Below are 58,954 nucleotides of genomic sequence, written 5' to 3'. Positions count from 1 at the left end.
AAAAAGACACCTGTTGACACTATTTGTCAATCAAATATATTAATTTATATATTTACAAATTTATTTCGGACACCCATTTGGGACCCCCCTCCCCTGGTGGGGGCCCGAAAAATCCCCCCCCCCTTAATTACGCCACTGATCAGAGAATGAACAATAATTCATAATAATAATAATAATAATAATAATAAAAATAATAATAAAAAATATAAGCTTAATAGGCTCTAGGCCTCTCCACTACTTGCGCCCTACTTACGAAACGCCTTAGTTCGTTTGCTGAAACTGTGTGTGTGTTTTTTTTAATTGATTTTCTGATATTTCTTAGCACTGTACGCAAAACATAAGATACAAGCAAACAAGAACAGTAGGGGGTAGTGTGTATAGCTTCCTTTGTGAGTGTATGTATGTGTTTTGTGTGCGTGTGTCAATCAGTCCCGACACCATCAATTGTGTACTCACTTCAATGTTTTAGTGCTGAACTGTTGTCCCCGTGGGCCCCGGGTCGATGCGTGACGTGTGGAGAAAAAGGGGATGGTTTCTGCTTCCCTTCTCCCCCCCCCCATACACACCTTGGTATTTAATAGAGCCACTTAGATTGTACTGAGACATTAAACCAGGTCCAGGTCATGCCAGAGCAGCAGGTGAAGCAGAGGGAGGTGGGGGGAAGAGGAGGTCTCACAGTAATGGCGCTAGACTAGCTTTGGACTTTTTATTTGCATTTTAGTAAGGTAATGCTTTTTATATGCCTAATTAAACAGTGTCAATAATGCCAGAATAGGATTATAAAGCACTGTAGGAAAATACTTTGATAAAGTACTCTATTAAAGTATTAGGGTTCCATTAATAGGTACTGTTATAAAGTATTACAGACCATCTTTAGATTAATAGCGTTTTCTCAGATCTATCAAAAACCTGGCAATAGTTCATTATATTAGGTACGTTTTGAACCCAAGCCTGTTATTTTACACTACTAGCAACGATCTTTTCCCCTTGAAGTCATATGGCTTCAGAAGCCAACTCTTCAGACATGCGCAGTCACAAATTAGGCATTTCAAATCCCCAAAGACTACAGCATTAAGTTTGTCTGCTTTTGATGTGTTCTCCATGTGTCTGAGATCCAGGATGCCTCTTTATGCTTGCTCATTACTTTGGTATACATTATGCTTATTTTTACCCAACTTTGGGTATTAACGAAAAAAATGTTTGCCTGAAAAATGCCTACAAATACAATAACCTGTACATCTTTGAAATGTTTACCAACCCACCTACACTAGAATTACAAAACATGAACTAAATCTATATATGCATGTGTTCAGTTCTCTATGCATAATCGGACTGCGTATTGATACGAATCGATACTTGACATATAACACGTAATTTGTGGGCCGCATTAAGTGCTGTAGGCAGAGACGATTTCGACACCAAATGCGTCCTTAAATTTGTATGTAGCTTAAAATTTTTATCATATAACATGAAATAATTATGTTTAGAACAAAAAAATCTATGTATATTATAAACAATACGTCTGTATAAAATAAAGTATAAGATCTCAATGTTTATCTGAATATATCTATGTAATCGTAAACTATTTATCTGTATATCCTATGTCTATATCAGTCCACTAGCTATTTCAACTTGAGGCCATACTACATAAAGCATTGAACCTGAAATTTACAAATAGAAAAAAACAAAACCTAATGAAATACTCAGACAGACAAAGATAGAGGCACATTTCTTATTCCATACGCTAGAACAAATTGGTACAAGTGCTTCTTCTTCCCTAGTGCTATTAGAGAATGGAATGGGTTGCCTGAATCAGTCAGGAAAACCAACGACTTGGCAGAGTTTAAGTCATTGATTAACATGCATGACAAGATTGACACATGACATGCGTAGAACGTAATCATCTTTTTTTTGTTAAAGTAATGTCTGTACTATATAAGATAAGGAGATAAGAGGCGTATCTATCGCACCGATTGGCCAGCTCGCAGCACTGACTCTTACTTACAAAACTGAAGAGTGCTCATTAGATGCGAGTTTCTAATGCTAGGAATTACTTTGGTTAGTCTACTTTAAATGGTCTACTAAACTACGTCATAAAACAAATCTGCAATACAAACAAGAACAACATTAAACAAATACTTTTTAAAATTAGAAAGCTGACATTAAATTCAATTGGATCAATTAGTTTGGATCAGTCATGTGTAATAGATCTGGACATAGAATCTATGCGATTACAAACATTTTTACCCAAATGTTTTTGTTTAGTTTTTAGATTTCTCAGTGCCATACGATCGTATCACTTGTCTCGACCAGTTGTAAAAGGGGGAGGGAAGAATGGGGTATTTTGGTGAATGTTTACATGATAATTTTTTTTTAAAATCCATAACAAAATGTTCACTCAGGGCTCAAGCAAAATTTCAGCTTAATCCGAGATTGGGTGTGGGAGAATTAACGTGTACACATTTTTTAATACAGACAGACGGACAGACAGACAGAGTGAGTTGATACAATCTTTGTAAAAAATATTATTAGAAACTACATAGAGAATAATTCTGTTTCAATAAATTGTCTTTTCATTTTATTTTTTCCCCCCAAGATTTACATTTAAAGATTTGTTTATTTTCTTTCTTTTAACCACGTGTGTGAATGTGTGTGTGTGTGTGTGTGTGTGTGTGAGAACTGGACCTGGCACTTTAGGATTGTTTTTATAAGGCAATTTGATCTTGGCAGTTTGGCACGAGCCCATAAAATGATTTTATTACTTAGGATAAATGTCTATTAGAAACAGCAATGTACATGAAGTCGAATCAGTGTCACTATTTTAGAGCATGTAACACCAATCACAGCCCAAACAATAACAACACCACCACCACCACTAACAACAACAGCAAAAAAAAAAAAGCATTCAGTTATTAAAAAATGCAAATGAATGTCACTCGTTGATCTGGGATACAGGTTGGTGTGGGCTACATGTTGATCTCGAATACATGTTGATCTGGTATACAGGTTGATGTGGGCAACAGGTTGATGTGGGCTACAGTTTGATCTGGGCTTCATGCTGATGTGGGCTACAGGTTGATCTGGGCTACAGGTTGATATGGGCTACAGGTTGATCTGGGCTACAGGTTGATATGGGCTACAGGTTGATCTGGGCTACATGTTGATGTGGGCTACATGTTGATGTGGTATACATGTTGATCTGGTATACAGGTTGATGTGGGCAACAGGTTGATTTGGGCTACATGTTGATGTGGGCTACAGGTTGATCTAGGCTACAGGTTGATCTGGGCTACAGGTTGATCTAGGCTACAGGTTGATCTGGGCTACATGTTGATGTGGGCTACAGGTTGATCTAGGCTACAGGTTGATCTGGGCTACAGGTTGATCTAGGCTACAGGTTGATCTGGGCTACATGGCTCAGATCAATGTGCTCATACAGGTATTTCCGTTTTAACGTGATCTGCGTTTCCGTCATGGAAATCTAGAAAATGGCCTGTATCTTATTTTAACTTATTGGATTAAAACTTATCTTATAAAATGATCTTATTGTAGCTTATCCCATCTTATTACAGGTTACCTCATGCTATTTTAATACAACTCATAGCGACTTATTTTATTTTAATCTATCTTAGCTTTTTTGTGGCTTATATTATCTTATTACGATATTATTTAATTTTATGTTATATAAGTGAAATCAATTTCTTGAGAAAGGAGATAATTACATCATAGGGCATCATAGACCCATTTGCGCAATTGTGATAATGTAAAGTGTGAAACCAGAAATTCGGCCTTAAAATGGACTGCTTGTGAACTAGAATAAACTTTTTTTTAGAATGTAATGCGTGGGACTTATCTGACATATCAATCAAAACATTACCAACTGATACAGCAACAACAAAATCACTATCACATAAACTCAACAATCTAATGAACAACTTTTCTCTCTTGTTGACTAACAGGGGAACTCTTTCTTATTGTTAAAAATTAAACATACAAGATTTCGTTTTTTTGACCATTAAATATGTTGTGAAGTATCACCTGTTGACCCGAGCACACAGATCTACGAGTAACTTGATTCATTCATGTGTAGTCTATAAACATTAATCTCCCCCTCTTCATAGAGTCACGTATCGATTCCATTAAAAGGCCATTAAAAAAATCTGCCAGCTATAATGAAGCAATCTTTGATAAACGCCAAGATTACGGCGTCTAGTGGAACTGACTTTTTTTTTTTTGTCTTTAAACTACCGGATCAACCGTTCCTCCATTACACGGCACGCGGTTGTCAAGGGAGACGTCAGACATCTTGTCTTCGAGATTATGTCTGGGTTTAAGCACATTTTATTGGATACTTTTTTTTCCTAATAGCCTGTAACTCTGGAAGCAAGTCTGCTAGCAAGCTAAGAAATTTATCTTCGTAAATTTGTTCTTTGGTTGTAATCTCAAGCTTCCGCTGTAGTAAATTCCTACATCAAGACAAACTTTGATCCCAACAACGCTGTTACTAAAGTAGTTATTTGTATTAGTGTGTGTTTCTTGCTAGAGGATTACAAAGATTTGTGTTCTAGAGAAGATAAATTGGACTGAAGATAATTTGGACTAAGTTGAATGACGTGATTTCTGAATAAATTAGAACACTGAAGGTAATTCAAATTCTTGGCAGTTGATTTGTTTCGTTTGTTTCGGATGTATTTTCTAGAGATGAAGATTTTAACAACCTCGCCTAAAACCTCTTGTAGGACGGGAGGATAACCTTGACGACAGTCCGAAGCGCAAAGCAACCTTTCTATGCAATCAACATGCGAGTTTAAAAGAAAATACAGTCAGTTTATAATATTATAGAAGGTGCGGTGGATGAGCGGTAAAGCGCTTGGCTTGACCGGGCACCGGGGTTCGAATCCTAGTGAAGACTGTGATTTTTAATTTCGGGATCTTCGCCTCTGAGTCCACCCATCTCTAATGGATACCTGAAATTAGCTGGGGAAAAGTAAAGGCGGTTGGTTGTTGTGTTGGCCACATGACACCCTTGTTAAACGTAGGCCACAAAAAAACAGATGACCTTTACATCATCTTCCCTATGTCTACAATGTCTGAAAGGGGAACTTTATTATGTTATAGTAACTCTTATAACAAGTGTACGTAGGCTTGTAGACTTTTCTTAGCTATTGCTAGTCAGTAAATGCGTTGCGTTAACATGAATGAAACCAAGATTTACATTTTAGATTCGACATTTCAAGGGCTGCACGGTGTGGCGTAAGAAATATGACTCAAGTAAATAGTTCCTCCAAGACCTTTATAAATGTAGTGTCACATGTCAGATTGGATTAGAGATCTTTGCTAGACTCCCACGGTGTCTCTGATCAATTTCCATTCTTGTTTCTAGCCATTGAATAAAGAGAACAAATGAAATAGATTACAAAAATGTTACGTTAAAGAGAAAAGTAAATCTAGAAAGAAACAATAAAGGGACTATACAATGTCCTCAAGATAATTCAACGAAGGAACGATTTCACTCAAAACTTGACCTCCCTAATGGGTACACTGAGACTAAAACCAAAAGGCACGTGACTCTAAGGCAGACGACACATACGATGGAATGGTGGATGATGATGTAGAGGCGGTTCTACAACAACCTAGAAGACGAAAAGCTCCAGTGAGCTCTGAATGGAAACATGTTTGGTAGCAGGTCTGAGCCCTTCATGGCCCGTAGTGTCATTTAGATAGATCTTTGTTCAAAATAACTTTCAACTATTCAATGTTCTTCTCGTAATTTTGTTTTAAATATGTGAAGCTCACAATTCAAATTAATTAAGGTTCATTAGATAACTTCAATCAAATATTTCTAAAAACACTATTACACTATCTGTATTGGGGCCTACTATTAAGTTTAACATTTAGGATGTCAAGGATAGGCATGCCAACTCTTTTTTTTTCCAAAGCTTATATCAACTGTATGTCTGGTACAAATCTTGTACACGTTAGTTCCCACTTGCCATTCTCGGGTCAAGTAGAAACTTTGCACAATTATAATCGTAGAAGACAATACATGAATTAAAATAAAACCATTTATATATATGACAGTAACTATGCGGTTCTTTCCTTTATATAACCTTTGTTTTTGTTTTTTTAAATAGTATATTCATATCTTGCCCTATCATGTATCCCACTTCATTCATGTTTGATACTAGACCGAGTGAGTTCAACTACAAAATGGTCTACTGTCATTGAGTTCGACTTCCTTGTGTAGCTAACACTAACTGGTTCTCATGCTCTTCGGTCTAGTCACGTGATTCACATTAACTTTACAAAATTTGTTCTTATCACTTGTGTTCTAAAAAAATAGTTTGGCAGGAATGTTTGTCGTTTGATTGGTGACGGCGTTACGGTTCACTGGATGGCGCTTACTTCCAATACAACACATTAGACGGGAACATAAGTAAAATAAATGTTGTGTCCCCTGCCTTCATGCCTGCAACCTGTTCTAGTCACTAAATCAATACGTTGAAATAGGTTTTAAAGAAGATGACGAACATTGGTACAATGCAAAAGTAGTAATGTAATAATGAAACACACTAACAATTTGTTTTTAATTACTTTACTAAAATGTTTATATTGAAAAACTTTTGCAGACGTTAAGAACTTTCTTAGGACGTCTGGAAAGGCTAGTTGATAACTTCGAGTCACTGAAATCAATTCATTTATAACAAAAAATGTCCAGAATGAAACTGAAATAAAGTAACATGTCAAAAATTGCAGCTCAAAAGCGTCTTGTACTGAGCAGAATGTGTATACAGGTTTATGTACACTTTAAGAAAGCCAAGATGACAAACAAACAGACAAACCATCCCCTGCATTATGTACAGAGTACAGTTATGTGATTTTTAAATTGCGAACACTTCTATGGAATTGCATAAGCGTTTGATGATTAAAGAGTCTCGATTTGGTTCAGACATTGTGGCGGAAGTGAACCTTACCCTAGCCTAGTCTGCTAAATGTTGAAGTCTGCTTACAATTTCCTTACATTTCCTAAAAGGATTTTTGTTGTTGTATTGGACCCCATGAACATGTCAATCAAATTCTATTATTTTCAGCAATTAAAACTGCTTCTAAAAAGAAAATAAGAACAAAATGCATTTAAAAAATTACATTATTTAGTTTTTTTTTCCACGTTTGATTAAAAGTATTAAGATTTAAATCTTCTAAAAGTATGAACGTGAACAAGCAATAAACATAAACACTGTCTCTTCATTACTGAACATTTCTTGCTAGGTACACAGCAACTGAACATTTCTTGCTAGGTACACAGCAACTGAACATTTCTTGCTAGGTACACAGCAATTGAACATTTCTTGCTAGGTACACAGCAACTGAACATTTCTTGCTAGGTACACAGCAACTGAACATTATTTGAAGAGTTAACTATTTGTTTTGCATGTATTAATAAGATGTTTACGATATCACTGTTTGCTGTAATAAGAATTACCTGCATATTACAAAGTCCCTAAAAGTTATGTAATACCTTCAGATCACAGGACTGGATTTAAAAAAAAAAGATCTAGTCCTGCTAATCAAACTGAATACAATGACAATGTTGATATCTCCTGTTGCCAGATCGATACGTCCAGAACCAGGTCACAATGTCACAAGTGGGGTCCCGACCAGCCAGCCAGATGAAGGGCACTGTCAGCCAGATGAAGGGCACTGTCAGTTTACCAGAAATCAAGCACCCGTTCAGCCAGCTGGGCAATTTAAACGGAATGGATGTCAGAGGCGTTTCCAGGGCAGGGGAGCCTAGGCCATCTTCGATTTTACCAAACACTGGGCGGCCACTTGCCAATGAAGGAAACCAGACAGTCAGGAAAAGTTTCAGGTAGATACAGTTCTCAGCACATTCCTTAACCAATTCTTCAAACGTACCATCTATCTACCCATAATCCTCGTCTTCTTGAGCGCGTACAACTTTTATTGTTTTAACTACTTGAACCAACAGGGCACTTTTTACTATTGTATGCTTCTTTTTTTTTTAAAAAAAAAAAGGGGGCGGGGGTAGGTGGAAGTCAGACTTGTGTAAGGGCAATTAAAACATGTTGATTCAGAGATGTTTTACAATATCTGATTTCTTGACAGATATACTGGAGTCCACCAGCTGTCTAATGGTACAAAGTAAACCCTTTATAGATGTTAAAAGGCAAATTATGTAAAAAAACAGATGATTTCTCTAGTCATTTAGAATGAGGCTGTTAAAACGACGGCAAAGAACAAAAATGCCAGAGTGAACCAAAAGTCTTTCGGTTGTTATTGAAGCTCGAGATTACTGGTATGGTTTATCGAGAGCTTTATCATTCAACCAGTGGCATAGCTAAGCTGTTCGATGCCTTGTGCGGCAGCTCCTAAGCAATAAAACACCGAAAATGTTTTGCTTCGAAACAACCCGTATTCCAGACTTCAGTGTTTCTCAAACTTTTATTCCCGGACAAACTAATTTCCGTTCCTTTCTTCCATTAAAAAAAATAAAGGATGTCATGTGGCCACCACAATGACCAGTTTCTCCCATTAACCGGATCGTAATTGGAAAGTAATTTCACCAACTGCCAGGAATCACGTTGATTTGGTTTTTGAATTTTTCATCTTCTTTGTTTTTTTATGCTCACAGAGAGACAGAATTTTTGATACGCGTCTGTCTCTAGTAGGGTGATTGAGACTTGCAAACCGGGCTGAGGGGCATAGACTTGCAGACCGATAGATAGAGATCTCGGGTCCCAAAGGTAAATACCTAATGGGGGGAAGTCTAATACCCTTCACCACCTTAGGCTCACACTACAAGAACATCACTAACTACGTCTCTGCGACCACCACATACCAAGAAGTGTTAGAATCTGAATCACATGGTGTGGTTTTCAAATTGGAAACTTGATTTCTAATCAAATTCAGCATTAAATCCGACAGAAGCAGTCCCTAGACCAGACGAGCTTGAAGTAACCGTGTCACCTAGAGCTCAGCGCTTCTCCTCAACCCCCCCCCCCCCACCACCACCACCACCATCAGACGAGCGTGCAGAGTCAGCCATTAGAATTGGAGGATCCAGCAGAGTTGGTCCTTTTGGTAAAACTTCCAGATCAAGAGGATAAACTTACTCCAGTTACCAGAGAACACCACGTGGAGGTCGTCTGGCACTGTCCCCAATCTAGATGATCAATAATTAGTTGTTAAGGTGTTCCAGACAGCACGTTATTGTGTGTCACTAGACCTATTAAGTATTCTTTTGTTGTTGAGGTTTGTAATGGACTTTAGCTCTTATTGTCTTGGTCATTTTGACAGCGCTGCTGGGCGAGAGAGCAGACACGGCCTTAAGAACAAAGAAAATATTCACAGTCCACTGCCTTTGACCATCCCAGAAGGGGTGGAAGTCAAACACGGTGACCCCAACGTCACAAGACTTCCGGTGTTTGGTAAGTAGACACTTTTATGCTCTTCATAAATAAATGAAATGACTAAACAACAATTTAAACGTTTGAAGCTAGGGACTAAAAAAAAAAAGGTTTGAATAGGCAAAAAAAAAAAAAATAATTAAAAAAATATTGGGAGGCATGTTTGCTAGAGCTCAAGATGATAGAGTTAATCTTACAGGGTTAAGTGTTGAAATATGTACTGAAATTAGTAGGTTGAAATATTATAATGAGCTAGTGAAATTGACAGATTTCATTTCTTGAATCAAACGTGATCAAATATCTATGATAAAGAAGAAGAAGTCAAGTTTTGAACATTTGCACCCCACTTCATGGATCAAGTCACTCAAACATTTCATGTTGACTAGACTGACATGCATTCCAAGACGGTGTCCCATGACTTCTTTGTATTGAATAAGTGTTTGACTGTCAACATTTGACCAACCTTCGATCTGAAATCTACTGTCGATAAACGAACAAATATTTAGCTGATCTGATAAGCCTGATTTGTGAAATGTATGCCACAATAGAGACACAGTGTATTTACAATGACCCTTGCTGCTTGCTGATCACTTTGATATAGTTTATATTGTCTGTGACTTCAGGAAATGTGGTTGACAAAAATGAATACAATTTAACAGACTAAAACCGAGACAAAAATTGCATCTGTAGAAACATATTTGAAAATATAAAAAAAACTTTCTGTGATAGTTTCGATTTTTACCTAAATATCTAAAAAAATATTAAATACTTGTTCTCAGTGGCGTAGCTATGAATGCGGACACTTATCAGGAGATCACACGAATAAAATAAAAGAACCATATCTTAAAAAAAAAAAAAGGCATTCATTTAGTTACCGAGTAAGGAATAGAGACATTCTTTTTTACAAAGCTTACATCAACTTTATCTGTCTGTCTTGCAAATAGTTTGTACACGTTATTTCTCCCACACCCATTCCAGGATCTAGTTGAAACTTTGTACAATAATTCAATGGCATAGAATAATCATGAATCAATAAAACATTTAGAAAAATAATCAATTAATTACTGGTAATTAATTATTGTGTTTGATACCAACAAGGGAAATTAATCCTTCAGTATTCACCGCTACAGCTAAATAGATGTTTTCCCCTTAGATAATCGAACACGTTCTTTCTCCCACACTCTCGGATCAAGTTGAAACTTGAAATAATTATTGATTGTAGCTAACGAAACAGGAATCAATAAAAAATTAAACAGTTAATTAATTATTGGTAATTAAATTTTTGTTTGATATCGAATCAGGGAAATAACGTCTATGTTATTGAGAGATATAGCTGTAGGTGGGTATTTCTTGTTAACTAGACACGCTACCCTTCCTAACCATACACAACTCCAGCGCTCTAACGGCAGATTCATGAGGACATTGCTTTACACACTTCGCTAACACACTTTACACATAACATTACAGCATTCACTCCCTTGTCAAGGGGAATCATTCCAGATACTCATTTCAACATTGCCAACAGTTCTTTGCTTGTTAAACATATTGTCAGCAAGTCATCCGGTCAAGTCAGTTAGTGTAGTGGACTGCAAGGCAAGAAGAATGAAAATCTAATTCATTAAAGCCTTTTCAAATCAGGTTGAAACTTAAAATCTTGACTCTAACATTTAAGATTTGCTGGCTAACTCTAACCCTGACCTTCTGTTTAGTTCAAATGTTCCGTTGCTTTAGTTCTACATTTTTTAAATGTCACACCCACCCTCTAACCCAAACAACCCGCTGATCTTTCTCAGCTTTATTTATGGACTGCACAACTCATTTTTTGTTTCAGAAATTAAAATGTTTTGTGTTTTTTAAGTCAAACACATTTCTTTTATCTTGAATTCCTTTTCCACAAGCAGCGGCGAAACTTCAAATAGCGCAAAAATCAATGACGTCATGGGCTTGAATTTTCGTTTTCTTTTGAATCTTCGCCTAGTGGTCCGTAACCGGTTCAGCAGTAAAACACACACATACACACAGAAAAGCTTGAAGAAAGAAGAAAGGAAACTAAGTTCTTTATTAGTTTTCAATCAAGGAGAACGACGAATGGGAGGGAGAAGTCAACATGACATGTGTCAATGGCATGTGTGGCTTGGGCCAGTCTCCACGTGCGGTGTCAAGGAGTAGTAATCGATAATCGAATCTTATGATGTTGTGATAATGATTTAAAAATATTTCGATAAACTTCATGCAATCGTGTAATGAGACTAAACTAATCAAAGGGAAAAACAATCGATAGTGCTTCAGACTTTTGTTTATTGCGCTTTCTTTGTGTATCAAGATCTATCATCTATGTGACGTCATAAAAGTGATAATTAGACCTACACGTGGATCGATTTGGAGGGATGGGGGGGGGGCATAATGGTTATTGGTTAAAATGTTTTGACTTAGAGCAGGGGTTCTCAGCCTGTGGATCGCGACCCCCTTGGGAGTCGACTAACAAATTGTCAGGGGCCGCATAAGACCATCGAAAATATGGATTTTTTAAAGTCTATTTTAACGCAAAACGTGACACATACAAAAAATTTTTTTTCATTGGAATTTCACATTTTTATTGTTGTTTGAGGATAGATGTTGCAGACAGCTGAATCATAATTAATTTTAAACATTTTTAAAGTGACAGCAGAAATAATGTTAACAGTCCAAACGTCACAAGACGCTAGCAGTGTGCTGGCGCCTGCTTCAACTGGTCGTTGTCTAGGCGATTAGGCCCCGACTGTTGACGCTGGAACTGTGTATTTGGTGATTTAGCCCGGCCGCGATTTAGGTGTTTGTGTAGACAACTCACATATAACTTTGTGTAGACAACTCACATATAACTTTGTGTAGACAACTCACATATAACTTTGTGTAGACAACTCACATATAACTTTCTGTAGACAACTCACATATAACTTTGTGTAGACAACTCACATATAACTTTGTGTAGACAACTCACATTTAACACTGAACACCAGAACAATAGTTAAAAAACACGTAGCGTATCACTTTATTGATATAGAACATAGAATCATCCACAACGTTTTAAATATAGATACATCAATGAAACTGATAACAACTTAAGTTGTCCAAAATGACTGTACCCACGCCAAAAGCTGCTTTGTCCCCACAGTACCCAGGTCACCCTGCCTCGATCAAGACTAGATCACCTGGTCACGTGACAGTAAAATAAAAGGGAAACATATACAGGTGCTTATTTCCTTTCCCAATAATAAACTAAGTCCAATTTAATTAAATAAAATAGATTAGAACCACAAATAATTAAATTAAAATAAAAATAGAAATAACAATAAAAAAAATAAAACATTCCACAATAACTAAGGCCATGATGGCGGGTAAGGGGTCAGTTGGGTCAACATTCCATAGCCAGGCCCGTGATGGACTGTTGTTGTTCTGCTACGCACACACAGCGGTTTGTGACACCAATTTAATGCATAACGTATCGTTACGCCTGGCCGTATAATAAAGCTCTGGACTGTCATCTATATGGTCAAATAACAGCATTAGTCAAACAATTATTTCGTAAGATAATGATGAATTTTAAAGTGCACTATAATGTATTAACGACCTATATTGGAAAATCAAAAGTGCTCAATTTTGTAATATATAAGCCAAAACAAATACGTTTTGAAAAAAGTTGAACAATGCATCCATAAATTTGAATTTTAATACGTAAACTTTGTATAGAAATGCATAACATATTGGAAAATATGACATTTGGATGAACTCCTAAAAGTAGCAGGGTAGGAAAGCATGGGCCTCGGGTAGTGCTCTGCTAAGAAATGTTTTTAAACGTAGTGCCTCAGAACTCCCCCATTCAGTTCAAGTGACCCTTCAGTTGTCTCCCCCGCAGTTGTCTCCCCGCAGCTCATGGACATTCTCGTTAAGACATACACCAGTTTCCTCTGCCTCTCCATTAGTTTAAGCAGGAATTGAAAAACTCCGAACTTTCTCGACATGGATACCCAGTAGTTTAGAGGAAGGGGTATGCATATAAATGTTAGAGATTTAAAGATGAGTTTTTCTTTTGCAATTCACTTCCAACGACTACGACAGTATAGGAATGTATACAAGAAATTTGGACGTCCCGAGACATGACGTTAAACTGCGCTCCTCTTTCCTTAGCACTTTTGGAGCTCAAAAGTGCCCTACTTCTTTTCTATCATTGTGTCTGCCTCCTCTTTTCCTAAGTCTGCCTTCATTGATCATCACACTGTCTCCTTAACTTTAAATTCTCACTACGTCCTAGACCAGTCCGTTTGCCGTGGACTGCGACGGGTAAGGGGGTATAAAGAGATCCTGGTGTTTGAGTGGTGGCTATCTGAGGATAAACCACAACACAATACTTTGGCTCCAAGTTCCCCTAGACCTGAGACCCAGATGGCCCGCTCTGGGTCAACCGGCTGGTCATGCCGAGCTACCAGCATAGGTCGTCGACCTATGCTGGAGGGCGGTGGCTGGAGGGTCAATCAGGGAGCTGCTGTATCGGACACATGTCCGATGTAGCAGCTGACTGAGTATAGCACCTGTGTAGCCCTGGCGGGCTCATTCTGGACATCCGAATGGCCCGTCCCCTTGTTGGACTCGATGGCGGGTGGGGAGCACAGGTGCCGAATTAACCAAAATATATATGGACAAAAAAACACACACAAAACTACTTGCCCCAGACCTATGTCTGGGCAAGAAACGACGAATTGACGATAAAAAAGAGGAGGTCCCAAAAAGCTGTGCCACCTGGCCATCATTTCTGGTGGTTAGATGCACAGAGGAGGGAAAAAGCCTGACCAAGTTGAGCCCTTTTATTATCTATAAGGGACTCAAGTCAGTAGTGGGAGAGCCCAAGAGTGTGTCTAAGCTACACAAAACAATGGAACTCCTTGTAGAAGTAGACAGCAAGACACACTCTGATGGGCTTTTAAGATGCAGAAGACTCTGTGATCTCCAAGTGGAAGTCATGCCACACAAGAGTCTGAACACCAGCAGAGGTGTAATCAGCTCTAGGGACCTACTGGAATGTTCCGAGAAGGAAATAGTGGAGGGCATTGAAGGAGTCACCCATGCCCGGCGCATTACCAGGCGCAGGGAGGGTGAGGAGGTCAAAACCGCCACTATTATCCTCACATTCGGAACTAGGACACCGCCAGAGTATGTGAAGGCAGGATACCTACGAGTTCCAGTGAGGCCCTACATACCTAACCCCATGAGGTGCTTCAAGTGCCAGGGTTATGTACACGGCGCTGCAGTCTGTAAGAGGAACACTGTGTGTGCCAGATGTGCTGGAGCGGGTCATGAGGACAAGGGCTGCACAGCCCAGTTCAAATGCCCAAACTGTCAAGCTGGCCACTCAGCCTACTCCAAGGACTGCCCTGTGTGGAAACAGGAGGTTGCCGTGCAGGAGTACAAGGCAAGAAACGGATGTACCTTTAGCCAGGCGAAATCGGCTGTACTGGCCCTACCCAAGGGCCAATTCGGCTTGACAAAGACCTACGCCCAGGCTGTTGCTAAGAAAGGAAGATCCATAGCCACACAGACGGACACATTGACCCCACCACCCCCTCCTCCTCCCCCAACTCAGAAGAAAACACCGCCAAAGAACACACCTCTGAAGAAACAAGAAAGCCCTGTTGTCATGCTAAAGAACAGGTTCTCTGTGCTCGCTGATGAGAGCATGGAGACTGAGCAGCATGTCAAAACCAATACTCTGGGAGAACCCGGAGATATCATGTCTGACACAGGTTCTCCTCAGAGAACCCAGCCAGACACCCCAACCTCTACTGAGTTAGAGGTTGACCAACTCCCTAAGGGGAGAAATCAAAGCGGAGAGGATGCCCGAGGTGAGAGAGGAGGAAATAACCTCCGCTCTAACCAGAGGGATCTCCCCTCTCCAGAGAGAAAGACTTCTCCCAAAAGGGGGTTGTCCTCTTCTCCATCCAAACCCAAGAATAAAAATACCAAGGTCACTGGAATAAAGGGAAACCCCTCCGGGGGCCTCCCAAGGCCAAATAGCTCCAAGTAGGTCATCTAGAATAAGCCATGGATTCCAGAATTGTACAGCGGAATTGTAGAGGCCTCAAGGCCAATTACGAGGAAATGCAGCTACTGATGGACTCTGAGACTCCTGTAGCTGTCTGCTTACAGGAAACATTTCTAAAAGATTGCATCAGCTTCCGAAGCTACCGTGCTTACACCAAGAATGTTGAGGATGCAGAGAGAGCATCAGGTGGAGTCTATATCCTTGTGAAGGATAGCATCCCCCATGAGAGGGTAGAACTACAGACCACACTACAGGCCGTAGCAGCTAGGATAACCCTTCACAAGGTTATCACTTGCTGCAGCCTGTATCTACCACCAGGCGCTCCATTAAACCGAACAGACATGGAGGAACTATTGAAACAACTCCCCCGGCCTTATTTAATCCTTGGGGATTTCAATGCCCATAACACCATGTGGGGATCCAACAATACCGACACAAGAGGTCGTATGCTGGAGGATATCTTCCTCCAACATGATTTATGCATACTTAATGATGCATCACCGACCTACTTGCACCCAGGAACTGGATCATTCACATGCATTGACCTCACCGTATGCGTCCCCGGACTTCTGGACGATTTTAAATGGTCAGTTAGCAATGATCTACGGGAAAGTGATCACTTCCCAATCATCATTACTAGCAATCTCCCTTCATTGGGACGACCTCAGCGGTGGAAACTGAATAAGGCCGATTGGGAACAATTCCAAAAAAGATGCTCTGAGGATATCACAGAAAATATCCTCCATGAACAGAACCCAGCTGATACCTTTGCTAGCAAGCTACTAAGTATAGCCAGGAAAGTTGTACCCCTAACCTCTGCAAATCCAAAACGGCCTAGCAAACCATGGTTTGATACAGCTTGCAAAAGTGCTATTGGTGATAGGAAAAAACGACTGGCTGCATTTATAAAGAATCCTTCCCAGGAAAACCTAAAGCTATTCAGGATAGCTAGAGCAAAGGCTAGACAAACCATACGGTCAGCCAAAAGGAATTCCTGGAGAAGTTTTGTCGGCAGTCTGGATGCCAAAACTTCTGCTAGAGCGGTTTGGAAGGCAGTAAGGCGAATCAAAGGGAAAGAATCAAATGCAATAGGGCATTTGAAAAACCAAGGACGAACTGTCACGTCCCCCAGAGAAATAGCTGACTGCCTTGCATCCTCAATAGCAGAAAAATCATCCACTGCACACTACACGCCAGAGTTCCAAAAAGTCAAAACCAGGGAGGAAAGACACCCCATTGATTTCAGGTCAGAGAACAATGAAGACTACAACAAACCGTTCTCGCTTGAGGAACTGAGGGAATCGCTGGACAAGTCACATGACACAGCGCCTGGAGAAGACGAAATCCATTACCAGTTCCTCAAGCACCTTCCCGAACCCTCATTGGCAGTCCTACTAGGGGTCTATAACTGTGTGTGGCAAACAGGCGCTTTCCCAAACAGCTGGAGGAAAGCCACAGTTATACCGATACCTAAACCGGGAAGAGACGGCTCTGACCCAGCTAACTATCGACCAATAGCACTAACAAGCTGCATCTGCAAAACCATGGAAAGAATGATTAACAGTAGGCTGGTCTGGTACCTGGAAAGGAATAAAGTGATCTCAAACTACCAGTGCGGATTCCGGCAGGGGCGGACAACAACTGACCACCTGGTAAGGCTGGAAGCTTATATTAGAAATGCATTACTCAGAAGAGAACATCTAGTAGCTGTATTCTTCGATATAGAAAAGGCCTATGACACAACCTGGAAACATGGCATTCTACGTGACCTGGCGCTTATGGGGCTTAAGGGACACCTCCCCCGTTTTGTGGAGGAATTCCTGAAAGATCGAAAATTTCAGGTCCGAGTTGGCAACTCCGCTTCTGACACTCATGACCAGGAAATGGGTGTACCCCAGGGCAGCATTCTGTCAGTCACCCTGTTCAACATTAAAATAAATAGCATCATAAATGCGCTGTCCCCTGGCATAGAGTGCTCTTTGTATGTTGATGACTTTGTCATTCTTACTTATGGGAAAAACATGAACACCTTAGAAAGGAAATTACAGTTATGTTTAAACCAAATTCAGGGTTGGGCAAACTATAATGGTTTCAAATTCTCTGACTCCAAAACAGTTAGTATGCATTTTTGTAATCTAAGGGGGCTCCACCCAGACCCTGAACTATTTATACACAAAAAGAAGATCACTGTCGTGAAAACTACAAAATTTTTAGGCCTCCACTTAGATTCCAAATTCAATTTTCTCCCCCACATTAAGGAACTTAAGAAGAAATGCCAAAAGTCATTAAACATACTAAGAGTACTCAGCCATACGGACTGGGGAGCTGACAGAGATACCTTGCTGCTGCTCTATCGGAGTCTAATTCGATCCAAGCTAGACTACGGATCCATAATATATGGAGCAGCAAGGAAGTCGTACCTAAAAATACTGGAACCAATACAAAATGCTGCCCTGCGTCTCTGTCTCGGCGCGTTTCGTACATCACCTATCCCAAGTCTCCATGTGGAGGCTGGAGAACTCCCCATGGATATAAGAATGAAAAAGCTTGCAATGCAGTATATAGTCAAGCTAAAATCCAACCCCACGAACCCTGCTTTTGACTCCATATTTAACCCCACAGAGGTAGAATTATACAATCGAAGGCCTAACGTCATACAGCCGTTGGGCCTTCGAATGAGAGAACCCATCCAAAATTTAACCCCACCCATTGACCAAATCTCTAAAATAGAAACCCCTCAGAATCCTCCTTGGCTAATGAATAAACCTAAATGAAATTTATCCCTCCTTAATTTCAAAAAAGAAAATACAGACCCAAGCATACTACAAGTCCACTTTAGGGAACTGCAGGAGAGCTACGGAGATTGTGGCACCATCTACACAGACGGATCCAAAATGGAGGGAAAGGTCGCGTGTGCCTGCTCCTTTCAGAACAAAATCTCCCGTAGACTCACCGATGGCTGCTCCATCTTTACGGCCGAATTGCACGCAATATTGCTTGCACTTATGGCCGTAAAAGCATCAGAAAGGAGTAAATTTATAATCTGCTCCGACTCCAAATCTGCATTGCAAGCTTTGGGGCGGATGAAGACTGACATCCCATTGGTACATAAGAGCCTGAAGCTGTTGGACCTAATAACAGCCGACCGTAGGGATGTCACCTTCATCTGGGTCCCCTCCCATGTTGGCATTGAGGGAAACGAAGCCGCAGACAGAGAAGCAAAGAGAGCCCTAAATCATGCGGTGTCAGGAACCCAAATTCCCTACTCGGACCTGAGACATAGTATTGCCTCTGCCACCTATCGAGAGTGGCAGAACCTATGGGAGGCTGAGACTCACAGTAAACTCAGGCAGATTGTGGCGGATGTCAGGTGGCGGCCCACATCTAAGGGTCTGACAAGGCGTGGTAGCACAACCATGTCCAGACTTAGGATTGGCCACACCTACATCACGCACTCTTTTGTACTGAAGAGAGAGGAGCCCCCACTTTGCGAGTACTGTGACTCTCGCCTCACCGTGGAACATATCCTCGTTGATTGCCCCAGATACCAGGATGTCAGGGCGAAACATTTTAGAGCCACTAATCTAAAAACACTATTTAATAATGTCGACCCTGGGAAGGTACTGGGCTTTATTCGGGAAGTGGGGCTATCTACGAAGATCTGATTTCTGAATTTGTGAACATGCACTATTTACATTAGATTTTTACCAAATATTTAAATTTTTACTACCTTTACTATTTTAACTGTGAATAGACCTTAATTTTAATTATATTACTGTATAGAATCTGGCCCTTGTTGTTTAGAGAGAGAGTAGTCCTTAAGGGACTGCAGGCACGACATGGCCTAAATTGTGCCGATGTGCCTCAAATCAACAAACAATCAACAAACAAGAAATTTGGTTCATTTTTGGGAAAAGTTTAAAATATCTTTGAAAAAATATCAGAGTGGTGTCTACACAGATGGTGCTCCTAGTATGGTAGTATGTTGATCTGGTACAGAATGAGTCACCAAAAGTTTTCGGTACTCAGTTTGTGACTCATCGTCGAATATTAATATCAAAGACAATGCTACTAAAATAAAACAAAGCAATGAAAAGCGTCAGTGCAAGGATCAATTGCAATTTACCTCGCGTCTGAAAAAAAAAATCCAATCCTTCCAAATGAAACTTCTAATGGCAAACAAAATGAGAGAAAAAATAATATTATATGTTCCCAATCTTATCTCTATGAGGAAAATGACATTGAACCTGACAAACGAATAGAATGACAATTTTGTGAAAGAACATTTGCTAAAGCTGGCGATAAAATTTCATCCATGTACTTAACGTTCCCTATCCACTTGCCAGAACTCCAACGAAAGTCAAAAGTTGAAGATGTTTAGGAGACAGAAATAGTTGATTGAACTCATTAATACGGATGCAGCAAAGCGTGTCTCTATAATTACACAAATCTGGATCAAGTGTTTGCAGTCATGTCCCAATTTGTCTGTGTTGCACCTCCTTCTTCTTCCATTGGTAGAAATACATTAATTGGCAAAACAGCATGTACTGAAACTCGTCACATGTGTATGAAATGTGAATAATGTGACTAAGAAATAGAAAGGTCATGAAATGCATGGCATAAAGATATTATTTCATTTATGTGTGGCTTGATGATAAGGAGATAAATATATTTCAAGAATGTAATTCCTTTTTGTTTCATGATTAAACATAAAGCTTTGGCAATGCAAATCATTTTTAAATTAGGCCTACAATTATAATTTTGTTACGAAAATAATTTACTGTTTGGGGTCGCGGCATATTGAGGAATTGTAAAAAGGGTCGCCGAGTAAAAAAGGTTGAGAACCGCTGACTTAGAGAAACATGAGTTACCTGTACCTATGTTCAAGCCTCAAACAACAAGGAAAGATAGCAAAAAAAAATAAATCTTTATTTGGGTTTCGGTTGATTCCCTTAGTTCAGTGCTTCCTAAACTGTGCTCTGCGAGGTCTGCATAGGTGTTCCACGAACTACTGGGATAATTAACCAGTGAGCCACAAGGTGAATTAATCTCTCTTTAAAAAAGCAAAAGTGTTCCGCTAAATACTCAGAATGTATGAAATGTTGCGTTAAGGAAAAAGGTTTACGAATCACTGCCTTAGTTTATATCACATTTTAATGCCATAAGAAGCAACTGTCTTTGGTTTAGCTTCAAGACAACATGCCTCAGATGTGTAAGACACACGTGCTTTATATAAACATAAATAGACCTATATATAAACATCTGTACTCGAGTTGGACTGTGATTGCTAGTTGGTTAATGGTGTGTTTTGTGCCTCGGGATGCTAATGTTCTGTTCCAACGTTCTGGTCCAAAGTTCTGTTCCAACGTTCTGGTCCAACGTTCTGGTCCAAAGTTCTGTTCCAACGTTCTGGTCCAATGTTCTGGTCCAATGTTCTGTTCCAATGTTCTGGTCCAATGGTCTGTTCCAATGTTCTGTTCCAATGTTCTGGTCCAATGTTCTGGTCCAATGTTCTGGTCCAATGTTCTGGTCCAATGTTCTGTTCCAATGTTCTGGTCCAATGTTCTGGTCCAATGTTCTGGTCCAATGTTCTGTTCCAATGTTCTGGTCCAATGTTCTGTTCCAATGTTCTGTTCCAATGTTCTGGTCCAATGTTCTGGTCCAATGTTCTGTTCCAATGTTCTGTTCCAATGTTCTGTTCCAATGTTCTGTTCCAATGTTCTGTTCCAATGTTCTGTTCCAATGTTCTGGTCCAATGTTCTGGTCCAATGTTCTGGTCCAATGTTCTGGTCCAATGTTCTGGTCCAATCACTGGTGGATCCAGAACTTTGGAGTGGGGGGGGGCGATTTTTTTCCAAACCCTAACCCTAACGCCCAGTAAACCCTAACCCTATGCATAAACGTGCGTACAGCATGTATATATATATATATATATTCGACATATGAGAATAAAATAAGACTGTTTCTCAATCTTCGGCGAAAAAAACAGAAAAAAAACCCAGTCTTTCTCTTGCAAGCTTGGGGGTCTGGGAGAGCGCTGTAAGTTTCTTTAGTGGGGTTCGGGGCGAAGCCCCGACGCCCAAAAGCGTTTTCTTGCATTTTCCTCTGCAGAAACGCATTCTTCTGACATCTACAGCTCATTATTTATCAGTGGGGTTCGGGGCGAAGCCCCGACGCCAAAAGCGTTTTCTTGCATTTTTCACGGCTGAAACGCATTCTTCTGACATATACAGCTCATTATTTATCAGTGGGGATCGGGGCGAAGCCCCGACGCCAAAAGCGTTTTCTTGCATTTCTCGCTGCATAAACGCATTCTCCTGACATCTACAGCTTATTATTCATCAGTGAGGTTCGGGGCGAAGCCTCGACGCTAAAAGCGTTTTCTGGCATTCTTCACTGCAGTAACGCATTCTCCTGACCTACAGCTCATTATTCATTCTATTATAAAGTGCCTTGTCAATAATGAGAAAAATATTCTAATATGAATTTATAGTCCCTTAATACATTGCAAATACAACTGATTTGTTCTTTGAAAAGATTAGATACCCCACATATTTAGATAAGGTTTTGAAGATCGAAAAAAAAAATTCGATTAATAATATTCAATAAAATTCTAGCATACATTGTGAGTTATAGTCCTAAATTTATTTAACTAGAAAACATGAGATAGAGTAAAGGTTGGAAAAAGTCGACTAGGAAAAGATTATCTGGCTTTTGAACTAATCTCAACCGTGACTGTTATATTGAAAAATTTCGTTTGAACTATAACTTTTCCAAAGCAAAGTCTTTCTTAAAATAGTTATGATAAATTCATGTCAAATTACACAAACTCTGTCTGGAAAGGGGAAGGGCGGTAAAATGAAAAGGATTAATTCTCGCTCCTTTTTATAATTTCTGCTATTGATTGCTTTTTGCATTAAAGAATAGGGGTTTGGCGACTCGATATAAGAATTTACTTTATAGCATATATAAATTATATTAGTGACAGATTTTTGTAATTTTGTAATTTCTTACTTTAATACAAAAAGAAAAAGTATTGATTTCTTCGATGGGGGGAAGGGGATTGCATGTATCGCACTTCCACCTGTTTATATTATATGGATATTCGACTAATTTTGTTCATATACTATGATTTCTCCATAAAAGCAGGACCGCCCCCCCCCCCACTCAAAGGGTTTAGATGGGAAGGGCGGTGGAGGTATTCGCTCTTCCCCTTCGAATCGGCCAACAGGTGAACGAAATTATATAAAGACCGGTTAAAATACCAATAACAAGTTTTAATCATATAGATATTTCATTGATTCTGTTAGCAAGCTGTGATTCCTACAAATAAATAGAACCGCCCCCCCACTCGAAAGTTTATGGTGGGGGGGGGGCGGATTGATGCCATCGCCCTCTCCCGACCCTACCAAATCGGCCAAAATACTAGAAAGGGGGGGGGCGAAATAATCTAAAAATAGGTTGAAATATAAATAATTAGTATATATTATTAACATAAGTAATAAATTCGCATAGAAATTGTGTGAATTCTATACTATAATTCGTCCGCCCCCCCCCGGGGGGGGGGGTCGGCCGAGTGGGGGGGGAGGGGGCGATCGCCCCTACCGCCCCCCCCCCCCCTGGATCCGCCAGTGGGTCCAATGTTCTAGTCGAATGTTCAAATCATATCGGCATTTACTATTCTGTGATCATAAGAAACTTGATATTCAAGTCATTACTATAGGGAAGAATTAGGAGAAAAGCTACAGACTAGTCAATGGTTCTGACTAAATATGTTACCACAGTGGTGGGCCGTACAATTAAGTATAATGTTGACTAGAAGAAATAGCCTGAGCGAGTGTTGGTAGTCTATTTGTGTACTTATATCAAACTAATAGGCACGGCCCGATTAATGGACTTTAAAAAACATATCAGATTTAAATTGCGAATAAATAATCGCTTTCAGTAAATTTCGGTTTCGATCCTAAAAAATACTTAGTTATTCTTCTCAAACGGAAAGTAAAAACGGGTTACATTTTTGTATAGTTTCCTCCATGGCAATCATTCACGGCCCTTGCGCTTATAATATAGATTTCAAAGGTGACATTTGGGCCGGTCCTACAGATTGCGAGGTCCTATGCGAAACGGATTTCGCGGAGCCTAGTCTAAGTAGGTATAAGGATAATTAGTGAAAATTAAAAAGTTTTGTTATAAAATAAATTCTTTATTGCATTTTTTTAATACTTTACCTAAAGCAAAATCAGGATCTAATTAACTTTACGAGCCATCTACAATAAAAGATAGTTTTCCAACAAAAAGTCGATAAACATTCTGATTTGTCTTTTAGATTTACTAGCAAAATATCGCTTTTGATTTTTTTTAAAGAGATCGAGATAGATTTAGATCTATATTTATATGCCAGTGACTATTAAAGTAGATTGGCTATTGGAACTTCACCTTATTATTTGTATTCAATGAAAACTTTGACAATGTCTTTTCTTTTTAATCGCAAGTAGAATTGGCATTTTCCATATCGAATGACACCCCAAAATGACAATTTTGTCTGTTTTTATTTTGAGTTTTCAGGATATTTTAATAATTTCAGGAGATTTTTAGGACTTTTTTTTGTATACTTTGCAATTTCAGGAGACTTTCAGGAGCTCCTGTGAAATCAGTAGGCAATGAAAACCCTATAATAAGTTAAAATGGTTTAATTTAATAATTTACAACTAGAGTTAACGCTGTGCCTATGAAAGTGCGTGGCCCACTGCGGCCACATAGGTTGCAGTGCCCTAAGGTCGGCCCTGGGTGACATATTCCGATTTCCCCTTTCAGATATTACATCTCACCATCAGGGTATTTCCTCTTTCTCGTCATAAATAATCTCAATTATTGTCTTAACGAATGCAACATTCTAACAAAATACTGACTGGTATTGATGATACAAAAATATATCTTTTTCATATGATACAATTGAATTATAACAAGTCAAAATGAGCCATTTCCCCCTTGTTCTAAGATAGGCATATTATATCAATATCGGATCAAATATCAGATTTGTATATCCCATGGCATCTGTTTCTTTTTACATCCTCGCTGTCTGATTCCTTTCAAATATAAGCTAACCTTTCAAATATAAGCTAACCTTTCAAATATAAGCTAAAGCTAACCTTTCAAATATAAGCTAACTTTTCAAATATAAGCTAACCTTTCAAATATAAGCTAACCTTTCAAATATAAGCTAACCTTTCAAATATAAGCTAACCTTTCAAATATAAGCTAACCTTTCAAATATAAGCTAACCTTTTCTGACCCTCTTTCTTCCCTCTCCCCACAATAGATGCTTTTAAAAGTCAATATAACGGACACTTTGTGTGTTCAACCTGGGAATTCCATGGTTCAACTTTGACATCCGCTCAACATTAACAATTCCAGTTCCGTCTTCTTTTGACCTTCGATTGAGTTAAAAAAAAAACCTCAGTAAACTGTATATTGGACATCCTTCTACAACCTTACACACACTCACATAAACACGCAAACAAAAACTCATGTACACACAAACAGCATCAAGATACGCAAACACACACATGCTTGTACAAATACACTCAGTGCTTCGGAAGGGTATACTGTACATTTTTCAAGTCTTATGTAAACTGCACCGCGTGGTACCAACCATACTACCACACTGCACACAACCACACTGCCACACCATAATAAAACTCTCCATGGATTATGCTGATCTGCTTTAAGTCACTAGAACGATCTCCAAGTGAAACAATTGGTATCGATTCCATTGATTACTTTTATAATGCGAATAACAATACCAAAGTTTCAGTAGAAGGAAAAGGGTACGGTGAAATCGATTATCAGTGTGGTCTTATTGACCAGAAAGTCCCCCCCCCTCTCTTCATCTCCAAGTTCCAATTCTCCCCTTCCTTTGGGATGCACTGGAGCGTGCAGTACCTATATATTTGCCTGTACCAGTGAGATACCACGGGTCACTGCCCTCGTGTCCAGTTTGGCTGACTCAGTTATGTGGTACACCTTGTGCTGCACCATAAGTGACCTCTAACTTTTGATCTTGTTTTGTTTTTCTGTATTTTCCACCATTCCCTAAGAGAAAATGTGTTTGATTGGTTGTAATGTAATAGACACAACCAGAGTCTCAATAAACACATTGATTGTTATTAGTCTTCCATTCGTCTCCTTGACTCCAGCATGTTGCTATGACCCTGACCTATTTTTACACACGTTTCCGTTTGTTCTTTTACAGCTATTGGTAGCTGAATTCACAACTTGTACCCCACTTTCTTCATTCATGAGCTTAAGCTGCCATTCAGTTGCCTCTGCTGCCCGACATATATTTACAGCCTTGCTAAGGTCTAGGTCTGGTTCTCTCAAAAGTCTTGCTCGGGTGTTCTCATTCTTTATGCCACTAACTATCCCATCCTTTATTAGGGAATCTTTAAGCAAATCAAACTCACATGTGTTTGCCTTGAGTTTGATCTCAGTGACAAAGCTGTCAAATGACTCTCCTTTGTGTTGAGATCGCTGGAAAAAAACATGTCTTTCAATGGTAACATTTTTTTCTTGGCCATCAGTACTTCTCGAACTTATTAAGAATGCAGTGAAGTGTATGGAAGGACTTGCTAATCTCACTTTCATTACATTCATTGTCCGTCCATTGGAAAGTGTTATAGACCTGCACTGCTTCTTGGCCGATCACATGCAATAATGTCATAGACTGTACTTCTCTGCTTTTTGTATCCAGTCCACTTGCTAGCGTATAGATCTGAAAGGATTGCTTGAACATTTTCTAATTTTCTGCTACGTTGCCATTTAATTCCAGCGGATTATGGCCATGTAATAGACACACTAAAATAAACACATTTCCGTTGGATCTTTCAAAGCTATTGGTAGCTGAATTCACAACTTGTAATGAGTGTAAGGAATGTAAGATTAGCAAGTCCTTCCACACACTTCACTGCATTACTAGCCACTCCAAACACATGCACTTACTATCACAGTAAAGGTTAAAGGTTAGACACCTGGTGAAGACACTGAACAATGTTTTTACTTATTGCTGAGTTGAAAGTGTTTGCGTTCACTAATCGAGCTTCTTCGTGATAAAGTCAAAGTGTCGGCGACACAATATCCTCGTAGACTCAATAGTTTTTTTTTAGTATTAAATATGTCACGGCGAGATAGTTTTCTTCTTACTCAGCACGCTGCTTAAAGATAAGCTGATAAAAGATAAGCTGATAAAAGATTTAAAAGATAGCCACAACTTGTGGTCCTGTACTGTACTTTCTGCCCTTTGACTTAGCAAGACCAAAAGGAAACAAATTTTTACATAAAATTTTCTCCCCTTGACAGTCCATGGAACACACAACAAACTTTAAATGTCTTCATTCATCCCAAAAGTTCCAGCATATTCTATTAATTGTCTAATCTTATTATAGTGTTATCCATTTCTAAACTATTGTGTCCTACATACAACAGGGCCATCATTAATTTCTCCAATTTATTTGGTAATAAAGTAAATAACAAAAATATTCATTTTCTTTCTCAGAAAAGATCAAACGCTTTATTATTTTGAAGACAATATTTAATATGTTGCTCTGGATCTTTAAAAAATAATGGAAATAACTCAATTGTTTAATGCAAACATACCACATATACAACGTAGGATGTCATAAAGGATGAACATTTTTTTCTACTTTTAATTAATATTTAATTAATGAGTCTATGAAGTGAAGAGACAGACAGAGGAATACTAATAATCTAATTGATAGCTTAACTGATAACAAATCAATAGTCAGTGAATACTTGGTCTAGTGGCATGCGCTATGGACTGTTGTCTCTATTGTCGCGGATTGGAACCCTCCCCACACGATTTGTTTAGTCTAAGTTGGCAAAATATGTAGGTCGCTGCTGGGGCTACGTAGCCACGTGAAATACTGCACTCCTCATTAATCTTCGGACTCGAAGGCAAGTCTTATATGTCTAATGACTGTTTTAAGAAAATGACATTCAGACGCATACACAACACAACAAGATGATCTTCCACTATTCTAGTTGGAAGTTGTTTGAACATGTTTAAACCTTTACCATTTGGTGACTGCATAAAGTGACAAGATCTAGACCTGTTTTGAGTTTAACGTTTTCAGCAACACGAAATTCACCTTGGATAGGAGTGGAGTTCAAGAGATCATAGCGATCTAAGCCCCCCCCCCCTCATTTTCTTTTAATCCACGGAAAGAAATGAAAAAGTACTATATTGCTTTTGTGCTTTGGAAACTTCATTAGTTAACACTTGCAGCCTCGCTTTCGGAATCACGTGCCGTCATTGGTTATTGATGTAACACTCATTCCACTCTTTGCCTGGAGCCTAGGAGATAGCTCATTGTTCTACAAGACAGCGTCTATCGCGTTATGGGGCACAAAGTCAACTCGATTCTCTCTCCAGGGAACTTGTCTAGAAACTTCGGTTTCCTTAGGCCAGTTCCACCGCGGGGATCAAAGAAGGCTAGATCACTGCAGGTCTGCATTATAAATTCGTGGCATAGTGTTGGAAGAGTAGATTGATTTCATGTGAAGGTATTCTTATGCATTCTACATTAACTTTAGTTAACTGTCTATAATTATTTATAGCTGTTTCTGCTTTTCTATGGGACATCTTCTTCCCATAGGTTTTTGTACAGGTTATTGTCATACTATTTTATCACTTGAATATAGGCAAGTACCCTGTTAGAAATTCTACACCATAAACTAATAATTTTGAGCTAATATCAATGTGAGTAGTTGTGGTCATAACATTTCTGTAAGTAAAGACAAGAGTGGCTATTATTAGCAAATTACGTTTCACGTGTTTTAAAATGTTCTCTGTTAAAATGTTCTCTGTTAAAATGTTCTCTGTTAAAAGCCCTGGATGAAATTTGATGGTTGTTTGTAAACCGTTGTTGCTAGCCAATAGAAGAAGTTTCCTCTCCCGGTCAGAGTATCGGCCAGTCGAGGACAGAGCCTAGATCACGTGACATGGTTTTCTCAGCCTTCCCGCACAGAGAGCAGAAGTTTGTCCTCAGACGCCGTCCAGTGAAATCGTAAACCAGAACGTACTATCTATGTTAATTAGAATGTTCTATCTCCAAAGAAAATTTATATCTTTGTATAATTAGCTTTGAACGATATTTTGTTTTACACACAAATGTTTTAATTAGTTGTACAAATATATTTTCAAGGCAAAGATTCTAACGATACATCTGCTGTGAATAATTTTTTTTTGTTGAAAACACGCGAGGCAGGGACCATGGTGAAGAGATAAATATAAGCCTATCTGAACAATTTTTTTGGACTTAATAAAGAAAACAAATTTTGATATAAGTTAATGTTGACATTGTCAACAACTGCCATAGATTGTGTATGGCTAGCACGATTCGATCCCTAATAGAAAGATTCAATTCAAGAGATAAAGGTAGTTCGTAAAATCTAAATCTCACTTCCCAGAGAAACATAACTTCAAAACGCTGCTTTACACCACTCCATCTTGGCCCATTTTGGTTAGAAATTACCATATTTTAATGTTCGTGTGTTGAAATCAATTGAAAATTTGTTTTGAAAGTGTTTTGTTTGCTAATTTGAAAGTGTCTGGGTCACAATGACTTCGCGTAAAACGGATAATCAATAAAAATTTTCTTATCAAGTGCTCAGTTGATCTGAAAAGAATCGAGCCAGCAGATAGATCAATCGCTTTTGAATAGATTTCAATGTTACCGTGAATAGTGGAGTCTATTCTTTACAATATTAATGGGCTTTATGAAGTGTGCGCTCTCTCTGCAATAGTCCGGGGACTGTCTATTAAGAGCCGAGCGTATTTCGAAGCGAAGAAGCAGAACATGGACAAATAGACCAGAGGTGAAAGAGAGTGAGAGCTCTTTGAGAGTTTGGTGCAGTTAATAGAGCGTTCACGTATTGTCTTTGTGGGCCAGCGGTTCAAATACGCCATAGACATCTAGTGGAAAGTTGATTGAAAGGCTTTGGAAAGGAGGGGGGGATTAAAACCCACTTAACTTTAAGGTTTTTAAAAAGACACGGTTAGGCTTTGTCAACAAAGATTGTACTGTTTGTTGCCGGGAAAGGGGGGGGGGGGAGGGTGTTACGATTTTGATGTTATAAGTTTGGATCATAATCTCAATCGATCTGTCACTCTTCCAGTGTTAGAGTATTCATGTGTGTGTGTGTGTGCGCGGGGGGTCTCACCTTTGTTATGACATTGTTATACGTTGTTGTCATGAAATTGTTATGAATTGTCTTTATCTCGATAGCAAAATAACAAAATTACTCGCTTTCATACATCAAACATCAGTCTTGTGACGAAAAGAAGTAAAAGTACGAACTGATGACAGAAGTATAACAAGTGTGAGATAAAAAAAATAATTTTTAAATATTCGCTTGTATTGACTATGGAATGAAATCGTATCGATTATTTTGAAAAAAAAAATCATTCAATCAATCATGTCATCAAATCAATCATTTCATCGATCATGTGATAGAAGATTTACGTGCTGCATTTTCAAAAGCAATTAAAAAAAAAATGTCTGCTGTGGTCATAATTCAAACTCGAGCCTCCATGAAAGGAGGTAAAATTGTTTTGCCACTGAGCTATTAAAATACTTATAAAAATTGAAGGTTTTATTTGGCCACTGTTAGTTTGAAATCGTTGTCAAACGCCCTAATTCTCTCCCCTTACCAATTAAAAACAAAATGTTTATAGATACCTCAATACACCATGAGCAACATGTAGTGCACACAAATACATACGTCTCTAGTGTGCACATTGTATTTACAAAGTCCTAGTTCATAAAGTGTTGGTTGTGTGTGTGTGTGTGTGTGTGTGTGCGTGTTTCGTATTGGAATGTTGTTCGTGTTTGCAACTATAGTGTTGTTGTTATAGTGGTAATTAATAGGTAGAGAACTTGGTCAAAATTTAAAATTCATTTGTTTGGGACAAAATAATAATCTTCTTTAATATGATAATGTTGTTTAATATGATAATCTTCTTTAATATGATAATCTTCTTTAATATGATAATCTTGTTTAATGAACATATTCAGTAATATAGCCGACTATTTGAATGTGTACAAAAGTTCAAACCTAGCCATGTATTGTCAATTTGTAGCCAAAAAAAAAAAAAGGAAGAAAGATTTTCCAATGAATGTTTTAAATAAATTTGTTTCAATTACAAACCTGACACTAAGAAATAGTCATACATTGAAGACTTTCATGTCATACAGAAAAAACTGCAAATAAAAGAGGTAAAATCCCAAAAATATGTCGAAATAAAAAAAAATTCTCTCTCCCCTGATTCCTGTATGGTTGAGCCATAGGAGCCATCATCTGTTCCATATTTTTAACGAAATGAACATGACGATGGGGGCTGTTGTGTATGGTACTTCCTTACTGCCCCTAAAGACATCCGTTTATTGCTGTAACAAGGCACATTTTCACATTCTTAACATACATACTTCACTCCTCATATTAATTTGAACAATTATTTTTTATTTGATCAACTCTGCGTTTTTTTTTTTTTTTTGCCTCAGCTGCCCAATTTCACGCCATCATTCCACAATTCCTGGAGGCGCGGTTACTCTTCCTATCCAGGGGTCCCGGGTTCGAATCCCGGTGAAAACTGGGATATTTAATTTCGGGATTTTTAGGTCGCCTCTGAGTCCATTTAGCTCTAATGGAGTCCACCCAGCTCTAATAGAGTCCACCCAGCTCTACTGGGTACCTGACATTAGTTAGGGAAAATTAAAGCCGTTGTGTTGGCCACATGACATCCTCATTAACCGTGGGCTACAGAAACAGATAACTTTTACATCTTCTGCCCTATACATCGCAAGGTCTGATAAAAGAACTTTAATTTTTTATTCAACAATACCAGTCTATGTGCTACAATCATATGTCTGTAGTACTGCCCTGTAAAATGTTTTCTGAAGTTGTTTTCTGCTATACACGCACACAGGATCTACGTCTGTGTCAACCAATGCATAGCGTCGACATAACTTGGGTTGCATTTTTTCAAAACATTGACAGGTTCAAGTTTTGTTTATTTTGTCAATCGATCTGCATAGACGTAGCTCAGTAGTGTTAACATTAATGACAACAGGCGACAAAGTTCCTCAGAAATGTCCAAGCGAGACCTTCTTAGTTCACTCTTTACATGTGATGACCTTTGAACCTGCTAACATTTTAAATACACTGGATCTAAGTCCTTCGATTCAATTTTGTTTCCATTCGCTGAAAGTCGATAATTAGTTCTTAAATGTTTAATGTCAGGGAAATGCTGATGTAAGCAATAGGCCTACTCTCAGTACCCACTCCTCCCCCAGCTTTTTTTAAAATTCTCTTCAAGTGCTAATTGTTAGTTTAGCTTCAACAGGATCATGGCGACGTTACGTCACTGCGAGGGTGCTCAGGGAGGTAGGATCGAGGGCGGGAATCGATCCATCATGTCCTACAGAGACCATGACTCAAGTGTCACGTCTGCCACTTGATCAAAAGTCAACATCTCCCAAAACTTTCCGACAGTTTTGTAATCTGAATGATAATAACTAGTGTCAGCCAAACAGCTGAGATAAATGACAACACACGGGACGTGCGGGGCGGTGTAGGCCTTAAATTAATCCGTTATTATTTGGAAATCGTAGCTGTGTAAGAACCAACAGCTTTAACTGTTATAAAGACGGTAAATGGACGTAGCCGGCCTGGATAAGGGGGGGGGGGAGTGGGGCTGGGGAGTGGGGAACCCACCGTTCCATGGTAGCGAAACTCCATTTGAAAATTTTAAATTTACCCAAATCAAGAGTTTTAGATGGTGGTGATGCAAAAGAACTACGCTTCACTGAAATCTGTTGGTGAGAGAGGTTCGTGTTGAGTCCTAGCTCCAGACCGAAATTCCAAATGCTTATGACCCAAGTTGTAGAGATGCCAAAGGCGTATCACCTAAGGTGTAGCTCCAGACCGAAATTCCAAATGCTTATGACCCAAGTTGTAGAGATGCCAAAGGCGTATCACCTACGGTGTAGCTTCAGACAGAAATTCCAAATGCGTATGACCTAAGTTGTAGATCCAGACAGATATGCCAAAGGCGTATCACCTAAGTTGATATACAAACTTGAATGAAGCTCAAAAACTTCTTTTACAAACACAATTTTACAATTTTCAATCTCTCTTTAGAGATCCATTCAGTCACAAGTGTCTCAACTAACTTAAAGACAAAGAATACTGCTTTCACCATACAATATTGTCACGTGGTTCAATCTTTAGTCACAGAGTCCGCCCTTCTCCTCTTCCGCTTACCCTTTTTCTATCCAATCATCTGCGACAATCCTTCCTAAAAATTTCAACAGTGTATTAATCCCACGATTGATTCTTCCCGATGACTGCTAAACATACAGTGAAGTTAATACATGTTACTTTGTCCTATGTAGAAATAAACCAAAGTGCCTACACCAGTGTTTCCCACACTTTTTCCTTAACGGAACACTTCACATATTTTGATTATTTAGAGAATACTTGGCTTATTTTTTTTAGTTAATTCATGTGATGGCCTACTAGTTAATTATCCCAGTAGTTCGTGGAACTTCTATTCATCATTGGCGGAACACTAGGGTTCCGTGGAACAAAGTTTGGGAAACACTGGCCTATACATTATAGTTGTTTGGGGTTCACACACATACTATAAGTAACTATATTACATAGATTAAAATAAAACGCCCCAAACACAGACTTTTAAGATGCCGCCTCTGACTACAAAAATGCAATTCGATTGGTTGAAACCTGGCCTTGAAGCTATTGATGACGTAATCCACCTGTAGCGACCTCCTGAAAGCAAACAAAGGAAATGTAACTCTGTAGTATTGCTGCTATTATTGACTAGGTTACATCAACATTAGCTTTCTGTGGATTCATCACTTTTCCAGACACACATTGATACCTTGCTTCTAATCAACATATGGAAGGGAACTATGACATCTGAAGAGGTTCAATTATGTCGCTGGAACAGACAGAAAACAAAAATTTGAGAGGGAAAGAAAATAGTTGTTTGAAATGTTGCAACTTAGTCATTCGATATTCTCTAACGAGATGCTAAGGTCAATATTCATATTGATATCATATTGTTATAGCAACAACTCACGAGGACGTCAAGAAGAGACCACCATTGCCATCAACTTTATTATCTTTAGATCTAGACGAATACATTGACGCCAAAAAGGTGCAAGAAAAACCTCCAAATGGATTAAATTGTCTATCATGTGCTGAACAGATTTGACAAAGATTAAAGTTTCCTGTGATTGTTGTACTAGCGAGACTGTTTAAAACAAGCGATCTAAATAGGTTTCTATTACGTTTGATCTAAATAGGTTTCTATTACGTTCGATCTAAATAGGTTTCTATTACGTTTGATCTAAATAGGTTTCTATTACGTTTGATCTAAATACTATTACGTTTGATCTAAATAGGTTTCTATTACGTTTGATCTAAATACTATTACGTTTGATCTAAATAGGTTTCTATTACGTTTGATCTAAATAGGTTTCTATTACGTTTGATCTAAATAGGTTTCTATTACGTTTGATCTAAATACTATTACGTTTGATCTAAATAGGTTTCTATTACGTTTGATCTAAATAGGTTTCTATTACGTTTGATCTAAATAGGTTTCTATTACGTTTGATCTAAATACTATTACGTTTGATCTAAATAGGTTTCTATTACGTTTGATCTAAATAGGTTTCTATTACGTTTGATCTAAATAGGTTTCTATTAACGTTCGATCTAAATAGGTTTCTATTACGTTCGATCTAAATAGGTTTCTATTAACGTTCGATCTAAATAGGTTTCTATTACGTTTGATCTAAATAGGTTTCTATTAACGTTCGATCAATATATTAGAACGTGTATTTCTGTAGGAGTTAAGGTTAGCTGTTAGTTTCCGATTTGTTGTTGACTTACTTGTGTGTAACTCTCCAGGTAACAGAGCTAGTGTTGAGGAGCGAGATGTGGTCAGCAGGGCGTCCACTCGCATGTCAAGAGCTTCTGGTCAAGCAAGATTAGAGATTGATGAGGTCAGTTCTCAGTGGCAGACAATATCTATTTGTACTGATTACTAAACTTCATGCAGGAAATGAAATCTATACATCTTAGTCATTCATTTTAATGACAAACATAGTCATTGGCTTACTGAGAAGATAAACTGTTTTGATTTTTCAAAGCTTAAATGATCAACTCACTCTGTCTGTCTGTCTGTCCGTCTAGTAAAAAGTTTGAACATGTTTATTCTCCCACAGTAGTTTTAATGTAAAAATAAACGTATAACATTTTAAAAATGACAAAAACTTCTCAAATATATATTTAGCTATGTCAAGGACTGATCTACTTTATTTAGGGAACTTTGTTTAAGAAAAGTAAAAAATGCTCAGATTTGTTCTATATAATTAAATAGACAGTTTTTGGATACCTACATATTACAGCTTTCTATGATGGAACTGAAACACTAATCACGAATTGTACCGCTTTGTAAAATTTTCAAGTGCATCAATTGTGACCGATTTATTTTTTGTTCGATCTGAAAATACAACTTATTTTCTTATTGTCTTAACAACTTGGTTGTTGGTCGCCAAACAAAAGACGCGAGGCAGCCTTAGGTCTATAACAATGGCTTCAATGTTCAAAGTCAAACAGAAGTAGGCCACACTTTGTTGTCCAGTTCCTGAAACCTTTAAGTGAAGCTCTAAAGTTGTCTGCTATGAGAAGAAGAAACATCGTCTGGTTAATGGACATTAAGCACCAGAGGTTCTCAGTCCTATATTGGAGAAGTGATGTGTTTGCTTGTAATTGAAGTGAAACATGGATCACTAATGCTCTTTGTGCTAGCAAGTGATTTGAAGATCTAGGTCATTCCCTGTTTGAGACAAGTCACGTTCTGTATGTTGTCCACTTTCAGCTGGAGGCCAGTTTACGCGAGAGGCTCAAGAACAGATATTACGACGTCAAGAAGAAGTTCAAGGACAACGACCCCGAGGGACGGGGAAATGTATCTAGGTGAGTAAAGTAGTCCAGGGTGAGCACGTGATGGCGTGAGTTCACATAATTACATTTTTCATGTGCTCACAGAAAATTAAAAGTTTAAAAAGTAAAAAAAAAAACAGAAAAATATTCTTGATTGTTGTAACATTCTCAGTCTGGTTTGATTCGATGTCTTTAAATAATTCAATAGTTTCTCAATTCAACGGGTTTGATTCGATGTCATTAAATAATTCAATAGTTTCTCAATTCAACGGGTTTGATTCGATGTCTTTAAATAATTCAATAGTTTCTCAATTCAACGGGTTTGATTCGATGTCTTTAAATAATTCAATAGTTTCTCAATTCAACGGGTTTGATTCGATGTCTTTAAATAATTCAATAGTTTCTCAATTCAACGGGTTTGATTCGATGTCATTAAATAATTCAATAGTTTCTCAATTCAACGGGTTTGATTCGATGTCTTTAAATAATTCAATAGTTTCTCAATTCAACGGGTTTGATTCGATGTCTTTAAATAATTCAATAGTTTCTCAATTCAACGGGTTTGATTCGATGTCTTTAAATAATTCAATAGTTTCTCAATTCAACGGGTTTGATTCGATGTCTTTAAATAATTCAATAGTTTCTCAATTCAACGGGTTTGATTCGATGTCTTTAAATAATTCAATAGTTTCTCAATTCAACGGGTTTGATTCGATGTCTTTAAATAATTCAATAGTTTCTCAATTCAACGGGTTTGATTCGATGTCTTTAAATAATTCAATAGTTTCTCAATTCAACGGGTTTGATTCGATGTCTTTAAATAATTCAATAGTTTCTCAATTCAACGGGTTTGATTCGATGTCTTTAAATAATTCAATAGTTTCTCAATTCAACGGGTTTGATTCGATGTCTTTAAATAATTCAATAGTTTCTCAATTCAACGGGTTTGATTCGATGTCTTTAAATAATTCAATAGTTTCTCAATTCAACAGACACATTCTTTAATTTTGACATGAAGTAACAGGACATAGAAACAAATGAAGTGTCATCCTTCTGAAATCAATTACAATTCATACAGCTTCAATCCAAAAATCACTTTGATAAAACATCGGCACACGCGTCAAAGAAATAATGTATTTTGTTAGTCTAATAGTGACACTCATTATGTTTGGTCATACTCACATAGGTGCGAGAAATGACTTCTTTAAGAGGTGATCTACAAACAAAGCACAAAAAGTTATCCAGCCACTTCTGACTTCTGACTTTCACAAAGCCTTAGAAGCTTGTTATATTTAGTGAAACTTGTTTCTGATGACGAGATTTTTTTGTTAACGATCCATTGGAGTGATGTGTGTCATTGTCATCTCGCTAGTATCAATATTTGACTGTATATTTGACTGTATATTTGACGGTATATTTGACTGTAAGATGATCACTTATATTTGCCTGCAGGGAGGCCTTCACGCGCATTCTTGTGACAGTTTTAGGGAGGTCCATCAACGGTCAGCAATGCCAGAAACTAATGGAGAGGCTAGGATTCGCCGAAAGGTCCATAATTCCTTTCACTGAATTCTTCGCCTACTTTAGGTGAGTAATAAAAGGTTACTGCCCTTTGATTAACATTTCCACAGATCCCATTGTAATGTAAGTCGATTTAGTCAAAACAATGCAATTCAAAACACTTTGTATGATAAAAAAGGAAAAATAAAAACTTTCATTGTATACATGCTTAGTTCAAAAGCTTTTCTAAATGTGGCCAGGGATGAAACCACGTCAGAGTACCCTCAATGGATGGATCCCATCAACAGAATGAATCAGGATCGGGTCATCATGACCAGTGCGCAGGTCCATGCGTACCTGAAAGAGAAAGCCAAACAAAGGTAAGATTTGAGCCCGGTCGAGTACAATGACTTGGGAGGGGAGGGGCGATAAACAGCCCTGAGTTACCTTCTTCAACTTTAGCCCCACCCCCCAGAGTCTAGATCAAGAGATAAAATACACTCTTTATAGTTTTTCCTACTGCTAATCCCCCCGCCCTCTAGAAACTTGAAATAGAACAAGAGACAATAAATATTCAAAATAAATATTTGAAAATAATTTGTAATATTACGCGAAGAAGATATCAACGTATTGAAGACATCGTAGAGATTAAAGGGAAACTCCGATGGTTTTTCAAATTTGAGTTATTGACATATTTAAATTCTGCGTAAAAAGTTGTAATAGTAAACATTTTTCCATTTTTTATTTAAATGCTTAGAAACATTTATATTTAATAAACTAGACAGTAAATTCTTGACATCTTAAAACAAAAAAGGGGGTTCTATCATACTTTGTTTTTAGATTAGGCATACGTCACTTCCCTCAACAATACTGAAAGGGAAACTAGATTTGACCAATCGTATCGCTTCATTCTTACAGTAGCTGTTAGGCTGTAAGTTTTAGTGACGGCCTAGTCAAGCGCTATGGTACATTTATATATAGATAGATAGATTTAAAAGCATTAGGACAACCAACTCGAGAAAAAAAGTAAAATTTTTATCTAAGTCCCTCCCTGCCCCAAGAAGTAAATAGATCGTGTGTCTGACTGGTCAGTGTAAGGCTGGTCTAGACTGCATGTAGTCAGTCATGACAAGACAACCAAGCGATAGTGTTTGTTGTGTGTTGAGTGGTCAGGCGAGAAGATACACACTGCCATGGTTAGTCAAGCATGTAAATCTCCTTTAAACACGCATTTTTTTTCTTTGCTTACAAGATCTAGATCTAACTGCATAGACGAAGATATATTTCTTTTACGAGAATGTAAACTTTACTGTATGGTTTTCCGTTATACAATAAGTCAATAGATTAAATTAATAGGTATGTGTGACGTCACATAGAAACCCGGTGAAAGTCAGACCGTTTTGGATGCGCAGGAAAATTACGTCTCTGAGAAAAATATCAATTACTAAGTTATTATTACAAATAAAAAAAAAAGAATAATATATTCATTATCTGTAAATCAAAAGACATATTACATCAAAAATTGTCAAAACCATCGGAGTTTCCCTTTAAAATAAAATTGCCGAAATAAATTGTCTAGTGACATTTCAGAGTTCGGTACGTGACGTTTTGGCGCCGCCGTTTTGGCGACGCCGTTTTGGCCCCGCCGTTTTGGCGACGGGACGTTTTGGCGCGAGCCGTTTTGGCGACGGGACGTTTTGGCGCGAGATATCATTTGACGATAATTTAATAAGCACGTAACTTTTATAATAATGTTTATTTCACTCTACCATAATATTGTATGTATAGTATAAATTCTCACACCGTTCAGCGATTTTATTTTTTTTTAATTATAAAGGTTTTGCTTATTTCATGAATATAGGCCTATAATAAGTCAGATTCCTGAATGGTAATGACATGCTATATGTGAGTTCTGCTAATCGCACTGGATGACATTTTTGGATTTCTTTCCAAAAGATTTTGTTTTTTATTTGACATTAGTGTAATATACGAATTAGCTAAGTGTCACACTTTAATATAACAAAAACCATGTTAACATCTAAAGCTCTATTACGCTGAATGACGACAATATCTCCACACATAGTAAAGATCAAGACACGGAATGTGGTCAGTATAAATTCTAACGTGAATCCACAAATGTAAACAAACACAATGGGCGACAATAGATAGAAACAAATTCACGACACTAAGATACTTTGAAAAAATATATTTTGAGAAATTGGGTAGGGGTGATTTGGGTGACACATCTCGCATTGACGCAGGTAGAGTTAAACAAATGAAGACAAGACCAGCACCGAACACTGGTCGTTGGCGTCATGGGTCTGGCGATCATCTCTTTGGGAATGGTCATTACATGTGACACCTATCCCGCCCTCTCTCTTTTGCTCAAATTTCACTCCTTGTATATACTCTTTCCTCCACCCCTCCCCTCTCTCACGCGTAAGACGATAATCTGTTTCTAGCAGTCCACTTGATATCCCTAGGTGCGAATTTATAATCCTTAATCTTTAATTCCGAGAGCGGCCCAAAGTCTACCCCTCTCTTTCAATCTCTTCGCCCTTACGTCTTTATAAGCTCGCGTAGTTTGGACCATTCACTAATCATTTTATCCAGTACGCAGACAGACTAGAAAAACTTTCGCCATTTTATTCTATTATATTTCTAACTAAAAACCTCTAATATCTTAAAAAGCTTTTTGAAAATAAAAGTGTGCCTCTTAACAAACACACATACACAAGCCAAAATGTTTATTAAAGAAAATGATGTGAAAAACAAACACACATTTACATTTAGTACGTGAAAACACGTAACACAAACACTCATGCAAAACATAGATATGAATAATAATAAAGAATTAATACAATAAACGTACATAATGTATATCGCGCCAAAACGTCCCGTCGCCAAAACGGCTGGCGCCAAAACGACCTTCGCGCCAAAACGGCGGGGCCAAAACGGCGGCGCCAAAACGGCGGCGCCAAAACGTCCTGCTTCGTTCAGAGTTGACAGGTCAAAAGGAAACATGAATTTCATGTCATTTCTTCCTCTAGATTTTTGGACTTGGCTGACTTGTTCCCACAAATGAATCCCGGAGGTTCTGGTAAAATCATGAAGAGTGAATTCAGACAAATGCTGAACAGAATGAATTTTCACATGGATGACCAGGAGTTTGAGAAGCTTTGGCTCAGGTAGGTAGATCGGTCCTTTTTAAAAGTTCAAATGATAGCTTTACTGTATCTTCTAATATTTATAGAGGTTTTGCTTTTATGAAATAATTACAAATAATTTCTCTGTTATGTGTACTCCATGTGTTTATCAGATATGATCCAGCCAATGAGGGTATTGTTAGTGGGCCGAAGTTGTTGAATGCACTTGGTATTGAGTGGAGGAAATCTTCTGCAGACTCTGTCAATAGAGTCCCCCCATTTCTAGACAGTACCCAGAGGAAAGAGACTGAGAACTCAGCAGGTATAGGTTTAGTTTTGAATTATTATATTATATTCTATTTTATGATATGATATGACGAAATATGACGATATTGACAAAAATTAAAAACTCTTTCATTTTAATCGTAGCTCTGTTCACATGATAGATGACATTGGTTCATCCTACAAACCTGTATTTCATCGTTTCCTAAACTGTTATTTCATCGTTTCCTAAACTGTTATTTCATCGTTTCCTAAACTGTTATTTCATCGTTTCCTAAACTGTTATTTCATCGTTTCGTCAACTGTTATTTCATCGTTTCCTAAACTGTTATTTCATCGTTTCCTAAACTGTTATTTCATCGTTTCCTAAACTGTTATTTCATCGTTTCCTAAACTGTTATTTCATCGTTTCCTAAACTGTTATTTCATCGTTTCCTAAACTGTTATTTCAATCATTTATCTTGTAACAAGCCACGGTACAATATTGGTTCTGTGGATCTGTTCTAATGTGTCAGTTTATCTGTTCTGATGGGTCAGTGTATCTGTTCTGATGGGTCAGTGTATCTGTTCTGATGGGTCAGTGTATCTGTTCTGATGGGTCAGTGTATCTGTTCTGATGGGTCAGTGTATCTGTTGTGACGGGTTGGTATATCTGTTGTGAAGAAAAACAGAACTTCCCTCATGCATAACGTCAAATCTATCTATGTACTGTAAAGATGAGAACATCAAGCGATCTCCGAGAAAGAAAGACATTGAAAGAAGACAACAGCTAAATGTTGAGAACTGGCTGAAGAATAAGTTCCGGGAAGGTTTTTTTAACATGAGAGAAGCATTTGAAGAGAAGGACCCAGAGAAAACTGGCGTGGTAAGTATTACATTTATTTCTTAGGTCTCCACATACGAATCAGTCTGTCCATTAGTCAAATCAACAACTAAACTACATAAATCTTGACCCACTCAGGTTAGCTTTGAGGCCTTCATTGAAGTCATGGAGAGATTTGGACTAAAACTGGAAAAGAAACTTCTCTTTTCGTTCTTATGTCGCTGCTCCATCAAACCCCTGGCTAAGGGCGTGCCTTATCGCGAGTTCTTACACAGGTTCCAGGACCGAGGAGAGAATGGTATTACTCATGTCATCCTGACCGACGTTAAACACAGGTAGCATGTCTTGTAATCATTATGTCATCGTAATTTTCAATTTTCAATTATGTAGTGAATGTATAATAATGCATGTGATATTTTTAATGTACTAAACACCTATACATTTAATTGAACTTAATAATTTTTTTAAATGTCTAGACATTTTTTCTGACTTGAAATGTTAATTTTTAATAAAATTATTATTCAGTAAAACCCCAACCTATTAATAATTACATCTCTTTTGATTTATAATAACTAAAACTACGATATAAGGAGAAATACACAAACACAGTCAATCACATGAAGGTTCACACCCATTTAGTGCTCAAGTAGCATCCAGGTATCATTAATCCAGGAGGGCTGCCTGGACATGTTGTATTCGTTCTGGACTGATATCTCGATGCTCCTGGGTTCGAACCCACCCCGACGTCCTGTTGGAGCTTTGTGCCACGAATTATCTTCAATTCTGAAGGAACAAATGCAACATGTAAAACAAGCAAACAAGTTTTAAGTGAAGACTGGGCCTTACTTCACAGGACCTCACTTCACAGGACCTCAATTCACTGGACATCACGTCTACTATATGTAATAAACATTTCAGTGTTCATAAGAAGGGCTTAAAGAGGCCTGCAGATCTTCCCTTCCTATTCGATAATTCGTCCTAACGTAACCACAGTTCCCATTAGATAACCCTTTCCTACTTGACAACCCGCCCCAGTTTAACTGAATGTAGTTGGAAGGGAGACAAATGGCAACTATTCCCACCTTCATGAAATAATTCATAACTTTTGCATAGAAATAATTGTAGTACCTTTTTTTCTCACATGCTTAGATTCAACAATCGTCTATCAAGTCCAGCAGCTAACTCAACGGTCAGTGCCATAGAAACACAGCTGACCAATATGTTTCAGAGAGACTTTCTGGCGTTACTGGGAACCTTCAGGTAACTCTTCCAGCATTTAACAAGGCAGGAGTAGTCAAGGGCGACGTTTAATAGAGGATAAGTGTAGAGATACATGCCGTAGTTCATGTTTAATGGAGTCATAACAAATGATTGTCAGTAGTTAGAGCATGGTTAGAGCTACACTTCGGTAGTCACGTGATTGTTAAGAGGGGCGGGGAGGCTGTGGGATTAATTTTTTTTGAAAAAGAAATAGATGTATGGTAGGCCTAACGTATCAGTAAGGATGAATTTTAAACATGTACAAATGTAACAACCAAATCTCGCTGGTATAGTCAAGAGAAACATATTGTGAAAGAAGCAGAACATGAAAGAATCCCATACTTAAAAAAACAACAACAAAAAATGAAAACAAAGCTTATCTAATGGGAAGAACTTGCTTTAACATCTATATCTCAATAATGTAAAAGTTATTTTCCTTATTCGATATTAAACGAATAATGAATTATCAATAATTAATTGACGTATTGGTTATTTAGAAATAAAATTGATTCATGTTTTGTTAGGTACAATATATAATTCTTTAAATTTCAACTTGATCCGCGATTGGGTGTGGGAGAAAGAATCTGAACATTTATATAAGGGGGCCAACACCTACATATTTAACCATATCTGTCAATACTGAAAGATTAATTTCCCATGTCGATATCAAGCTAACCAGTATTTAATTTACCAATTGGTTGATTTTTTAAATTGATTTTTGCAAATGTTCAATTGATCCGAAAATGGGTGTGGGAGAAATAACGTGTACACATTTATACCAGACAGGCAAACCAGACAGACATAGTGAGTTGATAAAAGCTTTGTAATTAAAATTTGTTTCCCAATTTTCTAGGAAAATTGATCGCCTTGGTCTGGACTACATCAGCCAAGAAGAATTTAGGGCCGCCATTGAGTCTAGATTTAACATGGAACTCACCGATGCCCAGTTTGAATCATTCATCGACAGAGTTCCACTGGACGAAGATGGAAATGTCCAGTATCCAAAATTTATGCAGCAGTTCGACGCCAGGTAACTGCACTTTTTAGAAGTTATTACTTTCTTTTGTTTATTTATAAATTTAGTGTAAATGGCTATTGGAATTTAATTCGCTTATTTTATAATTAGACTGTATCCAACAGAAGTAAATGATTTCATGAAAAACGATTGTTATCAACAGGGGACAGGCACCAAGTCTCTTTGATCCTAGACCAGTGATAGCTACAGTGTCCGAGGCTAATGGCGAGGCCGAGAAGCAGGAAGCTAAGAATAAATCTGAAGACAAGAGCCAAGAGGTCGCTGTTTCCATTGAGGAGGTGAATGACCTTGACAAGAAAAGGTCACCCCAAGAACTGTTCAAGGTAAAACTACATTGTATTCTAGGACTAATGCACTTAACGTGCCCATACTTTTTTGGAGGACAATGACGGGGAGATTTGCCTTCTGAATGGTCCTGAGTTCAAATCCTGCCCCATGTTATTCTGTACGTGAATTGTGTTAGGACTTAATCAATAATCTTCATCTCTGAAAGAACGTACGAAACATGTTCAGGCAACTTTCTGGAAATGTGAGAATCTATTTAAATCTCCAATTCGACAAAACGTTAATGCCATAATTTATTTTTCCGTCTTTGTAAACATTAAAAAAACATAAACATCTTTGTCAAACATACGAAATGGTTACAAAAACATGGCCACCAGTTGAATCTAATCTGCTTTGAAACATAAATTGTAAACAATGCTGTATTCAAAAATACTACAGTATTAAATGTGAAAAAAGAAACGATTGCAGCCATTCATGAACATATAACATATAACTTATAACATATCGTGATGTATAACAAACATACATGTGAGTTGTTTGTTGTCTTCACGACGATGTCATGTCTAAATGTGAGTTGTTTGGTTGTCTTCATGACGATGTCATGTCTAAATGTGAGTTGTTTGTTGTCTTCACGACGATGTCATGTCTAAATGTGAGTTGTTTGGTTGTCTTCATGACGATGTCATGTCTAAATGTGAGTTGTTTGGTTGTCTTCATGACGATGTCATGTCTAAATGTGAGTTGTTTGTTGTCTTCATGACGATGTCATGTCTAAATGTGAGTTGTTTGGTTGTCTTCATGACGATGTCATGTCTAAATGTGAGTTGTTTGTTGTCTTCACGACGATGTCATGTCTAAATGTGAGTTGTTTGGTTGTCTTCATGACGATGTCATGTCTAAATGTGAGTTGTTTGGTTGTCTTCATGACGATGTCATGTCTAAATGTGAGTTGTTTGTTGTCTTCATGACGATGTCATGTCTAAATGTGAGTTGTTTGTTGTCTTCATGACGATGTCATGTCTAAATGTGAGTTGTTTGGTTGTCTTCATGACGATGTCATGTCTAAATGTGAGTTGTTTGGTTGTCTTCATGACGATGTCATGTCTAAATGTGAGTTGTTTGGTTGTCACCATCAGCTGATCAAAGATTTATTGAGTCGAAGATTTCAAGAGGTGGAGCACAAGTTTTATGAGATTGATGAAACCAACACCAGAAGGTTGACTCAAGGGATGATGCACCAGCTGTTAAAAGAGTAAGACTTCTAGACACGCTTTACACTTTCTAGATGTTATATAGCAATGTCTGATATTACGAGATGGCCATTATGTGATACGCTCATCTATTAGCTCCTTTATTCATTTATTTAAAAAATTAATTTCACGCTTTTAGTAACCTGCATGTCCAGCAAATAAAAAAAAAAAGGTTAGCCTTCGAGTAAAAAAAAACTGGGGTCTAACAAAAGGTGCCCAGCTGAGACCTACATATATTGCAAGAATTGTTGCAGATAAAACCTTTGGCAGCAGCGTATTTCACTTGACGGTTGTTTTCATTTGGCTTCAACAATTCTGTGTTAAAGTCTGTGTACAAATTCTTCAGCTTCTCAGCCAGATTTGGCCTGGTTTTCTGCTCTGTCCGAGCAGCAGCTAGCTGAGGTCTGATTTGCTATTTGACGCCCTTTCAGAAATCGCCTCTATTGCACTTTTCTCTTTTCTCAGAGGCCTGCGTTGTATTATAATCATAAAGTATTAGTATTACACATCAAATAACGATGTCCAAATTAGTGCTAGTAAGGACAGACAGTCTGGGGTTAACACAGAACGATCGAAAGACACAGGGCCGTATTTAGACCTGAAAGGGCCCTAAGCTTTTTGAGATATGGGGCTCTTGTAATTCCAGACAGTACTTGTCAGTGCTAAATATTTCTTGGGTACTAGGCTATTACTTGTGTTGCCTATATGTCCGGACAGACAGGGTGGCTTCTCATGGAATGTATCCAGCATTTGGTAAGTTAAGATGAAACTTTAACACAATCAGACAGAAACGCAAAAAATAATACAAGATTGTTTGCCCTTGATGATCAAAGTTTCTAGTAGGGTCAAGTCATTCCAAAGTTGTTCCATTTTTTTTTAAAGTATATTCATTCGTTTGTTTAATTTTCAGATTTGATATTCGACCAGAGATAACTCTGGGCGAGATTCGAGATTTGTGGAAGACTTTGATCACCAACTCTGACAAAACATTGGATTATCTTCAGGTAACTGTTGCACATAATCTTTTGTTGTGTTAGAGATTTCCCTTGTCTGAATGAAGGACAGACATGTGTTCACCTGACAGATAAAGCACACTATGCAGAACAAGGATTCTCAAACGTTTTCAAAGGATGTTTAATATTTTAAAAGTCAATGAAATGTATTTTAAAATACTCCCTCCCCGATAAAAACAAAAAAAAAAGTTTTTTTTTTTTATTGACATATAGCAAATAAGAAGTTCTATATTCCTGTCAAAGTAAAATATGATTATTGATTACTGACTTCTCATAGTTGTACTTACTCAGAAAAGCAACAGGAATAGTTCAACTTTTTAAACAGACATTCTCTTCAAAAAAAAAAATGTCATTTTTATTAACTCTTTCTCTCCGTCATTATTTACCACATTCCACATTCTAGTGGAATCAACGTTGGTATCGTCTGTTAGGAGAGAAAGAGTTAAATAAAGGCTGTTACCTTCTGAATCGTAGATTGACTTCAATTGGAAAGTGAATTCTTCTTCTTCAATAAGCATTCAGTAACGAATATTTTTAGTTTTAATACATTCCTATTTCTCTTTTCACGATTACTTACCAATAAAATAACATTTTTATTTGGTTCAAATTAATGTAAACATCGGCATGGTCTCGTGCAATATAACTACAGCATTGTGTGTATGTAAACACCCATCAGTTTCCTCAAATGTCACAGAGTACATTTAACTCTTTATCTCCACAATTATTTTTCCACATTCTGACAGAATCGTTCATTTTTCACATTTCTGAATTCTTCCCTGTTATGATCAAACTTCAATAACATTTTTGTTTGTAATCACAACACGTTACTTTTGGTCTAGAATTATAGGAGAATAGATTTTCTTTTTATATAACGTCAATAGTAGTTTCTAAAAATAAATTTAATTTAATGGGGTCAAATCAACGATGCTATCGTTCATTAGGAGAGAGAGAGAGAGAGTTAATGACATGTATATTATGTAACGTTTTGTATACTTCAGAGACGTAGACATTTCTAAATATAGATCTGTATAGATTTCTTATCTCATCAGTTCGTTCGCCATTTTGGATTCTCTCTGCGATCTGCTGCCTTCCCCAACGCCAAGATCCAGCCGCCAAGACGAGGTGATGCTGACTTCATGATGAGGTCAAGGAAACTCAATTGTGCTGCTGACATGTTACAAGACAGTCTCAGGTCAAAGGTCAGTAACTGAAATTAACATTTAACCAACTTAATCATTTGTAGACTCGTTAATTGACTGATAGAATTCAAAAGCTTTCCCTGTGTGATTTGTATTGAGTATTTGGCTAGGGTGAAGGTTAGGCCAAGAGGTCATAGTGTTATGTTACTTGTGTACAATATTATTAGGCCCATTAATATTGTGGCGGATAAGTAAGCATAACCTGTTCCACAGTTAGGAATACAGGTGAGATTTTTTTTTGGACATCCCACAATGATTGGTCTTTAAGTGCTAGCCAAGAAAATGCCTTACCTTAATACAGAGTTTTAAACATTTTATATATTTGTTTAAACAAATGAGTTCTCTTGTGTCAACATTATACTATTCACAAAAGCTAACGCATTGAATATTAGTAGCTGATACTATATTATTTGAAACAAAAAATTAAACAAACAAAAGTAATACACAATACAAAAAATAATCACTGCTGTGTTGCCCTGTTTCTTACTGACAAAGTAGGGGAGAGTAATATTACGGTATACGTTTTAACATTGTTATTTCCCTTTGATACGCCCTATTAATCTAGAAGTTTTTGTTAATCTCATTTTTTTCTTAAAACAATAAACTGAATAAATGTCTCGGTCAAAGCTAGTAATAATAGCTACAATTAAATACAATTAAAAAAGCAAGAAATCTTGACAGTTTCTTGTACATGTATTGGCTTGTACTCTCCTCATGGCTGGGCGAAGGGTGGAAACGGGTATTTTGAAAACGTCTTTAAACATTTTCTGATTTCCCCCCTAGAAATTACTAGCTCATTGGCTTTACAAAGAAAACTCTGGTTTGACCGTTTTAATTTTTCGAACTATAATCATCTTCAAATGAAATTTGGCTTACTTTTTTTGTGTTGTTTTTTTGAATAGAGACTTCAGCGGGAATTCCCGCTCTCGACTCCAATGTTTCTTTGTATTCAGTAAGCAGTGGAATAAATAGACGTACTACCACATTTTGGGCTCCGTGTTATGTAAATCATAGGTCCTAGAATGGTTTGAAATAAGCAAGTGTAAAATACTAAACCACATCGAGGTTCTAGATTTGTGATTAGGCGAAACTCATTAGTACAACTACTCTAGCAATAATGTAGCATCACAAGACATGAATAGAATGAGAAATATTATAGACCAATTCTCTAGCTACATAAATCAAAAATTAAATATTTTGTTGTTGTTGCATGTTTTAAAACTGCAGTGGAAAATGATTTCAAGTACAACTATGAACCATGAGCTATGCAACATTACGGATTTACGGGTAGTCAGAGATCTTAGTTCTTTGGTATAAACATTTAAAACAAACTCTTCTCGTTCTGACTACTCGCTTATGCTCCCATATTTGTGACCTTAAATTTATAATTGATGAGCTGTGGCAGTTGTATTCCAATAAACAGTGTAAATGATCATGAACTATATAAGATTTCTCGATAACCTTGACAGCTCGCCAGTGTCATGTGATCTGGGCGTGGTTCTGTTAACATATTTGCCTTGTGTGGTAATGTAACTTAAAGTAGTATCCAATGAACTAATGTAACTTAAAGTAGTATCCCAATGAACTAATGTAACTTAAAGTAGTATCCCAATGAACTAATGTAACTTAAAGTAGTATCCCAATGAACTAATGTAACTTAAAGTAGTATCCAATGAACTAATGTAACTTAAAGTAGTATCCAAATGAACTAATGTAACTTAAAGTAATATCCCAATGAACTAATGTAACTTAAAGTAGTATCCCAATGAACTAATGTAACTTAAAGTAATATGCCAATACACTAATGTAACTTAAAGTAGTATCCAATGAACTAATGTCACTTAAAGTAGTATCTGAATAAACTAATTTAACTTAAAGTAGTATCCGAATGAACTAATGTAACTTAAAGTAGTATCCCAATGAACTAATGTAACTTAAAGTAGTATCCCAATAAACTAATGTAACTTAAAGTAGTATCCCAATGAACTAATGTAACTTAAAGTAGTATCCGAATAAACTAATGTAACTTAAAGTAGTATCCAAATGAACTACTGTAACTTAAAGTAGTATCCAATGAACTAATGTCACTTAAAGTAGTATCTGAATAAACTAATTTAACTTAAAGTAGTATCCGAATGAACTAATGTAACTTAAAGTAGTATCCGAATGACTAATGCAACTTAAAGTAGTATCTGAATAAACTAATGTAACTTAAAGTAGTATCTGAATAAACTAATGTAACTTAAAGTAGTATCCGAATGAACTAATGGAACTTAAAGTAGTAGGCTATCCGAATGAACTAATGTAACTTAAAGTAGTAGGCTATCCGAATGAACTAATGTAACTTAAAGTAGTATCTGAATGAACAAATGTAAAAAAAAAAAGCTTAATTAGTTGTCCTTGATATACCTTGTACTATACTTCAGATATTGAAACTGCGTAAAAAGTGAAAATTGTCGGCATACACATTCGTGGCTCTGTCTATCCTCTTATCACCAATATTGCTGTTGAAATTAAAAGTTGAATAAATGATTTTTAATTAGCTTGACTAAGAGAATAATTTTTCATTTACTTGTGAAATTTTGTTTTCTATTGGATTCCCAGATTGACTATCTCTGGGATGACCTTCGCCTTGAGTTCATGAACATGGATCCCTACAACACTGGCCACGTCACAAAGGAGGAGTTCCGGGAGGTTCTGACAGAGCTTTGTGTGAACCTCAGCAACCTGGAGCTGGAACAGATTATCAGCAAATTTCAAGTCAAACAAGATGGCAGGTAAGCTCCACAGTCTAACCCTTAACCTATGACCTAGTTTCTAAGGGTAATTAAAACAAGAGCTCTAAAAAAAGAATGTGAAAGTGTTTAGTTATTGCATGACCCAGCATTAGTACATGGCAAGGAAGTAGCATCCTTCTAGACTGCAAAGATTAAAAAAAAATTATTTGGCTGTGTCAAGATCGATGTCTAAAATATAATAGATAAAATGCTACACTCACCAATCTGTATATAGAATAAAGAGAGCTACTATTGCATAATCTTTTTTAGGGAAAATATTAATAACCATCACCTTTAAAGTTTGAACCATCTTTTGGTTTTGACCTAATTACATTAATATTAATTGTTACAAATAAATGCCCTTTCTTTCATTCTAATTAAAAACATCAAGTAACATTAACCTTTTCTTCATAAGTAATCACAACAGAGTGTCTAGAGTATCATATGTTGAACTGTCTAGAGTAGCCTATGTTAAACTCTCTTGTTTCGTCTAGAGTAGCTTATACTGAACTGTCTTGTCTTGTCTAGAGTATCCTATGTTGAGCTGTTGAGACCATTTGCATTGAGGAAACAAGTCTGGCGCCATGGCAACAACATGCTAAGCTTATTACAGCACTCACAGTCCGAGTTGCCCGTCCATGACACTGTAGATGCCCCACAGAAGGGTCTACCTAGCATCACAACCAAACTGAGGCAAAAGGTATTTCCCTAAGCATGATTCTTTCTCTATTGTAAAAATACTTTTTCTTTTCCTTTGTTTTATGCGTTTTAGGTGTTTCTTCAGCAATAAAGAATATGAAGTCCTAATCCTAAAGGGCAGCATTCCGAAGCTCAGCGACCAGGCAGACTCAGAGACACAAAGTCACGGCTTCTTAGAATGGTAGAAGGTTGGGATCATGGGATAGTCAGTTCTTCATTTGATTCCATGCAGCATTCCATCCACCATTTTTTTAAATGAATTAAAAGAATTATCCTCTTCTGCAATGCACACATTGAGACCTGGATGACTGCATTCTGTTCATACTGACCAAATACATCTACATACTTGATGAAACAGCCTTACATAAATTAGACATCTCTTCTTAGGACTGGCTAGCATTATAAGTCATTTTTGGTCATGCCAGGAAGGGTTTCAAATCCATTTTTTAACCTGTAAAAGATGCTGCATGTGGATATCTTAATGCCAACCTGAAATTCAACTTGACTACAGTGCCAGTGTTGGTTATAAACTTTATAAACCTCTCTCCTTCGAGAATTATGTCAGCAAAAGGTATTATGTATTGCTGATATATTTTGCCACATACAAATTTTTGCTGATAATTCCACATTTTTCTACTTCATTCTAATTATGTTTGTTAAATCTTCCTTTGTTGTGTCTAAATAAAGAAAACTATTGAGCTGTTGCATCTAATTGATATAAATGTGATATTAGATATATTCCTAAAATAGCTTTTAAACCTTACAAATCATTCATTTCATGTTTTAGTTGTTTTTTTATGCACAGTACATTTTTTTTCATAACAAAATACAGAATTCAATTAAACAAAAAAAATAAAATAATTATCCCAGCATTTTATAAATATCTTCTTTACTAGGTTTCAGGTGACTGGAAGTCTTTAAGAAGAGCTTTTCGCAAAATGGACGCTGCCGGAAGTGGTTATTTGTCTCTCCCAGAGTTTAGGTCAGTTCTGAAACTGGCAAATGTTCTCATGGATGAGGAAGATGTTTATCAAGTCCTGAATGAGTTTGACCGTGACCTCACTGGACAGATAAGTTACGAGAAGTTCTTAAATGAAGCTTCCAAGGTTGACACCAGACATAAGATCAAGTCTATTGCATAAACATTTTTGTTCCCATGCCAGATGGCCAAATATCTGGACAATAAAACAGAATTAAGAATTTACTTGACACTTGAGCTGTTGGTTTAGACAAAAACTAGATGCCAAGAAATTCTTAAAATATTGTACAGTTCTTGAAAACATTTTATGACTATGATGTCTCAATGCTAATCTTGGACAAAGTCAGCTTTTGTATTTTGCTTAAATATATTTACAATATTTTACAATATAAAAAAATACAATTGTACATTTTCCAGTCAACTGTAGGACTTATATAAAACTTTTATTTGAGGAATCAGTTGAAATGTCACACATGGTTAAACATATATACATAGATTGACTTACATTTTGTATGGGATTTCTTCTAGGCTTTCAATTTGAGCTGCCACTTTGTGGCTATAGATTATTGTCTTGTATTTTGTAGTGTCTTTACTTGTGACTGTTTGCACATACATTTTTTAAAAAATATAATCAATTTCTACCATAATTAATTTTGTTGATAAAGTTATGCAATAGATTCCTGTGATAAACACTTTTTAAAAAATATTTTTATTAGACATTTATATTTTTAATGCATATTTATTCATTTGTTTGTAATGATACATATTTAGATTTTTGAATATTTAAATGTGATAATTTTGTATTTCTCTGAAGTCTGAATCGGTTTGTATAATGTAATTTTCTCTCCTGGACACAATGTAGGTCCACAAATATAATGTATCTCAAGGCACATTGATCAATGTTATTTTATGTATGTACATAACTCTATAAATAGATTGATATATATTTATACAACTGTATACATCTATATATTTGTATGACTACAAAAGCATTAATTTCCAGAATAGATCTGTACTTTACATCAACCGAATAGTCATTAACATGTATCTATAGAGAATGGTTTGGTTTGTATTTTTAACTTAGTGATATGTCTCATATAAATTATGATATATTTAACAATAACTATACTATACCATATAAATTACATAAAAATCTTATGATAATAATTTTGTATTCACATCTATATATTTTACATACAGGATCTTTTGAGGGAAAGGGGAATAGGAGGTAATCAAGCAGACTGGTTTCTTTATAGAAATGATTGAATCACTTGATATAAACAGCAGCACACGTTGACAGAGATTTTACTGTAACAGGGCAGAGCCTCGGACAACAAGGGGCATAACTCTGCTAGTAGTAAATCTACCAGTAAAATGGGTCGGGTGTACGCACTGTATTCATAAAGTTATATCCTTGTTCTTTACCACGAAGTATTAAATTTAAAATCACCCACAGGTGTACAGCAACACCACACATCGCATCATGCAAAATCCATCTTTTGAAATCATAAACTAAACTCTTGTAATATATTTTCTGTATAACAAAGAAATCGTGTCCAACTCTATTATCCTAATATAAACAAAAAAAAAATTAAACATGATCTATTGATTCGCATTCTGATACTAATTTTTTAATTTGTCTGAACCTGAGATGCACACACACACAAACATACATTCAAACATCACGTTTTGATCGAAGCAGTGTGACTTGTATTTCGTGGATGTATTTGTACAGTTTGACATTGTGAGGACTATTAAACATTTGTAACATCAAATCCTTGTCTCGCTCATTTCTAGGTGTATACCTTTTTTGTTTTTGTATTAACCAAATCAATGGATGATTCAGTCATCTCCCATTTGGACGTCATGGTGGACAATAGTCGTTGAAAGGAACATTGAACTATACACTAGTCTCCCTGACATAGAAGTGAACAATACACTAGTCTCCCTGACATAGAAGTGAACTATACACTAGTCTCCCTGACATAGAAGTGAACTATACACTAGTCTCCCTGACATAGAAGTCGACTATACACTAGTCTACCTGACATAGAAGTGAACTATACACTAGTCTCCCTGACATAGAAGTGAACAATACACTAGTCTCCCTGACATAGAAGTGAACTATACACTAGTCTCCCTGACATAGAAGTGAACTATACACTAGTCTCCCTGACATAGAAGTCGACTATACACTAGTCTCCCTGACATAGAAGTCGACTATACACTAGTCTACCTGACATAGAAGTGAACTATACACTAGTCTCCCTGACATAGAAGTGAACTATACACTAGTCTCCCTGACATAGAAGTGAACTATACACTAGTCTCCCTGACATAGAAGTGAACTATACACTAGTCTCCCTGACATAGAAGTAAACTATACACTAGTGTTCCTGACATAGACGAGAGCACTTGGCTGTGAACGAGACAGCTGGAGATCACTTACAAAGGCCGCGGGATACACATTTGAGACCAAAGGAACATTGAACTAGACACTAGACTCCCTGACATAGAAGAGAGCACTTGGCTGTGAACGAGACAGCTGGAGATCACTTACAAAGGCCGCGGGATACACATTTGAGACCAAAGGAAAATCCACTGTCGAGGACAGACGTAGACGGCTGAAAGAGAATCCAACTCGACCACCTTGCACAATGGTTATGTCTACGTTGGAAGTGACAAAATATGTAGGTCGCAGCTGTGTCACGTGATATATTGCACTCGTCATTAATCTTCGGACTCCAACACAAGCCTTATTATTATTATTATTATTATGTTAGAAATGAACGAGTAGTCATTCTCTGGCGCTGCCAGGGTCGAGTTTCGCTAATGAGAAACAAAATTCATCGTAGTCCCTTTAACAGTTTCCAATGAGGAATTTTCTGGTGATGTGGCAGGTCTACAGCAGTACTGCCCTCTGACAGGCAACGAAGATGTTCCTAGGAATGTTAAGGGCCTTGAAGGTGTCTGTGAGGTCAGTTGTTATTATCCCCTCGGTTGATATAACAATGGGGTATATTGTTATTTTGGACAATTTCCATAGACGCTTAATCTCCAAGCCTAGGTTCCCATATTTTCTTTGTTTTTCTATCTCAGTTTTTCTTAAATTATGAGACAGTGGTACGGCGATATCGATAATGGTAGCGGTTTTTTTTGTTTTTTATCGATGAACAGCAGATCCGGGCGATTGAAATCTACCGTTTTGTCGGTCAGAATAGGCCTATCCCAGTACAGCAGATGTTCAGTAGACTCGAGTACCTCTTGCGGAGAGTATTTATTTGCAATAGTATTATCATTATTGTGAATTGTGAATGTAAGGTGTGTGTGTGTATGAATATTTAAAGATGTTACGCAGACATTTAAAATGTCGCCAAGACATTTACTTCAGTTTCACGTTTGCTATCAAAATAAAATACAATTTTGAAAAACAGAATTATAATTATGTATAAACCTGCGACACTGTTTCACGGTTTATATTCAAGTTTGTTTAAAAAGAACTTAATTCAGTTTTATTTTACTAAGATCTTAGTATGCCTACATTATTTTAGTTGTACTATCTGTTTGTTGTTATTTTTTTTTTTACACGTTTGGAATGCTCCTTCAGATTCTGAATTATTATTATTATTATTATTATGTTAGAAATGAACGAGTAGTCATTCTCTGGCGCTGCCAGGGTCGAGTTTCGCTAAAGAGAAACAAAATTCATCGTAGTCCCTTTAACAGTTTCCACTGATTTGTACGTCAAAGCCAGGTGTTGGTGTATTAACTTTGCAACTTGGTTATGGCTACCTAGGTAGGCTGATTCTGATAGGGCTGGACATATTATTATTATTATTGTTCAGTGTTCAGGCTTACTCTAACGACTGGTCACGGTCACACTTTCACTGGTCTCTGACATCCCGCGACCTAGTCTCTCCAACATTAGTTTAAAGTAAAAAGAGAAGAGGTTCTCAAAAAAGTTTAATACAGGATCAATATGTACAAATATCCAAATAATTTTTCACTTATTAACGTCAAGAATTATATACAATTTAGAGGATTCCTACACAGTGAGGCTTACATGATAATCTATTACCAAACACTATACGCCTTGCTTTACTATGTCTACCGCTGGCAGATGCATATCTCATACTCAGGGCCGGTCTTAGGCCACTGCAACCTATGCGGTCGCAGTGGGCCCCGCGCTTTCATAGGCCCCGCGATAATTCAAGGTGTAATTATTAAATTGCAAAATATATTCGAAAACTTCTTGGAAATCTCCTTAATTTATTAAAACCTCCTGAAAACTCATAAAAATCTCTTGAAAAATAGACAAAATTGTCATTAGTGGGTGTCATTCATTGCGGAAAACTCCAATCCTAATGCGCGATAAAACAAAAAAGGCTTTGTCAATTTTCATGTAATAAAATGTAATAATCTGGCGAATTTTCACCTTAATCGGAAACTACAAATCTTTTTTACTTTTATAGTTACTGGCATATAAATATGCCATAGGTTGCAAGGTTCGTAAAGTAAAAATAATTTGATCGCAATTTTGTACTTAGTAAAGACGAATTTTTTTTTCTAACACAAAATCTTAATTTTCACTTATTATCCTTATTCCCACCCAGACTAGACCCCGCGCAATCAGTTTCGCATAGGGCCCCGCAATTGTTAGGACCGGCCCTGCTCATACTAACCCAGACACCAGGTTCATCATTGTCTCAACGCAATCCTCAGAACATAGAAGTGATCAGGAGTGCCAATACATTAAAGGGACACAACACTAACTATGATAAAACTTGTGAACTGATGTTTATTTGCAGATGGGGATGATCGTCTTGTCTCACTATCCGTCGTTTTAATGAGCAATATTTCTACAAGCCCTAGGCATCTGCTTCTTCTATCATGTGCCAGTATTCTGATATGTCATTCGTCTGTCTCATTGCGTCACTACTTTTACCGTCGCTAAAAACAATGCACAACATTTACAAGCCCGACTGAGTAGAAAGTCTATTGTGATCTCAGGCTCGGTGTCCATGCGTATATGTTTGTTACTTCAAAGAAATAAATAAGAATATATTGTCTAGATGTGGGAGATTCTTGAAATACTATATCTACTTAAGAGCTGATGCACAGTCGTCCTTCCGAAATGGGCATTGTGACAGAGGTAATTGGTAGGTCTAGTGCTAGGCATCTACTGTTTACTCATAGAATTAATTGAAGTATTTTAACTAGTCAAAGCGCATTGTAATATTACAGAAATAAATAACACTTGGACCAAAACAAAAGCCAAAAATCATATAAAACACTTTCACAATGAGAAGGGGCACAACTAGTCACTGTTATTATTATTATTAAATAAAAAAATTTAACACGTTAAATTTAAATGAAGCGATGTACTGACAATTTAAGAGTTACCTTCCTTTAATAGATTACTTACTACAGAAATAAGATTGACATGGATTTGCTATTTTGCTTGGACAAGAGAAATGGAATTTAAAAAAAAAATGAACATGATTTAATTTAAAAAATGTAATGGTGTGATGCATTTCAACTTTTACAGTCAACACATTCCCTTACCTAACCCCGTCTGGGCCCCTAGTGGTCGTGGGCCGGACGCAATGAGCACCTTCGCGCCATGGTTGCTACGCCACTGACTACATCCATGCTAGAGGCGAATACAAATATATGTGTTGAACTGTTATAGTACCACTTCTATGAACTTACCCATATTGGAATAAACAGTTAGTGTAGGCCATAACAAACGTACAGGAATAACACAGAGTTGACACAGGATATAGTACTGACCTGACACAGCGCCCTAGATTGATGGCGTCCACTGGCGGATCCAGAACTTTGGAGTGGGGGGGGGCGATTTTTTTCTAAACCCTAACCTTAACGCCCAGTAAACCCTAACCCTATGCATAAACGTGCGTACAGCATATATATATATATTCGATATATGAGAATAAAATAAGACTGTTTCTCAATCTTCGGCGAAAAAAACAGAAAAAAAAACAGTCTTTCTCTTGCAAGCTTGGGGGTCTGGGAGAGCGCTGTAAGCTTTTTCAGTGGGGTTCGGGGCGAAGCCCCGGCGCCCAAAAGCGTTTTCTTGATTTTTCACGGCTGAAACGCATTCTCCTGACATCTACAGCTCATTACTTATTAGTGGTGTTCGGGGCGAAGCCCCGACGCCAAAAGCGTTTTCTTGCATTTTTCACGGCTGAAACGCCTTCTCCTGACATCTGCAGCTCATTACTTATTAGTGGGGTTCGGGGCGAAGCCCCGATGCCAAAAGCCTTTTCTTGCATTTTTCACGGCTGAAACGCCTTCTCCTGACATCTACAGCTCATTATTCATTCTATTATAAAGTGCCTTTTGAATAATGAGAAAAATATTCTAATATGAATTTATAATCCCTTAATACATTGAAAATAAAACCGATTTGTTCTTTGAAAAGATTAGATACCCCACATATTTAGATTAAGGTTTTGAGGATCGCCGCCGAAAAAAAAATATTCGATTAATAATATTCAATAAAATTCTAGCATACATTGTGAGGTATAGTCCTAAATTTATTTAACTAGAAAAATATGAGATAGAGTAAAGGTTGGAAAAAGTCGACTAGAAAAAGATTATCTGGCTTTTGAACTCATCTCAACCGTGACTGTTATATTGAAAAATTTCGTTTGAATTCTAACTTTTCCAAAGCAAAGTCTTTCTTAAAATAGTTATGATAAATTCATGTCAAATTACACAAACTCTGTCTGGAAAGGGCAAGGGCGGTAAAATGAAAACTATTAATTTTCGCTCCTTTTTATAATTTCTGCTATTGATTGCATTTTGCATTAAAGAATAGGGGTTGGGCGACTCGATATAAGAATTTACTTTATAGCATATATAAATTATATTAGTGACAGATTTTTGTAATTTTGTAATTTCTTACTGTAATACAAAAAGAAAAAGTATTGATTTGTCCGATATTCGACTAATTTTGTTCACATACTATGATTTATCCATAAAAGCAGGACCGCCCCCCCCCCCACTCAAAGGGTTTAGATAGGAAGGGCGGTGGAGGTATTCGCTCTTCCCCTTCGAATCGGCCAACAGGTGAACGAAATTATATAAAGACCGGTTAAAATACCAATAACAAGTTTTAATCAT

The 58,954-nt window shown here is 37.3% G+C and overlaps 1 protein-coding gene across 3 annotated transcripts; it reads left to right on the top strand.

The window, feature by feature from the left end:
* The first annotated feature begins 599 nt into the window (after positions 1–599).
* On the top strand, positions 600–53,580 carry LOC106055529 (EF-hand calcium-binding domain-containing protein 6-like). 3 transcript variants are annotated; one of them, XM_013211815.2, is made up of 20 exons: positions 600–725; positions 7,612–7,870; positions 9,319–9,449; positions 34,519–34,613; positions 35,492–35,589; positions 37,009–37,143; positions 37,317–37,436; positions 40,107–40,244; positions 40,376–40,524; positions 41,201–41,349; positions 41,446–41,642; positions 42,457–42,567; positions 43,421–43,597; positions 43,746–43,926; positions 45,025–45,140; positions 46,049–46,142; positions 47,201–47,350; positions 49,955–50,127; positions 50,656–50,827; positions 51,723–53,580. In XM_013211815.2, the coding sequence occupies exons 2-20, from the start codon at positions 7,638–7,640 to the stop codon at positions 51,966–51,968; spliced, it is 2,865 nt and encodes a 954-aa protein (XP_013067269.2). In that variant the 5' UTR covers positions 600–725; positions 7,612–7,637; the 3' UTR covers positions 51,969–53,580. The 3 variants fall into 3 exon arrangements, with proteins under 3 accessions (XP_013067269.2, XP_013067287.2, XP_013067278.2); XM_013211833.2 differs by having other exon boundaries at positions 611–720; XM_013211824.2 differs by lacking the exon at positions 600–725 and adding an exon at positions 4,262–4,643.
* Positions 53,581–58,954: the final 5,374 nt, after the last annotated feature.

Source organism: Biomphalaria glabrata, chromosome 2 (genome assembly GCF_947242115.1).
Source record: "Biomphalaria glabrata chromosome 2, xgBioGlab47.1, whole genome shotgun sequence".
Classification (NCBI taxonomy): domain Eukaryota; kingdom Metazoa; phylum Mollusca; class Gastropoda; family Planorbidae; genus Biomphalaria; species Biomphalaria glabrata.
Note: the sequence above shows the minus strand (reverse complement) of the source record. Positions and strands in the feature narration are given on the sequence as shown.

What these genes read in the sequence shown, in the direction of transcription:
- LOC106055529 (XM_013211815.2), top strand. Translation starts at nt 7,638, where the DNA reads ATGTCACAAGTGGGGTCCCGACCAGCCAGCCAGATGAAGGGCACTGTC. An exon ending in GGACGGGGAAATGTATCTAG is followed by an intron (nt 35,590 to 37,008) that starts GTGAGTAAAGTA and finishes ATTTGCCTGCAG; the next exon opens with GGAGGCCTTCACGCGCATTC. An exon ending in AAACATTGGATTATCTTCAG is followed by an intron (nt 46,143 to 47,200) that starts GTAACTGTTGCA and finishes TTATCTCATCAG; the next exon opens with TTCGTTCGCCATTTTGGATT.